General features: G+C 41.2%; 5 protein-coding genes across 7 annotated transcripts in view; 3 read left to right on the top strand and 2 right to left on the bottom strand.

Moving 5' to 3' along the window:
• The window catches only part of LOC115017349 (seizure protein 6 homolog), a 182,432-nt gene extending 159,576 nt beyond the window's left edge, over window positions 1-22,856 (top strand). The window contains exons 7-14 of the mRNA XM_029445695.1: window positions 1,889-2,083; window positions 9,963-10,154; window positions 14,992-15,186; window positions 18,317-18,352; window positions 18,582-18,690; window positions 19,672-19,771; window positions 21,539-21,547; window positions 22,419-22,856. Of these exons, the coding sequence (XP_029301555.1) occupies window positions 1,889-2,083; window positions 9,963-10,154; window positions 14,992-15,186; window positions 18,317-18,352; window positions 18,582-18,690; window positions 19,672-19,771; window positions 21,539-21,547; window positions 22,419-22,448 (866 nt within the window). The 3' untranslated portion in view covers window positions 22,449-22,856. The remainder of the gene's footprint in view (window positions 1-1,888; window positions 2,084-9,962; window positions 10,155-14,991; window positions 15,187-18,316; window positions 18,353-18,581; window positions 18,691-19,671; window positions 19,772-21,538; window positions 21,548-22,418) is intronic.
• A 13,000-nt stretch (window positions 22,857-35,856) lies between these two features.
• phf12b (PHD finger protein 12b) lies at window positions 35,857-50,374 on the top strand. Of its 3 annotated transcripts, XM_029446337.1 has the most exons (16): window positions 35,857-36,647; window positions 36,883-36,993; window positions 37,293-37,474; window positions 39,246-39,318; window positions 39,448-39,904; window positions 40,600-40,720; window positions 40,813-40,945; window positions 41,072-41,236; window positions 41,790-41,933; window positions 42,570-43,284; window positions 45,669-45,773; window positions 46,318-46,464; window positions 46,621-46,716; window positions 47,556-47,638; window positions 47,766-47,904; window positions 49,188-50,374. In XM_029446337.1, exons 2-16 carry the CDS (start codon window positions 36,928-36,930, stop codon window positions 49,643-49,645), a joined length of 3,084 nt encoding a protein of 1,027 aa, XP_029302197.1. In that variant the 5' UTR covers window positions 35,857-36,647; window positions 36,883-36,927; the 3' UTR covers window positions 49,646-50,374. The 3 variants fall into 3 exon arrangements, with proteins under 3 accessions (XP_029302197.1, XP_029302196.1, XP_029302198.1); XM_029446336.1 differs by having other exon boundaries at window positions 35,857-36,993; XM_029446338.1 differs by lacking the exons at window positions 35,857-36,647; window positions 36,883-36,993 and having other exon boundaries at window positions 37,336-37,474; window positions 39,246-39,317; window positions 39,446-39,904.
• Window positions 50,375-55,768: 5,394 nt separating this feature from the next.
• On the bottom strand, window positions 55,769-56,788 carry LOC115017348 (trace amine-associated receptor 13c-like). Its single transcript, XM_029445693.1, has one exon. The coding sequence runs from the start codon at window positions 56,786-56,788 to the stop codon at window positions 55,769-55,771; it is 1,020 nt and encodes a 339-aa protein (XP_029301553.1).
• A 6,743-nt stretch (window positions 56,789-63,531) lies between these two features.
• On the bottom strand, window positions 63,532-65,473 carry LOC115017347 (trace amine-associated receptor 13c-like). The gene has a single exon (XM_029445692.1). It carries the CDS (start codon window positions 64,561-64,563, stop codon window positions 63,532-63,534), a length of 1,032 nt encoding a protein of 343 aa, XP_029301552.1. The 5' UTR covers window positions 64,564-65,473.
• A 3,003-nt stretch (window positions 65,474-68,476) lies between these two features.
• On the top strand, window positions 68,477-71,280 carry LOC115018037 (uncharacterized). Its single transcript, XM_029446838.1, has 4 exons — window positions 68,477-68,530; window positions 68,633-69,430; window positions 69,814-69,969; window positions 70,586-71,280. The coding sequence occupies exons 2-4, from the start codon at window positions 68,966-68,968 to the stop codon at window positions 70,904-70,906; spliced, it is 942 nt and encodes a 313-aa protein (XP_029302698.1). The 5' UTR covers window positions 68,477-68,530; window positions 68,633-68,965; the 3' UTR covers window positions 70,907-71,280.
• Window positions 71,281-71,936: the final 656 nt, after the last annotated feature.

Below are 71,936 nucleotides of genomic sequence, written 5' to 3'. Positions count from 1 at the left end.
TACAGTATATCTCAAAAGTGAGTACACCCTTTAGATTTTTGCAAATATTCTGTTATATCCTTTCAGGGGATAACATTATCCTACTGAAACTTTGATATAACTTAAAGTAGTCAGTGTGCTGCTTGAATAACAGTATAGATTTATTGTCCTTTGAAAATTACTCAGTACACAGCTGTTAATGTCTAAACAGCTGGCAACAAAAGTGAGTACACCCCATAGTGAACATGTCCTAATTGTGCCCAATGATGTTGTTTTCCCGCCCTGGTGTCATGTGACTCGTTAGTGTTACAAGGATTCAGGTGTAAATGATAAGCAGGGCTGTTAAATTTGGTGTTTTGGGCACAATTCTCTCTGAATGCTGGACAACATGGCACCTCATGGCAAGGAACTCTCTGAGCGGCTGAAAAAAAGGATTATTGCGCTTCACAAAGATGGCCTTGGCTATAAGAAGATTGCCAACACCATGAAAATGAGTTGCAGCACAGTGGCTAAGATCATACAGCGGTTTTCCAGGACAGGTTCCACTCGGAACAGGCCTCGCCAGGGTCGACCAAAGAAGTTGAGTCCACGTGCTCAGCGTCATATCCAGAGGTTGGTTTCCAAAAATAGACGTGCGAGTGCTTCCAGCATTGCTGCAGAGGTTGCAGAAGTGGGATGTCAGCCTGTCAGTGCCCAGACCATACGCCGCACACTGCATCAAATCGGTTTGTATGGCCGTCGCCCCAGACAGAAGCCCCTTCTGAAACCGATGCATAAGAAAGCCCGCAAACAGTTTGCTGAAGACAATGAATCCAAGAACATGAGTTACTGGAACCATGTCCTGTGGTCTGATGAGACCAAAATAAACCTGTTTGGGTCAGATGGTGTCCGGCGTGTGTGGCGGCACCCTGGTGAGGAGTACCAAGACAAATGTGTTTTGCCTACAGTCAAGCATGGTGGTGGCAGCATCATGGTCTGGGGCTGCATGAGTGCTGCCGGCACTGGGGAGCTGCATTTCATTGAGGGACACATGAATTCCAATATATACTGTGACATCCTGCAGCAGAGCATGATCCCCTCTCTTCGGAAACTGGGCCGTAGGGCAGTTTTCCAACATGATAATGACCCTAAACACACCTCCAAGATGACAACGGCCTTGCTGAAGAAGCTGAAGGTTAAGGTGATGGACTGGCCAAGTATGTCTCCAGACCTAAACCCAATTGAGCACATGTGGGGCATCCTCAAGAGGAAGGTGGAGGAGTGCAAGGTGTCCAACATCCGTGCGCTCCGTGATGTCGTCGTGGAGGAGTGGAAGAAGATTCCAGAAGCAACCTGTGCAGCTCTGGTGAATTCCATGCCCAGGAGGGTTAAAGCAGTGCTAGATAACAATGGTGGTCACACAAAATATTGACACTTTGGGCACAATTTAGACATGTTCACTATGGGGTGTACTCACTTTTGTTGCCAGCTGTTTAGACATTAACAGCTGTGTACTGAGTAATTTTCAAAGGACAATAAATCTATACTGTTATTCAAGCAGCACACTGACTACTTTAAGTTATATCAAAGTTTCAGTAGGATAATGTTATCCCCTGAAAGGATATAACAGAATATTTGCAAAAATCTAAAGGGTGTACTCACTTTTGAGATATACTGTATTTCCAAATAAAAAGGCCAGAAAGTAATTTAAAATATCAGGAATCATCCTCAGGGGACCATGAATACCCAGAAATGTCCTGACAAATTAGCCAGCTAAGATTTCTTTCTACGAATCAAAGTGTGGGCAGACAGAGACATTGACTGGTATTATTTCCTCAGCCTTTAAAAGCTCATATCATTCAAACCTTATATTCATTTCCTAATTTCCTGTCTTCCTTGCTGTCTCTCTCCTCCCCACAAACACCTGCAGAAGTAGCTCGTAATGACACCTGCCCTGAGCTCCCAGAGATCTCTAATGGCTGGAAGAGTACATCTCACCCTGAGCTGGTTCAGGGCACCGTGGTGACCTACCAGTGTTACCCTAGTTATCAGGTGGTGGGCGCCGAGCTGCTCATGTGCCAATGGGACCTCACCTGGAGCGGCGACCTACCCAGCTGTGAGAGAGGTCAGTACAAAAACACCACCACTGATTCATCCACTTGAGACGGGAAAGATGGTAGACACAGATTTAGTACCCGAGAGTGTCCCTCTTGCTTTCAGCACCAACAGGGAATACATGAAGGAGATAATTTTGGTAGATCATTTCAGATAAATACAACAATCTGGTAATGTTTTCAGATGGGTTTGTATGTCTTTTTGTCCGTCTGGATTACGAAAAAACTACTGGCCTACTTTCACTTTCATTATAGAAAAACTAATTTTTTCTTTTTATTGTTTTCTTTCTTCCACCCAATGGCTCTTCTACACTGCCCTGCGCTCTCACTAAAGCATACACCCCACTCCATTAGCTCTAACACTTGTTGTCTTATTTGTTGTTTGTTTTTCCCTGTCATGTTAATGCTGTCATGTCACATGTACACATGTACTATGTATTGTCTATTCTCACCTTCACAAAATAAATACAAAAGTAATAATAATAATAATAATAATAATAATAATAATAATAATAATAATAATAATAATAATAATAATTGGCCTGGCTCAGGTCTGTGCTCTCTGAGTGCCATTCTATTTTTTTGGTTCAGTTCTAATGTTAAATCTAAACCTTATTCTTAAGCTTTCGGGGACTTGCCAGTTAGCCTCGACATTATCTATTCATCATGAGATGATGGTCATGAGCTCTGACGGCTCACATGTCACTGTGTAACTCTAGCACAGAACAGGCAGAAACTCACAAGCACGACTCAAGTCAGCAAGTTAAGAGCAAGCTCAAAATCTTTAATACAATAAACAGGCAGAGGTCAAAACCAGGCAGGTAAACAAGGGAGGCAAACTTAACCAGGCAGACGAAGAATCAGTCTGGAAAATCAGGCAAGCAGGAACAGACGGGTTAGTACAAGGAATGCTTTGCATGGTGCAACTAGAATGGCACGCAGAGAGCGCAGGCAAGGCCACCGGTGCATTCACACACTCCTATGATGGTCCAAATTCCGAGTTTAGAAGTCCTTCTTCTGACTTCGGTTTGTTTATGAGCTTCCAGCCGTAATGTGAAGATGTGTTGTATTTTATTGTTCAGAGCGTTTTAAACAACACGTTGATATCTGTTTCAGAATTGTCGTTCAGGCTTAAAGAGGTGTTCACATATTCAGACTCCTCAATAATTAGAATCACAATGTTAACAAAAGTGAAAAATAATTATTGTATCCACACAGTGATTCGGATCTTCCCTAAAAGTTTAGTTTTTTCGGAATCCTGCTGACAAACAGACAGACAAACCAAACCAAAAACACAACCTCCTTGGTGGTAGCCTGTATATGTAGTACTTTGGCAATCAGGGAAACATCAAGCAGGTGAGTGAGTGGGAGCAGCAGGTCGGCTGGTGAAACTGGGGTTATGAGCGGGCAGGTGGGCATGGCAGGGTCTGAAATTAAAAGAATGTTAGCAACAGGGAAAGCCAGGCAGGAAGAATGAATGAATGAGAGATCAGGAAGGATCCTGACAAACTGACTGTCAATTGAGAGTCCTGTCATCGAGGTCAAATTAAAACAATCCAGGAGGGCTGCAAAAACAATTAAGTCTATTTTTTCTAATTAATCAATTAATTAAAAAGTCTATAAAATGTCAGAAAACAGTGTAAAATGTCATTGTGATTTTCCAAAGCCCAAGGTGATGTCTTTAGATTGCTTGTTTTGTCCGACCATCGTTTCAAAACTTGCTCATATTCAGTTAAGCGATATGAAACGCAAATCCTCATAGTCAAAAAGATGGAATCAGCAAATGTTAAGGTTAAGGTCCAGAGATAAACGATGAGCTGAAACTCACTATAAAGCTCCGTAAAGCCGAGGGGAGCAGCAGATTCAGCTGATTATTCTCTGGAGGTTCATCACTAAGAGCAACCTATTTCACATTGTTTTCACATTGTCATCTAATACTTTCTTATTATAAAAATGTGTTTTGGAGGAAAAATGTTAAGCCATCATTGTTAAATTCCAGGGCTATGTTTAAAATCACTCCCTATATATATCCATCCATCCATCCATCGTCTACCGCTTATCCGGGATCGGGTCGCGGGGGCAGCAGCTCCAGTAAGGAACCCCAATCTTCCCTTCTCCGGGCCACATCCTCCAGCTCCGACTGGGGGATCCTGAGGCGTTCCCAGGCCAGTGAGGAGATATAATCTTTCCACCGAGTCCTGGGTCTTCCCCGGGGTCCTCCCAGCTGGACGTGCCTGGAACACCTCCCTAGGCTGGCGCCCAGGTGGCATCCTTACTAGATGCCCGAACCACCTCAACTGGCTCCTTTCAACGTAAAGGAGCAGCGGCTCTACTCAGAGTCTCTCACGGATGGCTGAGCTTCTCACCCTATCTCTAAGGGAGACGCCAGCCACCCGTCTGAGAAAACCCATTTCGGCCGCTTGTACCCGTGATCTCGTTCTTTCGGTCATGACCCAGCCTTCATGACCATAGGTGAGGGTAGGAACGAAGATCGACCGGTAGATTGAGAGCTTTGCCTTCTGGCTCAGCTCTCTTTTCGTCACAACGGTGCAGTAAAGTGACTGTAATACCGCCCCCGCTGCTCCGATTCTCCGGCCAATCTCTCGCTCCATTGTCCCCTCACTCGCGAACAAGACCCCGAGGTACTTGAACTCCTTCACTTGGGGTAATGGCTCATTCCCTACCCGGAGTAGGCAATCCACCGGTTTCCTGCTGAGCCTGTATTTACATTTTATTAGTGTCAAAATCATTATTGAGAATAACGTATATCCACTATATACCGTAATCCCTTCAAAATATCATTGGCATGTACATTACAATGCAATTTCAGTGGTGACACAAAATATTTTTTCTTTAATGTCCAAATTCTCAATTTACTGCTCACTAATTCACACATATTAAAGTATGGAGTGTCCGTTGTATAGATATTACTGAAAAAATTAAGGAGGGAGGGATTTCAGACAAAGCACAGTTATCTATGAGCACTCAGTCTACACTTTTCAATCATAGCTTGATCACAGAGACTTTCCAACACGCCTCGTATGCACCACCTTACTGTAATGTAGCACAAGAAGAATGACTGATGGTTTGTCAGAGAGAATTTTTTCTGTCACATCTAATCTGCACCTAAGCCCTAAAACCAATTTCTATGAGTACAGCAGTCACTTTATGGAGGTGAGTGAAGGCACAATGACTTGACATGGCGAAACAGGCCTCAGGTCTGGTCTGGTTTTCATTAGGTTATTACGAGGGCTGTCAATCCAAAAGATTAAACGCATGATTGTTCATAGTTAATCGCAAAGTAGTCGCACATTTGTATCTGTTTAAAATGTATCTAAAGGATATTTTTTTTTACTATTTTGTATTTGATGCTATTATCAACATGGAAGTGAACAAATATGCTCGCTTTATGCAAATGTGTGTGTATTTATTGTTGAAAATCAATTAACAACACATAAACAATGACAAACCCTCCCAGGTATTGCTTTTATGGATGTCCCCATGAAAGAAATGTAGTAGTTATTACCAATACCAGTTAAATTCTACGATTCTCCTAACCCAATTTAATACTAAATAAAAAAAGGAATGATTATATTTATATGCAAACAGCTGACAGCTAACGTTAACTAGCACTTGGCTTCAAAATTGGCTTCATAACCCAGCCTGCATTGAATGCGTTAAAAAAAACACTAGTGGCGTTAAAACAAATATTCGCTAACATAATATTTTCGCGTTAACGTTGACAGTCCTTGTTATTACACAAAAGCAGTCACACACACACACACACACACAGACAAACAAACAAACAAGCAGGTGCCACGGAGCAGCCCCACTGGCAGCAGACGGGGACCTCGGCTCCAGCATGGCTGACTTCCACACTGTGTTTGTGGCCTCTCCTGCTGGAAGCAGGGACAGACATAACTCATTTCCTAATCCCGCCTCTGTAGGCTCATGTAACCTGGCTCAGACAAACAGAGCTGGACTGAGCCCTGATACTCATGATTGAACTGAATCATGGGGTTTTTAATGCTCTATGCGGACTTCCTATACTGACTGAGTAGGCAACTCTTCTTTTATAAGATCCAAATCTTATCTACAGTAACTTTATTTAATGTCGATTGTATTTTGCATTTGCAGATAATGTCCATAATATAATGCACATTTAGCACATTAAGCATTTAAAGCACCAGTTCCCAGGTCACAGGTTGCATGTGTCTTTCAGCTGTTTTCAGAGTTCTAAAAAGGTGAAACTTTCCAGTGTTTCACAAAAAAAAGAAAGATTTGAAAAATGTTTACATTTGCTTTTGTTTTTCTGCCTTCCAGGCAACCTTTGGTCATTCAATTGCATCAAAATAAACTAGCAGTCTAATAGTCTTTAGGGAGGTAATCTTGGCACAGACGCGAGTGGCAGCCTCTCCAGTAGCTCCGTGTTTTTCGTGTTGTTTTAGCACTTTAGTTGATTTATTTAATTAGAATTTTCTGTGGTACAGAACTTTATATATCCTATGGACATTGTATTTTACGATAAGCAACAAAGCGGCGGGAAACTTGTTTTTTCAAGGGAGAAGCTGCTTTCACTTCGCACAATGGGGCAAGCCAGCATAGTTCACCCCATACCGGAGGAGCTGAGACGGGCGTATCGAGGCTGCAGAGCTGGAGCGAAGGTAAAGGCTAAGCTAGCGGCGAAGCGGTGGAAGTACAAGCCCTCTGTTCCATCGATAGTCATGGGGAATGTGAACTGTTTAACCAACAAGACTGACGCGTTGGCTGCCCTTGTGAGGAACGGCAGGACATACAGGGAGAGCAGTTTACTGTGCCTCTCTGAAACATGGCTAACAGCTAACGGTCCGGACGCTAACGTGGACCTACCAGGATTCACCACAGTGAGAGCGGACAGGGACGCTAAATGTAGTGGTAAGCGTAAAGGAGGAGGACTCGCAGTGTTTATTAACAATAGATGGTGTAACCAAGGACATGTTACGGTTAAGGAGACTACTTGTGAAAGGGACATTGAGCTGCTTGCTGTAGGTCTAAGACCATATTACATGCCTCGGGAATTTTCGCACGCCATTGTTGTTTGTGTTTACATCCCTCCACGTGCACACGCAGAGACCGCGTGTGACGTCATTCACTGTACCATCGCTAGACTGCAAACTCAACACCCAGAAGTTTTCATTGCCATCTCAGGAGACTTCAATCATGTAACACTACCAGACTTTCATCAGTTTGTAAGCTGCCCCACCAGGAAGAACAGGACATTAGACCTCCTGTATGCTAATGTGAAGGGTGCTTACACTGCCACCCCCCTTCCCCCACTGGGGAAGTCTGATCACAACCTAGTGCTGCTGAAACCACAATGCAAACCAAGGATCCAGACACAACCACACGTTCCTTTAGGAAGTGGTCTCCGGAGGCAGAGGAGGCTCTGAGAGACTGTTTTGAGTCTACTGACTGGAGCGTCCTGCAAGAGCCACATGGTGAGGACATTGAGGGGTTGTCACACTGTATCACTGACTACCTGAACTTCTGTATGGATGTTGTGGTTCCCATATAAACTGTAAGCGGCTTCCCTAACAACAAACCCTAGATCACCAGCAATGTCAAGGACATCCTTAACAGGAAGAAGAGGGCATTCAAGGAGGGAGACCAGGAAGAGCTGAAGCGCGTACAGGGGGAGCTCAAGGTTCAACTGAGAGAGGCAAAGGAGGATTATACAAGGAAAGTAGAGCAGAAGCTGCGAGACAACAACATGAGGGAGGACTGGGACGGCATGAAAACCATCACAGGCTGCAAGAAGAAGGGTAGCAACACAACAGAAGGGGATGCTGTGAGAGCAAACCAGCTCAACCTGTTCTATAACAGGTTTGATAGCCCAGCTGTTGCAGTCAGGAGTCCGACACTGTGGTCAGCAGCACTGGAGCGCCACAGGGGACGGTACTCTCCCCTGTCTTGTTCACCTTCTACACCTCTGACTTCCAGCACAACTCTGAGCTCTGCCACATGCAGAAATACTCAGATGACACTGTGATCGTCGGCTGTGTCAAGCATGGACAAGAGGGGGAGTACAGGAGCCTGGTGGAGGACTTTGTGAGGTGGTCCAAGTCGAACCATCTGCAGTTGAACACCTCCAAGACCAAGGAGATGGTGGTGGATTTCCAAAGGATCAGGCCACACCTGCAACCTGTGTCCACCGAGTGGGTCGACGTGGAGGTGGTCAGGTCCTACAAATATCTGGGGCTGCAGCTTGACGACATGCTGGACTGGATGGCAAATATGGACACTCTTCATAAGAAAGGGCAGAGTCGTCTGTACTTCCTGAGAAGGCTGGAGTCCTTCAAAATCTGCAAATAACTGCTGTTGATGTTCTACCAGTCTGTGGTGGCCAGCGCTCTCTTCTATGCTGTGGTGTGTTGGGGAGGAAGCAGCAAGAAGAGGGATGCTGGGCGGCTGGACAGACTGGTGAGGAGGGCTGGCTCTGTAGTGGACACAGAGCTGGACTCCCTGGTGACAGTAGCAGAGAGAAGGACCCTTGATAAACTGTCATCCATCCTGGACAACGCCCACCACCCTCTGCACAGGACATTCACCAGGCAGAGGAGCGTGTTCAGCGGCAGACTGCTGTCCCTGTCCTGCTCCACAGACGGGCTCAATAACTCTTTTGTCCCCTAGACTATACAACTCCTCTCAGTGATGGCCGGGGATTCCAACTTTGCAATTATTTATAATAGTCTGTATTTTTACATTTGTATTTATAATGTACAGCCTTTATCGCTTATTTTAAATTTTATTTGTACTTACTTTTTAATGGAGGGAGGGGGGATCTATCTATCTATCTAACTAACTAACTAACTAATACATTGCCGTGAACAGACTGCTATTCATTTGTCACTAGAGTAATGCTGTTGAGAGTGCATGTGGATTAAAGCGAGACTGCAGCCACTATGTCCACGGGTAACACTTATAAATGCTAAAACATTGTAGCAAGGTGTATAACGTTAGCAAACGTATAAACCATTATCCACTACACAGCAACATCGATCTAAAATGTGTTTACATTAGCCACAATAAGCTACTGGTCATACCAGGCCAAGAAGACTGCAGTCTATTGAATTGAACAAGGTTGTGTTTTATTCGGAAGAGGAAAATGTCATGCAAGTGACACATTCAAAACTGCATTACCTCACAACAATGATGTAACTGACATGTAATATAAGAACAAATATGTTGTTGTCGAACTCAAGCAATTGTTCTTTGCAATGTGTGCAACAAAAACATTCAGAAATCTAAAACTGTATAGCATGCTTTGGAAAAAATGCTGTGTAAAGTATATAAGTTTATACTGAAAAATGTGTTACTAGGGTTACTTGCATTGGCAGGCTTTTTGGAGCTTCAAGGATTGTTCTCCACCATTGGAAGAGATGGCTTGTGTTTGATACTTGGTTAGAATGATAGACAATGTCTCTTTTGATGCTTCAATCTCCAGGGTTGATAATCAAGGGAAGTTTTATGAAATCTGGTCTCTTTTTTTCATAACATAACATGAATTATTTGAATATTTTGTTATAATGAAAATGTACTTAATTTATGTTGTATTTATTTTATATTGCGACTTTATCCTGTATTTACTTACTGCAAATGTTTCATTTTGTGTTAAATTATAATGTCATCTCAGCTGGTTTTGTCTTAATAATAACCTTAATAATGCTCAGCTTCTTTGCTCATACATTGATCCATATTTGCTATCTACCATCTATTATCCCTTTTCATTTGCAGACCAGCTGGGTTGGTAAACATGGACATGAATTGTACTATTTGCTGATGTTGAGTTAAAGGAAGACAGAAAATGTTGGTTGACAATAACCAACCTTCTGTCTTTGTCTGTCCATCCAGTGGTGTCTTGCTCTGACCCTGGGAAGGTGGAGCACAGCAGGCGGGTGCTGTCAGGTCCCCATTTCACCGTGGCTTCAACCATCCAGTACATCTGCAACAAGGGCTTCTCTCTGTCTGGAAACAGCCTGCTTACCTGCTTCAATCGAGGGTCCTCAGGCCCCAAGTGGAACCAGAAGCTGCCTAGATGTCTGCGTACGTACAAGTTAAAGATGTTCCCAAGGCCTACGTAGTTACACAAGAAGAAATTATGAAAAACTAAAATTCTATTTGATTTTGACAGCCAGCCTGCTTGTCTGATCACTATCGCCCACTTTATGCGATGATTGGCCAGGTGTGTGAGTAGTAGGCAGGACACTAGTAATGCTTTAGGGCAGTGGTCTTCACTATTTTTTACACGAGAGCCACATTGATAGGACAAAGTCAATAGGAGAGCCACTTTTACTGCAAAGTATGAAAAGCTACATCCAGTTATAAAAAGCCTGTCTGCTTATTAATCATCCCACCCAGAACATACAATATGCAATGCAGCCAAACAATGCATTCAATAAAAACAGGATTAGCTCAATACTGGGATGATGTTGTCAAACTCTGCAAACAATATTTCTGCTGAAGCCAAAAAGCAGTGTTTCACAATTTTTGAGTCTGAGAAGGTTTTTTTGCCCGAGCCAAAATCCATGCGATCTCAAAAGATGCCTCAGTTAATCGTTCAGCTGTATTAGTTGTCCTGTGTATGAGTATTTGTTTTTACATTACATTACAGTTCATTTAGCTGACGCTTTTGTCCAAAGTGACGTACAAAAAGTGCAAACGATCATGGAGATACAACTCCGAACAGCAAGAATCTTGTAAGTGCAATAGCTTCAAATAGGTACAATCGTATAAGTGAACACTGTCTTCAAATAAGCCAGTTTGAAGTGCTACATAAGTGCAACATACAGAAACAATAGAATACAGATTCAACTATTAGCTATAAATAAGCCAAACCAGAGAAGAAAGGTGCTCTATTTTATTTACTAATTTCACTTCCAGGTTCGTTGAATTTTGGATGCGTCGTTTAGAATTGCGGCTCCAAATGACTTCGCTTGAAACCAGAGCAGGTTTGTTTGTATATTAAACACAAAGGGTTCGACTCGTGGAGGACAAATAAAAATTCCTCTGTCCACTTGTCTTGAAATTTCCTTTACTCGTCTTGTATGGCTCGTACCTTTCTTTTTCTTTTTTAACGGGAGCAGCTGTTGTCTATCCACAAACCACATCTCCATCATCTTCCGCTCGATTTGCGGTTGTTGAATGCGCCTAAACCAAATCAGAATTTTCCTCGTTTGTCACGCTTTTGTTTCTGTCCACCTGGTGTGCAACTTTTTTTATAAGAAATCGATCAATTTTAGGTCTGTAGAAAAACGTGCTAACTAGCATGAAATGGTGAAACGAGTCGACCGCCGGAGCCAAGCTATCGCAAGTATGAAGTGCCAGGTTGGTCGTAGTATCCTCCAATTTAAATGCTCCAATTTAGCGATATAAATCATTTTTAAGCAAATGTCCATATTCGTAAGCATGCATATGATAACATATTTTTAATGACCTTAAGTTTATTTATTTATATACTAGACCACCACGTATCTACCCGTCCAAGAGCACATTCACCAATGTAGTGCTGATAGACCACCAAAACTCAGTCAGTGTTCCGCTGAGCAAGTTTAAATATCTTGTTTCTGGTCTATATTTGCATCTTTTATCAATTATTATTATCAATTATTTTATTATTATTTGTAGTCTAATAGAGCAGACACTGTTTTAATGGGTTATATGTAATAGCCCTGCTTGTTTTAGTGTTTTTAATGAAATATCTGTATTGACTGCATAATCATATCTATCACCCCTTTATTTAGCTCACTGTGAGCCACAGGAAGCTCAAATGGAGTGTGCACCATATGTATGAGTATCTCAATTTGTGCAAATTATATCAACATTGAGGCTACACAAATGCTGAGACAAGACGGCTTTGTGTACATCTGACTACTACAAGATACTATGTTGTGTGCACAAGATGAAAAGAAAACATATTTTTGGACTTTAGGGCTCTATAGACCAAAGATAGGGCCGGAATGTGTACTTAATGTGTTTGTACATGTGTTTAGTTTAGTTTATTGTAGGGTTCCCATTAGCTGTGCCCTACAGCCCAGCTCGTCTTCTGGGGGTCCAGATTAGCTTCAGGGTCACGCAGTGTGGAGATTTCTCTGCATCTTTGTGTAACTTCAATGTTAATATCATTTAAGCACAAAGCTGACTGAGATGTTGTTAAATTCTTTCTATAACTACGCATCTTTTCTACAATTAGACAAACTTTTCCCACAGGTTTCCACAGGGTGATATACAACCTCTGTTGCCGGCGTAGGGGCATTTATAGGATTCGAGGACAATGGAGGTTTAGCCTTCACCTCTGTAAGGGGATCCTCCGCTGGGGATTTTTTGATAAACAAGCTCTATTTTGATGCTTCATTATTCTTATTGACGTACGAAGTACATGTCTTTATCATAATATTATGTAACAGGCACATGTCTTGTGCTTGGTTAGAGGAGAGAGGGGGTATTGCAGATGCAAAGACATATTATCCACAACTTTTACAATTTTAGTGGTAGTCAACGTTAGCTTGGTTCAATAGAACATTAGCATAGTTTACTAGCAGGTTAGCTAAGGTTAGCAACATACACAACATCCAGTTAGTGACGCTTCCTAGTGTGTTCCTGTCACACTACAGGATTTTGAATGGTAAATATCAAACATGTTTAATTGTTCACAAAGATTACGTCCGTATCCCCTCACACTATCATCATTCATTCATCATTTGGGCAGATTATCTGTTCAGACCTGCCTCGAATCAGGAACACCCCGTCGATCGTCGGGAGGGCCGACTCTGCCCAGAATCTGCCCAATTATCCTCAAGTGTTTCGTGTGTTTTTTGACAGGCTGTTATGTTATGAAGACTATCGCACATTCTTCCCCATTGACTTACATTTAAAATTATATTCAGGGCTACATTTAAAACATTCAGAGCTTAAGCCCAAACAAAATGAACCCTTTACCTTGTGGCCACTCCAGCATTTTCTCAGGAGAATATGCTAAACCAACAGTGTTGTTCTTTTCAACCTCTTTGAATTGAGGTACTTACTGTAACATGACTTTAGATGTTTATTCTGTATCTCGTACTAATACTGTTTTTCTCCCTTAAAGAGGCATTATCATTAAAATAAGTGAATTCTTCAAACTGACAAGAATGACTATGTTATCAACTTTAAAGATATTGAATATCAGCACAAAATATGAGCTGTTATCAACTTCACTTCAATATATGAGTGAACAAGCACACAAATCGTATCATCTTGTCTACATCTGAATGTATCAAAAAAAGGTTGTGTAAAACAAAACGTTTTAAATATTTTACTAGACATTTTTCTGACTTATCAGCTTTGGCTTCTGTAATTAGTTTATTTCTTAATTTCTTTAATAAGTAATTGTGAGGTAAATGTTTTCAGTCTTTTTGGTATTTTAATGTACACCAGCTGACCTCCTACCATTCCTTTGTTTCTGATAAAGCTGGCAAGCTAAAAGTGTGTGAGTCTGATTAAAATATAATTTCCTCTTCAAACAGCCTTGAAGACATTAACCTCATTTGCATGAACGTCTCATACTCTGCCTCACATACTTTCTAGGTGGAGACATATTGTTTGATGGCACTGACTAATAATTAATTTAACCGGACAGCGGAAATTACTTTGGAGAAGACAAGCCAGGTCATTGTTATGCATGAGATGGAGATCATGAGCAAAAGACAATTATGTCAAAAAAAAGCTAAATTGTACTTCCAAAAATTCTTCAGGACTGAACAAGTGCAGAGGATGATGTGTCAGGATGTCTCAGATTTCACAGACATATTTTCTTTCCTAATGCAGTTTACCTTTAACCTAGTACAGTAATGCTAGTACACATGGCATTATTCCCTTTTCTTCCACTAGTTCTGACTGGCATAATTACATTTAATGGCAAAGCTTCATAGTAAGTTTTGGTGACTTTGCAGGTCAAAACTTCATCGTGTCTTGGTTAAAACTGTCATCTTGCTCACATGATGCCCTTTTTTCAACAGCAATTCAATGACTATATTTCAACATATAGTTAGGACCTGCCACAGACTGAAGCTTATTCACACAGTATGAAGGCAGTTTTAACCTCGATGTCTAGAAGTATTTTGACCTGCAAATCAGCAAAGCCTTAGTGCTGTGGGCCTCAGTGTGCTCCGAACAAAGTGCTTGTAAGATTGTTCAACGGCTTCTAAAACACCCCATCAGATGGCAGATGCTAGGAGCGACAATCTGTCAATCACACCCGCTGTGTGCAGCGATTGAGGTGGGGAAGTGAAAATTGGACACTCATGCAATTATGTAGTACAATTTCTGACCCTGATTTCACAATAACTTCACTTCATAACTTAATTAAATGTGTGTGTGTTTGCAGAAACACACAAACACACACTTTTTTCCATTCTTTGTGTAGCCTCCTACTGAATTTGTGCACATATTTTATTAATGTTAATCATTTTAAAACGTATCTACTATCACGCATCTTTTCTACACTAACATTTTCAGATCTCCTTTACAATGGCAGATGATTTACTACCTCAGTTTTTGAAATTATTACTAACATCATTTCATAATCTCAAAATCTTATTGGCCCTTATTTGAGCCCATATTCATCCTCTGAGGAGCGTTTATGTGCTCAGCACGTTTCATGGCAATCTGCAGGTTACATTGATAGGGATGATGAAATGAGAAAGATGGAGGCACTCTCGGCAGACAGTGAATATATATTACAAAGGTATTGGCAGTCTGGACAGGAGTACCATCCGCCACTGGCCCCACTGATAGAAAAAAAGAATATTGTTAATAAATATTAAGAGGATTATCATATCTGACTCCAATGCACATTTCCTACACAGTTTTATCAATCTGAACTGTTTCTGCCCTTTCACTCCAGCTGAGATTTTCGAGCCCTGCGGTCACCCAGGAACACCAACCTATGGGATCCCCAGCTCCAACAAGCTCCACTTCCAGGCGGGAGAGACCCTCCACTACTCCTGTCTGACCGCCCACCAGCTGCTGGGTGAGCCTGTTCTCCACTGTGTCCCTGGACACCCATCCCAGTGGAGTGGGCTGCCACCTGTCTGCAAAGGTAAGAAACTGCAGCCTGATGTCTTTACTACATTGCCAGGTCATCTTCAGTTATACACAATGTCTAAGAGTCCTTAAAAGTCTGCTTCTTAAAATACATGATCTAATTTAAGATCATGAAAAATACGAAAATCTATGAGATCCTAAAATAATTAGATTGCCAGTTGATAGACTAGTTAATAGATACAAATATATAAATGTGCCAAAAAATTCTTTAATAATTTCAAAAAACTCATCTGATTGAATCCAGTGGTCGAGCCATAAAAATATTATAAGCAACTGAATATCACACGACACGACATCTATTGCACGTCTGTCCGTCCTGGGAGGGGGATCCCTCCTCAGTTGCTCTCCCTGAGGTTTCTTCCATTTTCCCCCTTTAATTATAGGGTTTCTTTTAGGAAGTTTTTCCTTGTGCGATGCGAGGGTCTAAGGACAGAGGGTGTCGTATCCTGTACAGTCTGTAAAGCACACTGAGGCAAATGTGTAATTTGTGATATTGGGCTATATAAATACATTTGATTTGATTTGAATACCTAACTGTAAAATTAAACCACAGCTGAATACTTAATGTCAAAATTCAAATAGCATTGAATTATTGCCAAAGTTACAATATCCTTCCTAGAAGGTGGTTGAAACCTAATAAAGCCAGATAGATGATTGATGCATGCTGGATCATGGACCACCTTACTGGCCGGCCAGTGGATGTCTGTGTCTCATCACAGGGTGGATAAAAGAATCAATAAAAGAAGCTGATCTCACAACAGGAACAACAGCCTGGCATCACATGGTGGCAGAGAGGAGGATGAAGACAAAGTCTACATAATCCCTCTCACCCTCTCTACCATGAGCTGTTCATTCAGCCACCTATTAACTACATCCTGGCACTTTGTCTTCTCTTCTCTTACCAAAGTGAAATATATTATACAATCAGTCATCTGAATTTCAACATTCATAGATCTTCACTTGCTCATAAGATTCAAATCCTTTAGGCCTTTCTCTGCTTCCAAAGTGTTAAGGGAAACTAAAATACACTTTAAAATTGCAATTTTTTACATTTATTTTTTAATAATGTTACTGTAGTTAAAATGAACAAATATGTAACATTTGTAAGACTTATTTGAGTTTCAGTGGTTCATTGTAATATTTTACATTGTATTGTTATTTTGTATTATCTGTATATATTAATATGGTTCAGTCACAGTATAATTACAAAATGAGAATTAAACCATACCAAATGTTATTTAGAATGTTAGCAGATTAGTGGCCAGATGAAGCTGCTCAGGGTCTTGGCTGAATGTGTGCAGAATGAACATTGGTGAGTGTCCTCAGTTGTCCCCCCGCCCTGCCAGCTGCACTCAGACCGTTGATGCACAGCACTGCACTTGGTGTCAACGTTTTACAACAGTCCATTTATTTTATTTCATTTTTGAATACGGGCCACACTCTCAGAGCTGCCAGTATTACCTGCTGCAGTGAGACCAGTTCTCCTTGCTTCCTTATACTCACAGGCAGCTCCCATGTTTCCCAAACTGTGATACCATAGCCCAGATTCTACATTTATATTATATTTTACCTGATATCAAGTAAATCCTTTCATTGTGACCACGTGGATATTACCGATTTTTGTCATTTTAGCAATAAATTAATACATTCTTCATCCAGAAATCAGAAATTTTGGACTCTTTAAGCTATTTAAAGAACTACAAAGGTTCTTAATATCTTGATACATACAGTTAAGTCATGTGAACTCTGAATGTTATATATATATATAGTTTTTTCATTGTACCATGCAACTTAATTTATCTAAGGTTGTTTATGTGATTGTTTGTTTATTTGTTGTAATTTCTGGTTTGGTATATAATCGAGCTTGTTATCCTATTTTTACTTGAGTAATACTGTAAATATTGTACCTCAACATGTGCTGGAAAGATTAAACTAAAATAACATGAATCAAACCTGGACATGCTTAAAATAATCAACAAAAAAACATTATCTGTTAAGTCCATATTTGGCATAAATCAAAACATTTAGCTTGAACGAGACATTATCTTGCGCACTCCATCATACCTACTTTACTTTCAGGTGTGGGCATTTGGACAGTCACATGATCCCTTAAATCCTCTCTATTATTTAGTGACTCCAACAGAAGACTTTGAAAGTTTGAAAGACAATTTAACAAAACAAGAAACAAGCTAAACAAAGAAGACCGAGTATGTTTCAAAAAAGCAGTAAAAACACATCAGTCACAGTGAGAGGCCGGAGAGGAAAAGTGGATTGTGTTGTCCTAACACTCTGAAGAAGGTTGCTGGAGTCTCAAGGCTGAAATAACAAAGCAGGGGCCTTTAGTTTGAGCCTGCACCCTGATCAAAGCACACCCAACATCCAGACAGGGGAGATACCTGTCAGGGTGCTGGTGAAGATGTGTTTGTAATGTGCGTTTAGGCATTTCTCTGAAGATCCACAGTAACGGACTGACACTTACTTATGGCGTTATAATCATGCTTCATTCCTGAGACATTTTGAGCACAAAAAAAAATGTTTTGCAAACATGTGACATGTGATATTTTGTAGAGAAATTGCAATCATGCGTAGAATTCTTTTTTTTTTTTATCAAACAAAGTGTATTTGGTCCGTCCGTGCTAATATCCAGGTACAGTAAGCATACAATGATAATCTGTTGCACTCTTTAATGTGCCTGCTGTGTGCACAGTAGCTCTTCCAAATGTAATAAAGTATCTTAAAACTGTACATAACAAACTACTTATCATTGTACACTTACGATCAAATAAATAGTTTTCGTTTGCTCAAATTAAATAATTATTTTCATGATACAAAATATTTTATGTGTGCTTACAAAAATACGATTTTCCTGTGCCCCAAATGTTCCATTGTTCCGGAACTCAGTTTACTGAAGAAATCTTTAACTCATGGGTTCCAGTTGCATCACTCTCACATTTTGGTTCATTATGTCGTTGAACAAGTCGGGGAGATGAGATGAGTTTGTTGAATTTTCATCCGTAGAATAAAGGTTAGACAGAATGACTTTAATAGCTGCTTACTTACTTTTTCTTAGGTTTTCATTATTCATAATTTTATGTTTATTAACACTGCTTCTGTATTTTCCTCAGCTCACCCAGCGGAGCATGATGAGCACAGATTAGATGGTAAGTTTTGCCACTTTGAGTCTGTATGAGCATAGACAACAGATATACAGATATGTGCCAACAATGTTTTCAGCTATTTATTTTGCACATTCAAAGTTAGCTAAATAGTTTCTGATGAGTGAACTGTGATGAAACAAGATGGGCACATACAGTAGAAGAGTTGTTCTAAACAAAAGGAACGATAACATTTTACTGTCAGTAAATAATGTCCCCTTTCTTTCCCCAATAGTGTCCACTGCAGACCTCAGAATGGAGGGGGCCCAAGTAGCATTTGCTGTCTTCATCCCCATCATCCTCCTCCTCATCTTCGTCATTGGCATCTACCTCTACTACTCAAAGTAGGTTCAAATGATGAAGAGGAAGACATTTTTACATAAATAAATGTGTCCTCGGCTTCTCTTTATCACTGCTCCTCGTACTAGGATGGATGCAGAGTCGAACTTTTACGACAATTATCAGTTGTCTATTTTATAGTTCACTTTGTAGTAGTTTAATTAGGAGCACTAACAAAACAATAAAACACATAATACATACTACTGAGAGAGTTTGGATGTTTTAATGTGGGGTTGTATTACCTATAGCTGGCGGTCGGTACACCCAGAGTTAGCAGAAGCAGACAGGAGTTACCGCTAGGTTAAGCTAAGCAATGTTCTGCTTTGGACAGCAAAACATATTATAATATATAATATATAGCCAACCCTGTTCTGCCATCTCTTCAGATATGCTGTGTGTCACTGATCCTTCATTAAACCATCCACCTCCATCACAGCTGGCCTACACCTCTCTATTAGCGTTGGATTTCAGACACAAACTGGGTCATTAAAGCAAGTGCAGAAGTATGTCAAAGGCTGAGCAAAGTACACCGTCTAAGCAATATAACTCTACAGCCCCATCAAGGAGGAAAGTGTTCAATAAATAGAAACCACGTTTTACTGAGAGCCTCTTCGTTCTCCTGCATGGTGCACATCATTATTTTCTGATCTCCTGGACAAAAGAGGGGCAGATTCTGTCTGAACAAAATGAACTCAAAGAGAGGCAAATACAACTATATTTAGTTAGCTGCATTTTTAAAATAGCTGCCATCGGATTAGGATCAAGGATTTCAGCACACTATGATGAATAGAAGAACAAAGTGTGACTCAACCGGAACATACATCTAGAAGAAATGTAAAGTCCACAGAAATAATTTGTCCTCTGTTCCTGAAGAGGAGTATTCATATTGTGAATGCTGCTACATTACTCCAGGATGACTTCTTACATAGTATTGTAAACATATGTTTCTCCTCCTTTGTCTTGACGTATTCTCTGTCTGTACTCAGGCTTCAGAGGAAGCCACTGCAGCTCTCCCTGACCTCCAATTTACCATATGAAATCATCCCTGGAGAACCTACCTTTGACAACTCAGTTTATGAGACAACAGTGAGTAAACATACGTCTGTTTGCTTTGTGTGTTTGTGTGATGGGCTAGGTGCAGGGTCTTCTGTCTGCTGCATTGTTCTGTAGCAGCAGGCTGTAAGAGCCTTGCATCCTGTGTTCCCAGTGTACCTCGTTGCTTCTCTCTCCCATTGCCTAACATCATGGACTCTTGGTTTGACACCAGAGAAGGCCTTTCAGCATGGCTGGATTAATCTGTTGAGGGGGCCTCGGGCCAAAAATGAGTTATTGGACCCCTATTACTCCCCACATTCCTCTGGTGGCTTCAGACTTGATGTGGTAATCTGAACAAATTAATTTGGGAATATGCAACATGTATGCACAAAACTGAAATGCTGTAAATCCTAAAGAGTAGATTCTAACACAGAAAAACCTCTTCAGGATAGCACCTCAAGCTCAGGTAACAAAGCAGAACCCACTTAAAGGCCTGTATCATGTGAGGTGTGCGTTGTTTCAATTTCAATTTCAATTGAATGAGCATAGATCAGTTGGCACACAGTTAACCTGGAGTGGGCCCAAAACGAAGCCAAGTTCACAATGCATCAACTGTTTGTCTGTTTAGGGAATTATCTACTTGCAAATTTGTTCAAGAATTTTCACCACTAAAGTAGAATATGTATTTGGGGTTTATTAATAGGGTGGGATATAGGGTCATGTGGCCCTGTCTTTTAGAGAGGTGCTGTGCAGAAATCTAACTTTAAGACCATAATTATGTTAGTTATTGTATTATATTGTGCTCATGTAGCACATATTTCTCAATAAAGCTGTGTTTAATGACCACAAACTAACTGACACATAGTGAACCTGCTGTATGCATCATACGTGATGGAAAGTTTAATAACAGGGATGGAAGTTGGAAGCGTCTATTGGAGCCTTACAGTTCTCAAGCATTCTTAGGCCCGGGGTATTTCCTGGTGTGCCCATTTGATAATCAAGCCTTGATGCCCAGACAGTTTTGCTGAAACTCTGCGTTGCAGTAGTGGACATTTTCCAAATGGTTCAAGATTTGGTGTGAGAACGTTACCGTACAGGGTCCAACATCCCAATGTGATAGAGAGAAAACAACTATAGCATTAAGTTCTGCAAAAGAGTCATTAGAGAAAAGAGATGTGTGACAATAACCCAGGTTAGTCATCAAAATAGCACAACCTGCTGTAGATCTTCAGTCTAAACTCCACTGGAGGTGTAGTGTTTGAGGAGGTCAGTAATGAAAGATGGTTGTTGTAGAAACATCTACTCTATTTACATTTGATCAACATAAGGTGGCTTATTGTAGCCCACTATCAAATCAGCTGAAGTGAAAACAAATGTCTTCAAACGCACCCAAATTAATTCACAAATACAAAATAATATTGCATATTTTTCTCTATAATTAAATTTTCAGCAGCAGGTACAGTTGTATACACTGGGACAGACAGGCACTGTAAGTTGTCAGACTGATGGTTTGCCCTCAAACCTTCTCAGGTTAAGAGCAGAAAACGTGATATTTGGCTGATAACCTCCATAAAGTGCAAGTTCCTCTTACAATTATTTTAATAATAGCATCAATTTATATCTATAATGAAGAACTAGGAACTTATTTTGTATACATTTAATTTAACACTTTATTGTATAACTACCAATACTGTGTTCTACCAATATATATTAGTAAATCCCCTACGTTTACTGTGCAGTCTCCAACTCCAACTGATGACACTTTCTTTGTGTTGAGTTATTTTTTCTTCTTCTTCTTCCATGCCTGCAATCCCAAAGAACAATGAGGTGAGTTTGTCCTGAATCCTGAGAACAGTACATATTAAATGCTTTGCATATCTTGCAAGTTAAAGTGTCAAGTGGATATAAAGGATAAGTGTGGCGATATTCTTATGTTGTGCTTTTCCTATGGTCAGCAAATCTGATATGCAGTCCCAAAGCAACAATGAATGTAACTGCTAACTACTAACAAGTATTGTGTGTATCATAACCTGATGCGTCTTCTTCTCTGTGCCAGAGAAATACTTTTTTTTTTTGACTCATCAATGAGCCTCACTGTTGCTCTGGGTGTTACCATGAACACGTACTGTACTTTATTTTGACTTAATCCCACACACACTGTCCTGCTGCCACTAATTATCACCAGAGCACCAGATGTGGATTAATACACCGCTGAAATAAATCCCCTACAAAAACTATTTCCTCCTATATGTTTGACAAAAAACAGATACCAGAGAGCCACATACAGGGTTGGGAAGTGAGACAGTATTGATACAGAGATGGACTAACACAAGTTTTTTTATTCAAATGAAAGTCAGTGATTGTTGATTTATGGTCACACAGTCCCCATTTCTATGACCTATGATATGACATTGGTGTATCATGCTGTGTTGCATGCCAGAGTAACTTTCAGTACTGGCAGCTGTCCCAATACATCGTTGTAGACACTGTTTCTAACATGACTCAACAACACTGCTCATGGCAGTGACTCTTCCTTACCAAATGAGTAATGGCGCTATTTCACTATAATTAAATTGAATCTAAAATGTAAATTGGGTTGGGTTGTCTGATCATCTATTTCTGGTAAGGGGAAATGTTTGACAACCCCTGCTGTATAAGCAACTCTCTCTGTAACCATATGTGCTCATTCCCTTCACAGGAAACAAGAGAATACGAGGTTTCGATCTGAAGACGCCAGAGTGTGTGTTTCAGTATGGACAGATAAGAAGCCTGCCGGCCTTTTGAACGTCTGTCAGACTCACACCTTTGGTGACTCCACCCCGTTCTCTGTACACTGAATATGAGCCTCCCTTTATTTACCCAACAGAGGACACCACACTACCCCTGGAAAGGCTGGGCCACCGGATTATTTTTCTAGCTCTTCAACAGTACAGTCCAGCAGCAGCAGTGTGTACAGTTTTTAAACCTGTGCTCGCATCCTGAGGACTTTCAGTGTAAAGTACCATCTCAGAAAGCAGAGGGAATCAATGCGAAGCTTGTGCCATTAAGTGCATATAACCACAGATGTTACATTGTGTTATGTACATTATACACTATAGGTCTCCTGTCACCAATTAAAGAGCAATGCTTGGATTTATGGGATGTCTATTATGAGTTAATTGAGAGCAATTGAACATTGACAAAACAGCATTTGTTTTTATCAGAGTATCCCCAAAAATGTTGCTCTTTAATGCAATATTCTGCGATAATAAATCTGAATGTGCCTTAAATAAAAGGCCCTTGAAGAAATATCATTCTTTCTGAGAGCGAGAAGAAGAAATTGATTTAATTCTCATGTCTGTGTGTCAAGTACAGAGCTTGGCGTGGTTAGCCTAGCTTAGCATAAAGACTGGAAGCGGGGACAGTTAGCCAGGCTTAATACACCCAACACCTCTAAAGCTCAATAAGAAATAAGTTGCATCGTGTTCATTTATACCTAAACTAGAAAAATATAACAATGTGTTTTAGGAATCTAACAATTTCTTGACTTTTTGGCTTTTTTCTTCCAAGATTATAGAGATACAAACAAATGAAGCGCTTGGCGCACATAAATAGCTTGCTTATTTGCACGTTTGATAATGAACAAGCTAATCATTATCTTGCTAGCATTTACAGGCTCACAGCAACAAGTAAGGAGTGGCAAAAATAATTTCACACAATCAGTTTGCCTCTAGTGGGTCTTCACTGTTAAAGCTTGGCTTGGTAACATATTTCAGAACCATTTTTTGTTTATCAGGTGAAATGCTCTGTACACCCCGACAGCAGTCAATAAATCAAATGCTGTGGCAAAAACATTTTTTACATGCGGTAGCTGTGGCTGTCGCAAGACTGTAGTACTATAATTGTTTGAATGAATTGAATTGAATGAACATTGAATTGGCCGAATGAAATGATTGGACATCCGACCTGACTGCCTACCTTCCTGCGTGCATTCATTGTGAGTCTTCCACAAGCTTCTAGCTTGACAGCTAACAATAGCCAAAACACAGGGTTGCACAATGAAACTGCTGAAATCTAGCATTTGGCTAAATTTGGCTATTTTATTTGCATAGGCAAGAATGTAAACAAACAAAATCAATGCTGAATTCTCTTTGCAGATAATATGGCCTACATCTTTAATATCAAAAATTCAACATCAGGGAAACATTGTCCACCAACTTTGGAGGTTTGAGCAAATAAAGTCAAATCAAATGTATTTACATAGCCCAATATCACAAATGTGTCTCAGTGTGCTTTATAGACTATACAGCATACGACCCCCTCTGTCCTTAGACCCTCGCACCACACAAAGAAAAACTCCCTAAAACAAACCCCACAATTAAAGGGGGAAAAATGGAAGAAACCTCAGGGAGAGACTGAGGAGGGATCCCTCTCTCAGGACGGACAGATTGTAATAGATGACGTGTGTCCAGGATAAACAACATAGTAAAAATGCAACAGAGACAATCCATATGACAGAAATGATGAGGTAAGGTACATGAACAAGATGGATCCAGGAGGATGTCAAAATAAGCTTCCCGGTGCCTCCAAAAATAAAAATAAAGGCAAGCCTGAGCCAGCCCTAACTATAAGCTTTATCAAAGAGGAAAGTCTTTAGCCTGCTCTTAAATGTGGAGAGGGTGTCTGCCTCCCGAACACAAACAGGGAGCTTGATAGCTCTGGCTCAAATTGTATTTTTGGCACCAATCATCATTGATGTACACAGAGAGTCTGCCTCATCTCGTCCTGCGCTCTGTCCTGCGGTCCGCCCGTCGACTGCAACAGCTTGATCAGGGATCCTAGATGGAGCCGGAACTCTGTAAAGATGTGGGCACAACAGTTAAAGTTAAGTGTTAGACATTGTTTCCCCCCCTGCTTCCAAGTGTTTATGCTAAAATAGGTTTAACACATCCTCCAGCTCCGTACTTAAGACACTGATATGAAATCACTATCAATTTTCCCATCTCACTCACATAAAGAAAGCAAACAGGCATAATTCACAGAATGTTGAGCCATAAACAACATCCAATTCACATGGAGATCATTCAAGTTTTCAATTTATATTTTAGAATGGCAATCCTAATTTCATACATTCATAATGTAACATGCCAAATTAATGACAAAGACATTTGGATTTCTACTTGGTTTAGCAGAATCACATAAGCTTAACAAATTTAATTTTAAACACTTTTACATGTTGTGCATTACACTTTCTATAAAACAAAAGGAAAATTTGCACCAGGGTAAACTATTCATAGTGTCATCTTCTGTTTGGAGATTACGTCTAAAATCTGAAGATTTCTGTTCAAACATACAGTATTATTGCATAATAATATGTATCCAAGCTGGAGTGATGACGATGATAATAAACCTATTTTTGATTCATTGTAGATAAAGTACTGATTAAGCTACTTCACAAACATGTTCAATAAAGGTTGTTCAGAAAAACAATGGATGCTTTGAACGTGTCCTGTATTGTAGGTGAGTGAATGGATTGCCATTTGTATTGCAATTCCAATTTGTTATGGTCATGAATTAAATGATCTATTGAATCATTGATTTTCAGAATGTTTGTAATACACAATTCAAATGAACATAAGGGCTTGACACTGAATGTAACTTTAGTTGAATTTAATTTTTTAACTACAATGTCAAATTCAGTTTTCTTTATTGAAATAGTTTTCTGAACTCAGATTTCTGAGCCACACCTTTATAATAAATAATAATAATATTTGAGAGCAGACGGGACAGGTTTGTAGATACACAACACGTTTGGCTAACTCTGAGCACCTTAGTAAACATTTGTAAAGAGTGTTAATGAAACATGTGCTTGTCAAAATCTTATCTATATCACAGTTATAAAGGACAGATGGAATTTTGATAACATCTTAAAAAGGTCCAAACTTCCATTCATAAGTCTGTTTTTCTTGTTTACAAAACATGTTCATACTTTTTAATGCTTGCATGCATTCTCTTGAATGTTGATTCGCAGATTGGTAACCACTCAAATGAGTGTTTACTTACTTATGGTGTTAATGAAAAAACTAATGTTGAGTGAAATTTCATACGTGGATGACTTTCAGTGGGCTGACACCCTGTGCTTAGCCAGCCATAATGAACAAGCTCTTTCAACCAAACACCTGGACAGCATTAAGAAAGATGCCAAAGTTCAGTGCAACTTCAAAAAAAATATTCTACTTAACAGTTTTGATTCCTATAGACAGACTTGATTATTGATGCAGTCAAGGACTAAAATTTGCAAATGTTTTTCCATATTTTGATTTTGGACTGAAAATGTACAGTGGATGATTCAAAGAGCGGGTCGACAACATGCCGAGAAGAAATGACAATGGACTTACAATAGGTAGCAAATGGCATGGAGTAATGCTAACATGAGAAAGGCAAGTAATATTTGTTATTATCCAACAGCAGTGCTTCTATTCAACATCTATTGACGCTAATAATGTAATGCTGGTAGCAAAACATTTAGTGGAACCTTAATCTGTTAAATAAATTACCTTTTTACATTACGCAGCATAGCTTACACAAGATAACTATTAACTGAGTCATAAAATATGAATTAAACTCATCTTGGTTCATTGTTTTTACAATGACCACACACACACACACACACTTTTTCATCCAGCATCTGTTGAAGTTTTTGAGATGTGCATACCCTAATTTAGATGAACAGGTTCTAGGGCAGACCTGGGCATTGCCAAAATAAGAAAGATTGATACAGAATGCCGCGTTTTAAAGAAGACATGGACTGCTAAGTATTTATTTACAGAAGTCAAAGGTAAAGCCGTGTGCTTAGTTTGTGGTGCGCAGGTCGCTGTGTTCAAGGATTACAATTTGAGTCACCAATCAAGAACTTGTCTGATGAAGAGCGGGAAATGGAGTCGGGTGCTTTGCTAGCTAAACTGCAAACCCAACAAGGACTTTTTACAAAACATTGCACATCCAGAGATGCAGCTGTCAACACAAGTTATGTCTTATCCCACAACATCGCTAGAAAAAGTAAACCATTTTCTGACGGAGAGTTTATGAAGGAGTGTTTGGTGGATTCTGCAGAACTCATATGCCCGGTGAAAAAGGAGGCATTTCAGAATGTGCCCCTCTCCCGACGCACAGTAACAAGGAGGATTGAGACATCTGGAGCTTCAGCTACAGAACAGAGCGGTCAACTTTGACTTTTTTTCCCCTTGGTTTTGGATGAGAACTGCGATGTATCTGAGTGACACTGCCCAGCTACTCATCTTCCTACGTGGGATAACTAAGGACTCAAAATCACGGAGGAGCTGGCAGCCATGCAGTCAATGAAAGGGACAACAGGGAGTGATTTGTTCACGGAGGTAAATGCATGTGTGGACAAGTTGGGACTGAAATGGGACAAGCTGGCAGGCGTGACAACGGATGGTTGGCCAAATTTGACGGGGAAAAATGTTGGACTTTTGAAGAGAATGCAGTATAAAGTGACAAATGAACCCTGAACAGAAATGGGTATTTTTGCATTGTATTATACATCAGGAAGTGTTGTGTAAGTTAGTTCTAAAAATTAACCATGTTGTTGATGTTGTAACTAAAATAGTTAACTTCATCAGGACAAGAGCATTACAATCACAGACAGTTTGTTGCACTTTTGGAGGAAAATTAGACTGAATATCGTGACATAGGCTACCACACAGCTGTCAGGTGGCTCAGCCTGGGCAAAGAGTGTCTGAGAGAAGAGATTCAAGACTTCTGTGTGAAGAAAGGAAAAGACGTCCCACAGCTTTCAGATGCAGACTGGATGGCAGACCTTGGTTTTGCTGTAGATGTGACCGCAGTAATGAATTAACTAAATGTCAAACTGCAATGCAAGGGCCTTTTTGTGCATGAAATGTACAGTGCAGTGAAGGCTTAAAGTCCTCCCATTCGGTCTCTTCAATGCCCCTGCCACATTTGAGAGAAAGATGGACAAGTTACTTGCTGACTTTCCCAGCCAGTAGTGTGCTGGAAGACATTCTTGTCCATGGTGTGTCCTTCCAGTCAGAATCAGGTTGAGCTGCTTGCAGTGGTCCGCACCATCTGGCATTTCAAATATTACTTCAGGGCCTCCACTTCATTCACGACTGAACACTCGGTTTTACAGTGGCTCGTGTTTTTCAGAGAGCCAAAAGGCCAGGTGGCACACTGGCTCGAGGACAAAAAGGTTCTGTGGTCCATAGACTGTGGGCCCCGCAGACAGATCCCATGCCCAGCTCCAACAGTTACCCGTGGAGAGTCCCATGGAGACAGTGGGGATTGATGTCCTCACTCCGTTACCTCACATGGAGAGAGGTAACTGCTTCTGGCTAGTATACAGCTCCTCAACACTGAGAATGAAGTTTAAATGTAAACTCATATTTATCCATGGAAATACTTTATAGCCTTTATACAATCCCTGTTATGAAATAAGTCAAGTATTTGGACCAACAAATACTAAAAAGGTTGAATATAAGTAACAATTTGATTTGGCTGGAAAGATATTGACTCAAATATAGATTTTTGTTTTCAAAGCATTTAAAAACGAGTCCTATAAATAGTACAAAATAATTATTTTTACTTCTTAATTTAATTTATTTGCTTTTATTAATATGTGTGGCAGTCATGTTGTATTATAATGACCTAATGTCATTGTGGCAGTGGGGTTTGGTTAGGGTGGAGATCAGACAGCTGGACAGAATCAGGTAATCAGTCACACACTATAGTGTGGTGGTCACCTGGTTCTGATTACCTGATTGTGTCCAGCTGTCTGACCTCCAGCTGAGACACTCACATCTCTCCACCAACAGGCGGCGCTGTAACCACAGAGACATACAAGTAATCACATATTCTCACTAGTATGTGGACAGCTTTGTTCATGACAGTGGACATGGTGAAGACAAACCCTGCATGTCACAATTGTTCATTCTTACCATGTTTTGAGTATGTAGTGCACTAAATGTGGACAATATTACTGTATGAAATATGGTTATAAATGTCAATATGCTCACGCAGTTGACATTGTGGGACTCGCGACACACTAAACACTAAACCAGGGGTGTCCAAACTTTTTTCACTGAGGGCCACATACAGAAAAATATACGAAGGGCTGGGCCACTCATACTTTTGAGATATATTGCCTAAAAAAAAAAAAATCAAGGGGGGGGGGGACGACGACGGGGGACGCATGAGGGGAAATGGGGATGGATATATCTCAAGCTTGTTAAACAAATAAGTTATTGGGCTTGTTAACATTTTCTAATGTTAGAAACTTTATTTGACTGAATTTATTGAAAAATTGAGCTTATTAACATGAATACTGTGTAATATATTTTTTAACTGGGAGCAGTGATGCTGCGCTTTGGACTGAAGGATGGCTGGCAGGTCAGGAGTATGTTTGGTGGTTGAGATGTGAAGGACATCACAGAGATGGCTGTCGGTCAGTTTGGTTCTCAATCTGCTTTTGTTCAGCGTCAACAGAGAAAATGTTTGCTCGCATATGTATGTTGTGCCAAACAGACTCTTCATTCTTTTTGCTTGGCGTCGCATCAGCGGAAACTTGGCCTTTTCCAAGCTGCAGTAGAAGTCGGGTAGGGAGAGGAGTTGATATTGATTCTTCAGAGAATCATCACACTGCATTTCGATGAGTTCTAATTGCAGACTCTCTTCCACTTCTTCTGCATCCACCAGGAAGGGAGTTGAGAACAGCTTGATTTCTTTCTCAATGACAGAAAAATCTTGGAAGCGCTGATTGAATTCTGCCATAAGAGACGTGATCACAGACACACATTTCCTTTTTTAGCAGAAAGGTTGGCCTTTGGATGAGCACAATTTATTTTGGACAGCGTAGGGAAGTGCACAAGGTTTAAGTTGCGTAGTTGTGTCTCAAAAAGATGAAGCTTTGCACAGAATGCTTTCATGTGTGCATAAAGTTGTGGTACAAGCTGCTCTTTGCCTTGTAGGCCCTTGTTCAGTAAGTTAAGATGACCAGTGAGATCAACTAGAAAGGCCAGGTCTGCCAACCATAGAGGATCACTCAGTTCATGAAGAGGTCGGTCCTTCTCTTTCAAAAACTGGTCAATTTCTGATCTCAGGGAACAAAACCGCTTCAGCGTGGAGCCGCGACTCAGCCAGCGCACATCACAATGATAGAGTACGTCCCCATATTCAGCATCGACATCAGACAGGAACGCTTGAAATTCTCTGTGGTAGAGCCCTTGTGCTCGAATTATGTTGACAGTTTTCACAACTGTGGTTATCACATCGCCAAGCTGGACTATCTTGGCACAGAGAGCTTCTTGGTGGATAATACAGTGCAATTTAACAGCCTCGCCTCCACTCTCTCGCACCTTGGCGCACACCATAGATGCCATTCCTTTGCGCTCGCCTGTCATAGCTGGAGCCCCATCCGTTGCAACTCCACACAGCTTGTCCCATTTAACTCCCATCTAGTCAATTGCAGTTGACACAGCTTCAAACATATCCTGACCCGTTGTTGTGCCCTTTAGACTCCGAAGATCAAGCAGCTCCTCCGTAATGCAAAGGTTATCATCAACTCCCCGCAAACAAATTAACAGTTGTGCGGTATCGGTGGCATCTGTGCTCTCATCACATGCAATAGAGTAAAAATCAAAAGCACAAGCTTTATGTGACATTTGATTTTGTAAGTTAGCTAACAAGTCTTCGATTCGCCACGCAATTGTGTTTCTGGACATACTCACGTTGTTGAATTCCTGCATCTTTTCCGGCCACATTATTCCAGCGACTTTAGTGAGGCACTGTTTAATGAAGTCACCGTCTGAGAAAGCTTTCCGTGTCGCGCTATGAGTTGAGCTACCTCGTAGCTGGCTATTGTAGCATTTTCTTGTGTTTTGTTAGCACGGTAAAAATACTGTTGTTGAGTCTGCAGGCTAGCTGCCATTTGCTTTACTTTCTCCTCTCGCTCAGCAGCAGTGTAGGACGTGTAGGTCGGATGCTTGGTTTCGTAGCGTCGTCGTAGATTATACTCTTTTATTACTGCGACCACTTCATTGCAAATCAAACAGACACACTTCAACTTGACTTCTTTGAAGAAATATTTCCCACCGTGTCTGAAATTTTCTGCATTCACTTGCTAGCTTGCGTTTCTTTGGTTCTGACATTGTTGGAGAAGCGGCCTTAGGACTGCAGCTGGTGAGTAGCTCCACCTACTAGTCAAACTAAGAACTACAATACAGTCAAGCGGAAGTTTCATGTATGGGCCACATTCCATTCTATTTTTAGAATGTGCTGTGGGCCAATAGAAAATGGTTCCTGCGGGCCGCAGTTTGGACACCCCTGTTAGAGCATTGCGCTCCCAGAATGCAGGGTTACTTGTAGTTCCTAGAGCAGTGGTCCCCAAACTAAGGCCCGCGGGCCGGATACGGCCCACCTCCACATTTGGCCCGGCCCCCTGAACAATACCAGAAACGCATTATGATTTTTTTTTCAGTCTGGCCTCGCAAATCCTAGACTAGCCCCTGTCAAATAGAACGGAATAATGGCGAAAAGGTTAGGTAGGAGAAAAATTGATTCAGAATGCAGGGTATTTAACCTGCAGTGGTCAAACGATTCTTTTTTTGTTCAATGCAAAGAAAAGGCTGTTTGTCTCATCTGTCAAGAGGCGGTGGCGGTATTCAAAGAATACAATCTGCGCCGACACTATGAATCCCGTCACAAAGAGAAGTATGATAACTTGCAAGGCCAAATGCGAGCAGACAAACTCTCAAAGCTAAAAAGTGGACTTTTAGCTCAGCAGAATACATTTGTACGCCAAGCTCAGCTGAACCAGTCATCCGTTCGAGCCAGCTTTCGGGTTGCTCAACTGATAACAAGCAGCGGTAAACCTTTCACTGATGGAGTTTGTCAAGAAATGTTTGAATGCTGTCACGGAAGAGGTGTGTTCCGAGAAGAAAGATGTCTTTAATGCCATGAGTCTGTCGGCGAGTACAATCACCAGACGCATTGAAGAAATCGGGGGTAATGTATATGCCCAGCTGCAGCAGAAGACGAAAGAATTTGATTTTTTTTCATTAGCACTGGATGAGAGCACGGACGTGCAAGACACAGCGCAGCTGCTCATTTTTATTCGTGGAGTTAGCGCAAACTTTGAGATGTGCGAGGAGCTGGCAGCCCTCCAAAGTCTCAAAGGGACTACAGCGGGGGAGGATATTTTCGGCAAAGTATGCCAAACCATGGAAGAGTTGGACCTAGACTGGCCAAAGCTTGCCAGCATCACGACTGATGGGGCTCCTAGTATGGTGGGCGCGTCTCGGGGCCTAAAGGACGCATGAACCGGGAGATGAAAGAACGGGGTCTCACCGCCCCGCTACAAGTCCACTGCCTAATTCACCAGCAAGCACTGTGCTGCAAAGTGGGATTCTGTCATGAAGGTTGTGGTGTCATGCATAAACTTCATCAGAGCAAAGGGACTTAAACAGGCAGTTCCAACAATTCCTGTCTGAACTGGAGCCTGCGCAGGGCGATGTGCTGTACTACACAGAGGTCCTATGGTTCAGCCGGGGCAGAGTTTTGAGGCGTTTTTACGAGCTGCTACCCGAAATTAACGCATTTCTTAATTCAAAAGACAAAACGGTCCCAGAGCTGATCGACCCAGAATGGAAATGGCACCTCGCATTTTTAACAGACGTGACAAAAATGCTGAACAGCCTTAACTTGCAGCTACAAGGCCAGGGGGAACTCATTTGCGACATGTATTCTCACATAAAAGCACTTGAGGTGAAACTTGCGCTGCTTTTGGAACAAGTGAAACTTAATTTTTTCTGTGAAGAACCCCGAGAGGGTTATTTGGTTATTATTTATTTCACAAATAGTATTATTTATTTCCTGACTTTCTTTTCTGTGAAGATCCCAGAAAGGGTTATTAATATTTGGTTATGTGTGGCTTTCTGGAAAACAATAAATGTTTACGTTTAGGCACCCCTGCGATCGTCACACTTTTTCTGTTACAAACTGACCCCGGCCCCCATCAGAGAAGGGAAAAGTTATGTGGCCCTCACAGGAAAAAGTTTGGGGACCCCTGTCCTAGAGTCTCTAAGAGTACAATGGGAGCCAGAGCCTTCAGATATCAAGCTCCTCTCTAGTGGAACCAGCTTCCAGTTTGTGTTCGGGAGGCAGACACACTCCACATTTAAGACTTAAGACTTTCCTTTTTGATAAAGCTTATAGTTAGGGCTGTGTCAGGTTAGCCTTGGATCAGCCCCTAGTTATGCTGCTATAGATCGTGTGCATGTGACGTCACGCTTATTTCCCAACCCAGAAGTCAGCCATGTTGATTGGAATACACAACCAAGACTGCGGACATTCACGTGGGAGTTGCTGCAACGCTTCGTAATTTTCTTTGTATTTAAACGTCTAAGATTGAAAGAAAATGCCAATCGTGTGCGCAGTGTATAATTGTGGTAATAACACTACTCGTGACCCAGAGAAACGGTTCTTTAGATTTCCTAAAATCATCAAAAACAACGATCCACAAAAGAGGGATGAATTGCTGTCTACCGAACGCCATAAGCTGTGGTTTAGCAACCTAACTCGTGAGGATTTAACAGAAGAAAAAGCACAATACACCCGTGTGTGTGGCGTCCACTTTATATCTGGTAAGAGCTCATGCTAAAGCTATGTTTGCAATGTTTACGTTAAACATTTGTGCTTATGATATACCCGAACACTGTAAGACCTTACTTCTCCATATCGCTGACTGGTAAATAAGGCACTGTCCTTACATGTGATGGCAGCCATTTGCTCTTTTCTTCTGTGCATGTTTTTGTTTTGCTTATTCTTGAGCCTACTTCAATTGCGAAAAGCAAAGCACCAATGTGAGAACATGCTTCGCTTAATCCCGCCATACAATCACAGTGTGCGAGGATAACATCGCCGCTCTTCTCCCTCACAAACCACGGCTTGAGCGGTGTATCTCGAGCTCTTTGCGAGTGATTTACACGGGCATGGACGAGCGCCCTGTCATCTTTCACTGGTTTGGTAAGAAGACTACCAACCCAGCCAGAAACAAAGAAATTATAAGCATCTAAGCTCTTGTATGCCTTCATTTGTGCGTTGGTTGCCCACGACGTTTGTAGCACAAGGTAGTTCACAATATCCGGATATTCAAGAGAGTGAATACTTTGAAGAAGTCGGAGTTGTATTGCTGTTGTTGTTTGCTTTAAACGCCATTGTTGATTTGTTATCCAACCAACATGGAGTCGCACGCATACGTCACACAGTTTTGTCACATGTTTGCACACTACCTATAGGCTTAGACTGCCGGGGGACACCTCCCTGCTCTCTTCCTTCTCTTCCTCTCTCCTCCCCTCCCTCTCTCTTCTTCTCCCTCTCTATCTGTATGCATTTATGTAAATGTATGTTACTAACTCATCATCCGGGGTATCATCCCCGGAGTTTCTGTGTCTCATGTGGCAGGTTGCCACTGATAAAGTTTACGTCAGGATCAGGAATCGTGGCTGCGCCTGCTGCCCTGGTCCTCCTGCATTTTCCTGGATTCATCCATACTTTCTATTTTTTCTACACATAATTTCTGTCAAATGTTGTATTTGTACTATGTTGTTTATCCTGTACACACGACATCTATTGCACGTCTGTCCATCCTGGGAGAGGGATCCATCCTCAGTTGCTCTCCCTGAGGTTTCTTCCATTTTTCCCCCTTTAATTATGGGGTTTCTTTTAGTAAGTTCTTCCTTGTGCGATGCGAGGGTCTAAGGACAGAGCGTGTCGTAACCTGTACAGTCTGTAAAGCACACTGAGACAAATGTATAATTTGTGATATTGGGCTATATAAATAAATTTGATTTGAGGGATCATATTCTAACAGTAAAACACTTGGCCACCTAGTCAAACACAGATCACTGCCTCCCTCTGCTGGCAAGGGCTACACATTACCCATCAGGCATCAGACAGGGGCTACACATTACCCATCAGGCATCAGACAGGGGCTACACATTACCCATCATGTGCTTCATCTGAGCAACCTGTCATTCAATTTGAACTCTTACCTTAGTCTCCATGATTATCTGAAACAGTTTTGCTGTCACTGTGATGCAGGCCACCAATAATTAGATGTTTGTATTATGATTGATAGAAAGACTCAACATTTATGATGTCATTTATTTTGTTCATCATCTCTCCATATGATCTTTAATGTTGTGACCATTTTCAAGTTAGTTTTTCCCAATGACTTAGTTCAGCAGTGTTCTTACTGGTTGTACTATACATATTTGAGGTACTTGTACTTTGTTGAGTATTTTCTTCCCATGGCACTTTATAAGTCAGAAGAAATATTGTACAGCAGAAGGTACAATAGAAACGATTAGTAGAATAATCGGTTGACAGAAAATGAATTGCCATTTTGATAATCTTTTTCATGCAAAAATGTCAAACATTTCATGGTTTAGGCTTTTCAAATTTCAGAAGTGACACAATTTGCTGTTTTTCCTTTAACTATTTTAAATACTTTAATCTCTTTTTATTAGTTTTGAGGTTTTGACTGTTGGTTAGCCAAAAACAAACATTGTGAAGTTGTCACCTTGGGCTCTGGGTAAATGTGATGACATTTCTAACTATTTTCTGAATTTTTACAAGCCAAACAATCAATCAATTGATTGAGAAAATAAAGAGCCGATTACAATGAATGTAAAACAATGCCATGAATGTAAAACAATACTATGAATATAAAACATAAATATGTATGTAAAAAACTAGTATGAATTTTAAAAACTACGATGAATGTAAAACACAAATATAAACGTAAAACACTAGTATGAATGGAAATAACTAGTATCTTTACAGTATTGTAGAACTGCATATGAATACAGTACTCTCTGATTACTGTATTGCAAGTGGACCGTAATACTGTAAACACAAAGAACGTTTCATATAGCCTATGTATGAGATTGGGAAACATAAACTACCTACACAGTATTGGCCAGAGAGAAAATTGCCTGTGACGTTGATGAGGTGCTGTGGACAGATCGAAACAGAAGACAGGATGCAGAACCTTTTTCTATTTGTTTTTACTGTATGCAGTACACATTTCTATTGTTGGTTCTGTATAGTAGTGCTGCTAGCAGTAGCCTCGTAAAAGCAGTACAACTGTGACAGAAGTAGCTGTGCAAATGCAACATACTGAAAATAATCATTGGTGAATTTGCGAGCTGCAGGCAAAAGTGGTAATATATCAATTGTATAGCAGCGGTAACTTACAGTAGTCAGTATTACTGGTTTAGTAACAGCTAATGGCGGACTTTGAGAAAGGTCCATCCGTATCGTTCGTTAGCATTATGGCTATCAAAACAAGCAGCACTTAATGTTCTCTCAGCATGGAGACCGTAGTACTGGCTAGTAAAGTAGACAGTGTCAGGAATGGTGATACATTCGTAGTAGCCAAATACAATGTACACAATATATTCGCTTCTTGTTACAATGTTTGTATCCCCGCAATTATCTATATTCGTCCCAATGCGCATGCGCGTCCGGTGGTTCGCGGTTGCGCCAAATGGTAGAGGATGTTGCTAGCAGCCAGTATAGATGCACAGCCTTTTTCACAACAATAACATCAACCAAATTTGCATCTTCACATACCCGATTTGAGGATTGTACCTTCCGAACGCTTTCAGAACCGTGCATTGGACCGCGTCACGCCGAATTTCCTTCTGTATTTTTAGGCTACATCTTCTGTTGACAATGGGAGCGGAGGGGTTTGCAGATTTACAAGGCTCCCTTTTGCAGGAGCAGAAACAAGAATCATGGCTGGCCAGCTAGGCCGCAGATGGATTTTGTAGCTAACAGCAACCATTTATTGATATAAAATACTGTATGTTGGCTTGGCACCGCTCATAAAAAGTGGTGCTAAGAAGTGAGTGTCTCAATTACACGATTATCGTTGATTTTGTTGTCTTTTTTGGACCCACAACACAGCTAGTGAGACCGCTAGCTTCACAACCTTGACTGGTTAACGTCTTGCCTTCGTAGTTAGCTCCTTTCGCCAGCTAACGATAGCTAGCATCGCTTGGCTAGCGATCTTTTGGTCAAAAACATTTGGAAAAAGGCGTTTACTGCGAGATTTACTCTCATCGTTGTGTGCTCGGTAGGCATTTGTATCGCAAATTCTTTTTGCAACGTCTGCACCTGGATGAATGTGGGACAAAATGGAGACCCCGACGATTGTGTACGATTTGGATACCTCTGGGGGCTTAATGGAGGTGAGGTTTCTCTACTCGAAGGCCTAATGAAGTTAAATATTCCCTTATTGCTAATGCCTTAATGTATTTTCTATTATATGAATTGCTGTTATGATCAGACCACCATGGCCTGCTGTCAAGCATTTTGTCGTTCAGCTAACTCAATAGCTGGGGTTGATAATGGAGGCCATAAGTTAACGTTACTGCTCTCCCCAAGCTTAGCATAGAATGGCACACAGCTACATATTTTGCAACTCTTTAGACAAACAGTCGGCCTGGAAGCCGTGATCTTATACTAAAGAGTTGAACAACTTTTACAGCAAATCCAAACACTGCTGGCGCCCCCGAAGTCCGAAGAGGTAGAGAAGAGGAGTCGGAAGTTGGTGAGAGACGTCCGGAGGAGCGGCAGGGCTACCAACCACGACACCTGCGACAGTTGCCGGGAGGGGGGAGACTTGCTGTGCTGTGACCACTGCCCTGCAGCCTTCCACCTCCAATGCTGGTAAGTCACCGTTATTCGAACAAAAGAGGCAGAACGCAAAAGGACACGTTATGCATGCATGAATGCATGCTAAGTGTAAAACAGACAAGGGACTGCACATTTGAGGCAGCGGCATGCATAAGTTAGATGCTGAATGTTTACTTAAGTGGGGGTTCTTCCCCTAATGAAGTTACGTTTAGCTGTTGTTCTCTACACGTATCCGCTGTTTTATCAATGACATTTCAACAGCACCCATCGGTGGTTCCCCACGCTGTACTCTCCTACAACTGAACCGAGGAGGGCGGTACCGAGCCTTGCGTATCCCTTTGTAAAGTCGAATTTTAATTCACTGTGTTGCTCGGGCAATTACTTGCATATCAAATTCACTTGCACATTTAATTACTGTACATTAAAACGTATCTATTTCTGATAAACGTAAAGTCGAGTGAATATTAAACTTGAGGTTTATTGAATAGGGTTTGGCGAGCAATTACAACAACTTCTAAGTTGATCTGTGTGTGTGAGTGACCAATATAATTCTTCACGCATTGGAGAACGTGTGCTGTTAAATATGTTGTGTTCTCGTTAGATGTGGTTAAGCATATAGTTGCATAATTTATTGTGAGTCTAATTTCAGTCGTTAATGTCAACAAGAAAACATGTTAAGAAGACGAGCATGGGTTAAAAGAAAGACATGTAGCCGTGTTTGTCAAAGGGGCTAGAATTAGCTTGCAGTCGGTCCTCCCCTCCTGTCGTGGCTGCAGACAGTGGAGCTGCCGCTGCTGCTAAAAATGGAGTCGAGACTGCCTCTGTTTACAATATGGCGACCTCCCTGCTCTTTTTTTCGACTCCACCGCCATCTTACCAACCTTTTAATATTCAGCTTTGAGAAAAAGGGGTTCATATAAAACCCGGTCGAAATGCTTAGGTATTGTCTGAGATGCTGTAGCGTGATGGCAATGTTTGTTGTGGAAATGTAACACAGTCCCATTGTAGCATTAAGCCGGTGTCGCTTTCCTTGGCTTCCCGTTAAACATCTGCTTGCATGATTATTTTAACTTTGGCATTTAGAAGAGTATAGTTCAGACTGTTACTTGGAAACGACCAAACTGAAACGTTTTAACCATATATGGTCAGGTCTGTGAATGGGTTCTTCTTCACAATTTGTAGTTGTCTTATATCATTGCAAATTGCTTTAATGTATATGGTCTGAAAGGTAGTATTACACAGGGTAACCTTTGATACGTTTTGCTTATGATTGGGAGGTTTTAGGCTGTAGATTATAGTCTTTGCTTCAGATTTATCCTCACTCTTGCTGTTATAAATCAATCATGACATTGCCCTGCTTGACCCATCTTTGTTCTGTCAAACTCTTGGCACAAATGTGTTTTTACCATGACAGTTTTTCTTAAAAATCCTTTGTCAGCCTGAGCTTTGTTGTACTTTGGATTATGGTAAAAATGTAACTGGAAAATGTATAATTATTGTTGTTTATGTTATGCATAGTTAATTAGAACCTTTACACATGGATATTATTAATCTGTTGTAATACAAATGTAAAAACATCTCACAAATCACACACACACACTTATGAAGCCATTCCGGCGCATCTGATTATCGGGGAGTAGAAAAACTGCGTCTGCTGGACGCCTTAATGCTGAGTTTACTGTATCCTTTGTGGTTTAAGTGCTGCAGAGCAATTGTGAAGCATGTTAAATAATTATGTTTATTAATTTGCCTGAATTAATTATATACCTAGTCACTAATTATAGTGTTTTATCTTTTTACCCAGCAACCCACCTCTAAGTGAAGAAATGCTTCCCCCAGGAGAGTGGATGTGTCACCGTTGCAATGTTCGAAAAAAGGTGAGTGGCAGGTCTTCTCTATGACACGGCCAATCCTCCACCAGTGTTACTGTATGGAGAGGAAAGTATTTGCTTGTAAGCTGTAATGACTGATAAATCTGTCTTTTATCATGTGTTTGCTGTAATCAGAAGCGAGAGCAGAAGTCAGAACAGACCAACGGCCTACCAGAGAAGTCCTCATCTAAGCGCTCTGTGTCCCCGGCCGTGGAGCTGGAACTCAATGCTGGCCCACTGCGGCTCGACGGCCTGCCCCCGGGGGCCGGAGCGGCAGGACCCGGTCTACGAGTGGCTCAGGTACGCCTCTTGGAGCGCAGGACCAGCAGCAGTCCAAGCAGCCGGCCAGGAACACCCACCTCCAACACTTCGTCCACCCCGACCCCCTCAGAGGAGCAGAACGACGGGGAGGAGGAGGCAGCAGAGCCTGAGGAGGAAGTGCAGGGCTTGGAGCTTGAGGGTGCCACGCTATCTGCTCCAACTCCACGGCTCCTCAAGAGGCCCTTTCAGCTGCTAATAGCAGCCGCTATGGAGAGAAACCCTACACAGTTCCAGCTTCCCAGTGAGCTCACCTGCACCACTGCACTACCAGGTCAGTCGGTCATAATGAGTTCCGAAACGTTCACTGTGAAATTATGCTGTATTTATTTCAACAAATATTTAAATGTTAAGGAACACTCCAAAATACTTCAGGGTAAAAGGTGAATTTCTATATATACTACCAAATATAGATGGCATCTGGTGCATTAACAGGCCCAGATATTCCAAATGGTCTATATTTTAATATTTAAAAAAAGAAAAGAATCTGGCACCTCAAACATCATTGTTAAAATATTCAGTTTTGTTGATGGCCTGACAACAGTTTTCTCAACTTCTCTGGCCTGGCAACCTATTATTGGGTCCCAAATTACGAATGACTACAACAGTTGAAAAGCTGCCAAGTAGTCATGTGAATCTGAGTTTAGCATCCTTTTGTATTTTATTTTCATTGGATTGGATTCGGAGCAGGTGCAGGTGAAGGTTGTCCTTCTATGTGAAAGTTTAACATTCCACAAACCAAACTTGAAATAGGTGAGGCAAGTTGTTAAGAAATATAGTACTGCTCCTTGGTTACAAATGTGTGCTGGAATGTATTGAGCACTTCAGATCTCTGATACATGGCAGCATAAAGGTATCTTTAGCGCCTTGAGATTGCTTTTAGCTTTGAAAGGCGCTTTCTAAATACAATTTATTATTATTATCTGGGTTGGATTGTTTCAAATATTCCTACGTCATTTGGATTTCTAGGCAGCAGTAAACGGAGGAGAAAAGAGGAGCTACTAGGGAAGCCATTCAGGAGGCCTCAGCATGAACTGGATCCCAATGGTCTGGTCCCTCTACCAGTGAAAGTCTGCTTTTCGTGCAACAGGTTAGTACAACATTTCAATATGTACAAAGATGTACACACAGACCTGAAATGTTTAATATCTTGTACTGATTCTCTAGTATTTCCTCCCACAGGAGTTGCAGGATGGCTCCACTGATCCAGTGTGACTACTGTCCCCTTCTGTTCCACATGGACTGTCTGGACCCTCCACTCACAGCTTTACCTGCTGGCAAATGGATGTGTCCAAACCATGTTGAGCACTTAGTGGTGAGAGTGATGTTCTTGGCTCAGAGCATAACCATGTTTTTGGCCTTCTATGTGTTTGTTTGTTTCAGCCAAGATGGTGCAACAGAATGATGAGTTTTCCATTTCAAATGTTTGTTTGATGTGCAGCTGAATCAGAGGAGCCTGAGTCTGTCCAGCCGCTGTCAGCTCTTCGACCATTTCCAGGACAGGATGTCCCAACACGCCATCAAGTTGGACTTCCTGCGTAGAGTCCATCGGCAGAACGCACCCAACCGACGCACAACCCACCAGCACAATAAGAAGACCTTCAAGGTAGACTGGCTTCCTCCATGTGAGGAAGCCACTAGGACTGAACTATTTTGAGAAAGAAAATCTAACTGTAAATATTTTTGACTGATATTGTGGGGAAAGATCCTTTTTTGCATTTAAAAATATGATGATCTTTTTTGTGAGGGATCTGTACCAAAGAAAGATTTATTTCTTAAGTCTGTAGAGTACAATTTATATTCATATTTGTACCACAATACGTAATTCGCAATAGTATTTTAATACATATTTTGCCTTAAACACATTTAAGGCCATTTGGAAATTGCACTAGTCCATATTGCGATATCGATTTAAAAATCCCGTTTAATTGTACTGCCCTTTCAGTGTTTCTCCACGGGTGGGGGTTAGGCGTGAAAGGGGTATTCCAAATATGTTTTGTGTGGTCAGCTCTGAATTGCTAAGACAATGTACTAGATGTTAACTCAAACCCGATCCGTATGTGAGATACCCTGTTCATTCAGAGACATTACAATATGTTAGGAAAATTATTACAAATAAAATAATTCAATTATTTCTAACAATCACTGTTGGTATTCAGGTGCCAGATGCCATCAAGTCCCAGTACCAGAATCCTCCCCCCATGCTGCTTCCTGCAGGGGTGCGTCAGCTGGAGCTGGTCTGTAGTGGCGTGCCTGGCCATCAGAGCTCAAAGCCCCTCACCACAGAGGCTGAGCAGCACGAGGTAGGCTGACAACAACATGATACAGTTTGTCCAAATGTCATTCTAACAGCATCACCTGTAACAATGGCTTGTAGTTTGTATGCTCTGTATAAGAAATATGTTAATGATTTTGATAAATGGGTTGGTCAATCACTGTTTAAGTTAAGCATGGTCCTAAAAGTCTTTACTAATATGGATTGTGGGCTGGTATGTGGAATGATAAGCATGCATGTAGAGGCCTTCATTGCTTATTTTTTCAGCAAGAACAGTCAATGAATCAAATTGTGATATTAATGCGGTTTGAAGGTGACATTCGCCTTGATTATGGATGTCTGTGGATTCAGATAGCAGCTCCTCTCCCAGAAGGGAAATAGAAAGTTAAACTTTTTAAAGTTTGATTGCTTGTCTAACCGAAACACACTTGGACACGTGTGCTTATCAGAAAAAGTATTGTAAATTCAGTGTTTTAGAAGGTCTGGAAGCCAAGCTAACCTTGAGGTTAAACATACAAAGCCTTCAAACAGCAAACAGACCCATAGTCAGTGAGAAATCATATTATCTTAATCATGATATTTCTGTTAGGACGGTGTTCTTAAAACAAAAACAATTGATGGTTGCTTCTTATGTTGTAAAACATGATTCTGCTGTGTTGAACAGTGGCTTCAAGATGTCATCGCCCTCCAGTGCAGCATCATGCGACATCTCTCCATTAAGCAGAAGACTTCATCCACAACATCCACCCTGTCATCAGTAACACCGTCAGCAGAGTGGGTTCCTGAGCAGAAAGCCAGTGCTAAATCATGTGTAACATCAGAAGACCTGAAAACGCAAGATTCTCCTTCACCGGAGCCCTGTTCTAAACCCTGCAGTACACCCGACGACCCCCAGGGGGCTTCTCTTTCAGAGCTGGGTGTTTGTAAATGCAGCATGAAACCATGTCAGAACTGTAGAAAAGCCAACGGCCCTATAGCCGAGCGTCAGCCACCCAAAGCTAACGGACCTGTAGACTGTAACAGTGCCTCAGACTCCTGCAGGCAGGCTGAGCTGCAGCACAGACTGAAGCCCTGTACAACGCCCCCAGACTCGGCTCCTTCCTCTGGGCTGGTAAACCACATAGGAGCAGAAACGGTTAAAAAGGAGCCTGAGGGCACCCCAGAGGCCTGTGCTCAGAAAGCCAGCCCTATTGCCCTGACGATATGGCCCCACAGCGTCCAGCAGAACCACAGGAGCCAGACGACGCAACAGGAAGAGTGTATGAGGAGTGAAGAAAAACCCACCTACTCCATCACCAGCAGCACCCGCTCAGACGCACCACCTAAAGGCAACCAGGAGCACGACCCAACCAAGATGGGGTTCACACCACCTACTCCAGGTACACATTCCTGAAACAATAAACTGCTCACTGCTGATTGGTTTCCGAGGTCCATTTGAGGTTCCGTAGGGATCACAACATTAAACATTATAGCAGCCTCTATTCAATAACACGATTCATGACGTATTTATTTATTTATTGGTAAATGGTTTATCATTTCATTTTTTAGTTGAGCAAAATATAAAAGCTAACAATAAAAATGACCTCTTTTGATTTAGATATTCACTTCTGTTGAAAGTATTGATCATTACATTTGAATTGTTTGATAAGAGATCATACCATCATCGCCAGTTGCTAGGGAAATAGAGTAGAGAAAATGTCCCACCAGTTAAAACATTTGTGACAACATCGTGTGTTACAGATTACACCAGATATTTTACAATAAAAGATATTTGTCGATCACGCTCAGAGCGCTTACTTTATCTTAAACATTGGATGGCTTTGTGGCCGGTCTCGCCAGTCGAGCTTTCGCCATGTCGGCTGCGACCACTCCGTACAGCTTCGCACAAAACGTTTACAGATTTACTCATTAACTTTATTGCGTTTACTATAAGCATTGGGTTTAAATCTGAAATACTTTGACACAAAATTCTCCGCCATTATCTTGTCGATCAACCCTCTAGGCTCTCGTCCCGTGCTGCGCCACCCTAACGGAACTCCGCGCCCCCCCCTGAAATTCAAGGTGTTTTTTTATTTTTATTTCCTAATGTTTTTTTTGGTTTTTTTTATAATCACAAGTCACTTTTCACATTGAACAGGTGCTCTTTTATTAAATAAACTAAACGCTTATGTTATTTATCAAATTTATGTGCACGCTTCAGTGTTTACTGCGTTGCTGCTTTGTGCATTCACATTCTCTCCTCCGCTCTGTAACGCGAAGGGCAGGGCTGTGTTCTCGACACACACACACGTGCGCACACAGTCAGAGACAGAGCGGAGGAAAGGGAACAAAAAAAAATCCCATTGCACGGGCCTCATCCAGCCCAGACAGCACCCCCCCTTAATAATGCGCTTTACAAATTTAGTGTTTGTTTTTTTGATGAACGTAGGCGCTGATAGCTAATGTGAAAATGAACACAATGGGTTTAATTTCTATTAAAAAAATTACTATGGGGGCAGTTGGCAAGTGGCAATGGAATCTGTATGCCCGAACACCGGGTAGCATCGACTAACGCTGCAAGCCTACGAGTAGATAAAGCTACATAAAGTGTGTAGTTCTCTTCTGTAAGAAACATTCTGACACTACTGCTGACACTGCGGTGTCTATCAAACACAAGTTGTGTGATGTCTGATGGTGTCTGGCGAAACCCGAGGAAAATGATTTTAGTCCAGACAATATGTTTCTCCTTCTCTTGAATATCTCAAGAACACATTTGCCTTCGGTAGGACAATCTTACCAGGAACCTTATTCATGCATTTATTCTTGCTTTGGTCATATAGCTCATTTGTTTGCTATTAAATTATTTGAGATAGCTGTCAGAGGTAACTTGTCTTTTCTGGCAATAGTCATTTTGTGTGTCGCCAAATCTTCCTGACCGTCACTAACTAGAACAGTTACAGGAACCACTAGTGTAAGAAGTTACTCTTGTGACATGCTTAAAACTTGGAAAGCAAATGCATGTAGATAGATGGGGCCAATTAAAAACAAACTTCAAACTACATCCATTATTATTGTTAGCATTTTCTCACAATGTTGTGGTAGTAGCGTACTTTGGTTTTTGGTCAGTTTATATGTGGTATCTAGAATTTTCTATTCCATTCTTTGTCAGCCGTTTATTGTGCTAGACGTCATTTCTGTGTGTTGGAAAATTAAAGTCTAGCTTAGGTTGTTGTAGAGACTGGTCTTTATTGTCTTTTTTAAATGGCAAAAACCTGTTGAGCTACAGAGGGGGATTCAATAGCAAACATTTTTACCTTCTTATACTGCAGCACTGCAACTAATCCTACTTTTGTGAGTCTTGACATGTTAAAGGCTGTTCAATCAAATCTGTGGTCATTTTTGCAGCTTGTTAGTGTTCAGACATTTCCACTGTACACTGCTTATCACTTTCACTTCACAAAACTTATAGCAGACCTTAGCCTAACAGCTCCCCCTGGTGGTCACTGGCAACAACGTCCCAGCAGTTTCAAGTGTCACAGCAAAACATGGGTGAGATATGACAACAAAACAAAAGTGAAGAAGAGAAAACAAATGGACATGAATGTGCTGCAGTTGAAATGAAAGTTAGCATACATAGAAACACAATAGTGTACAATACAGTTTTAAATGGGTTATTCTACATAAATGAATGAATAGTTGCCATCCAGCCAAATGTCCATGAGCAATCTTCCAGATCAGTCTCAGTTCTTTGACCACACGCTGTTTATACATTTCTCCTCTGCAGACATAAAGGCTGCTCCTGCACTGATGGGCTCACTGCTGCCCAGTACTCTCTCCTCCATCGCTAACCTGTCCAGCTGCATGAAAGACGGAAAGGCTGAGGAAAGAGGTAAGTGCTCACTTAAAGATTTGTTTTTAACCCATAGATATACAGTCTATGGGTTCAACACTCATGAATACGGCTGAGAGGTGAGAGAGAGAGAGGGGGGGGCGAGGCAATGTTTTATTTGTAGTTCTCTCCTCCGCTGTGTGTGTGTGTGTGTGTGTGTGTGTCGGGAGCCCCACCCTTCGCAAAACAGCGGAGGAGTGAATGTGCAAAGCAACACTGTAAACACTGAAACGTGCACATAAATCAGATAAATAACATAAGCGTTTACTTTATTTAATAGAAGAGCAGCTGTTAAATGGGAAAAGTGAGTTGTGAATATAAAAAGAAGAAATCCAGGGGGAAAAACACCTTGAATTTCAGGGGGGGCGCAGCGCCCCTCCAAGACAATGGTAGGGGAAACACTGAATAATAATGTAATGTTTTTTTTAGGCAAGAAACCTGAATAAACAACAAAAAACAATCTGTGTCGGCAGATGGCTCATCAACAATCAGCAATAAAAAAAAAAATGAAGCAGTAGAAGAACCTGTGTGTGTGTGTTTGTAGGGATTGAGCTGGACAAATTAGATGCAGAGATGATCAAGCTCCTGGCCTGGCAGAGGATCCAGCAGCTGTTCCCCCCCAAAGTGTCCAGCACTCCACCTCCCCCAGCCACCAGCGCTGCCCCCAAAACCCCCTCACCATGCCCTGACGGTAACACACTAATTTACCTCTTACACGGCTATTCAATTTGTTTTCAAATCTCAATTCTTTTTGGTTAGAGTTAAAGGGTTTAAATTAATTTAAATGGAATTGCCATGTCTAATTTAGAGACTTTTCTGAAAGCATATCTGAACCTCTTCCTATCAGGTCAGAAAAAGGTGCAGGCCCGAGCTGTCTTCTACCCTCTGACAGGAAAAGGCGGAGCTGTCAGCATGTGCTATAGGACGTTATACATAGGATCAGGTAAGACATCGAGAGGTTTATACCTGTCTAGACTTTACTCTTTAATTTACACAGACCCAACATAACATTTCCATGAGCTGACTGTGTCACAGTGACATCAAAACCATTCACCTAAAACACATTGTGCATGTTGTGCACAATGTGTTTCTGCAAAGTGACATTGTTAATAGTTTCACTGATATGTGTTTTTTAATCCGGGTGCTGCTATGTTGAGTATCAAACCTTTAAAAACGTTATCATATCAACTGAAATGTGTCTGAAGCACAAAATACTACAAACTGGTTTCCAATGCTTGCGCCGTTTTATACTTTTCTTTGCTTATTTGAATTTTTCAAGTTTAAAACTATTTTATATGTTTTAGAGCTGCTTGTATTTGGATCAGAACCTTTTGGGCTTATGACCCTTTTAAGGGAAGGAGTGTTTACTTGTGACAGCTTGCACATTTTATGTCTGAGTCACCAGCCGTTCAACCCAAGAGTGACAGTGGAACAGTTTTTAGAGACTTGAAGAGGTAAAACTATCCAGTATTCCACGATAAAAAGAGACTACAGAAACATTAGAAAACAATTGACATTGACAAACTGGCAGAAATGTATCTGTAGAGGTGAAGCATTTATTTTAGGAGATTTTTCCTTGTGAGGGTCTAATGACAGATGGTGTCGTATGCTGTACAGTCTGTAAAGCTCACTGAGACAATTGTGTAATTTGTGATATTGGGCTTAATAAATAAATTTGATTTGAATTGATTGCGAACAAAACCATACGTTTGTCTTAGATGAGCCCTATTGAATATTTCCTTTAAAACTGAAACTCACTACCTTCCTAATGTTTTTGTAAAGGTGCTGACATGGACGTGTGCCTTACTAACTATGGGCATTGCAACTACATATCGGGGAAACACGCCTGTATTTTCTACGATGAGGTATGGGCTTTAGAACTGCATAAATGTAGAAGTATGTTATTGTACTGTATTCTCCACCTCTGCCTATTAAACGCATGGAGATACTGTTGGACATGGTGCAAATGGTTTGTATGTGTTTCTTTTGTAGAATACCAAGCATTATGAGCTGCTCAACTACAGCGAGCACGGCACCACAGTGGACAACGTCCTCTACTCATGTGACTTCTCTGAGAAGGCCTCACCATCTCCACCAAGCGGGCTGGTGGCAAAAGTCCAAGGCATCATAAGTTAGTACACCTCATTCTCACACAGGTGTTCACAGCGTGTGCATGGAGTGATGCAGTCAAAGTCAAAGAGGAGATGATGCTGGTATTGCTAATGTTCACACATGTACACACACACACACACACACACACACACACACACACACACACACACACACACACACACACACACACACACACACACACACACACACTAAAGAGGTGCAAGTCAGTTTTCACCTACAAGGAACTTGCTGTGGTACGTAGGTGCTAATCTTCAAATATATAAAATATTAACATTATATACAAAATATAGACCGAAGGGACAAAATATAGACTGTAGACAATGTGCAATATACAATATAAGCATTACGTTAATGTAACGTGTAGAGGGGGGAGGGAGAGACAGTTCATTCAATCCAATCTGTCAAAACGTATCAGTAGCTTCACGATGCTGCCAGTCATCTTGTTGGGGTGCTACCTTTCTATCCAAACCCACAACTCTTTTTATTGGTAAATTGGCATTACTGTAGAAAAACATGGACATTACACATCACAAAGGCTTTGAAAAATGGCTTTTTGTTAACTGCTACCATGTTGGAGTCAGAAAGTCTGGGTGGAGCTGAAGTGGAATGAGCTAGCAGGCGCCACCACATCTGACGGTGGTAAGCTAACACATTTTCAATTCAACCATCCACACTAAAATCCTTGTAGGCTAGTCAATAGGCACAGGTAAAGCTTGTGAAACCAAATCCAATTATTTCTCCCAGCTTTATACAGTGAGCATTTAAAGCCGGCTGTTTCCCTGTAGGGGTTTTGGTCATTTTTATTTTTCAAGTCATTTATGGCACTGGCTTGAACTGTATTTTTCTCCATTGTTCAATGGTTCAAAATTTGCGGATCAAAGTTAACCAAAGTTGAACTGAATGCACGTTTCACATGGTGATAACTTTGAAATGAAGTGAAGTTGGTTAGTTTCACAGTCATCAGTGCTGGTGTGATTGGGCTTCACAACTGTTTTGCCACTTGATAATCTCTAATGCACAAAAAACCCTGTCTCACTTTTATGCTTATTTCAATTACATGGTAATGCTTGGAAATGTTTGTTTTGGTTTTCCATTAGCAAAAGTTGTGATATTATATAGTGTATAGCGTCGCTATGACAATTAGCTAAGAATTGATGGTGTACTATCTGCGGTAGAACTTTTGTTTGTTTGGTCCCTCCTTTCTAAACGGTGTAGTGTGAATACATGTCGCAGCCTGTGTGGGTGCCTGTTTGCAAATATCTCCCTGTTTTCTCGGTGCAGGGCGAAGTAAGAAGCGTGAGGACGACGAGGGTCCCAGCTCTGTGGTGGGTTTGTTTCCGGCTGGTGGAGTGATGAGCAGTCAGCCTCAGGGCGGCTCTGAGCTGTCGTGCAGCTGTAAGGCGAGCAGCTCCAGCCTGATCGGAGGCAGCGGGGCAGGCTGGGAGGGCACGGCCCTGCTCCACCATGGCAGCTACATCAAACTGGGCTGCCTCCAGTTTGTCTTCAGCATCACTGAGTTCGCCAGTAAGCAGCCCAAAGAGGAGCAGACCACCACGCCTGCCACAAGTTGCACTAGCAGCAACAACAACACCACCACCAGCACCGCCCCCAACACCACCTTCACACCACCACCACCCAACACTGCCACAGTGAGCAGCCCTTCCAGCCAGGATGAGACCGACACTGAGACTGCCCCCCCCCACCAAGTGCCCGTACTGCGCCCCAACTCTATTCCATAACCTGCACAGGAAGTCCCGCCCTCCCTCCTTTTTGTTTTGCACCTTCCGAGTCACAATGAAGGGAAAGCTGCACAGCTGGTTGGTCAACAGGGAAAAGTTTATTTTTTCATTTTTAATGGTTTATATCTTTGCATGAACTTGAAGTATTATTGACAATCTCTTCTGTTTTTGAATGACTGACCAGTAACCCTCTGTTCACTTCAGACCGTTAAGACTTTGAGCGGACATTTTTTACGCTCAATTTTTCTTTTGCCAGTATATTGGTCATGTATGGTGTAACATTATTTTGTCAGTCAGCCCATTTAGTACAAACCTTTTATTTTGTAGTATTGAATTCCATACATTCTAATTTCTTTTGCTGCTTTTGCACCATAGGTAGCTATATGTGTATGAAAACGTACATGCTTATACACTATAATATGTATATATAATGTAAATATATATAATTCAGTGCCTCTCAATTGGAGAAACATTGGATTTCATGTAGATTTACCATTTTTTGGTTTTTAACTGTACAGTTCATGGAATTTGTGATACTGTGTAGAGTACCAGAAGTTTTGTCATAAAACTTGTTCTTAGTCTGTACTTTCCGCTGTAGTCCATCTGTAAATACTGTATTGTTTTAGCACTCATTTTAACATCTTGTGCTGCTCTGTATATAAGCACTCTTTGTCTGTACCTGCTTGTCTGTTCAAACCTGTAAATACAGAAAGATTTTCTAAGAACAAACTCAATGGATTTGTGTCCGTTGTTATTTTTCTGGCTTAAAGACCTGCGTAATGTCAGCATCAGGGCAGCAAGTGAGTCACATGGAGTAGTCAAGTATCTTTAGAGCTCCGGGTGAAAGTCTGTATAAGACTGTAGTGTAGTTCAAAATTGGTCGAAGAAACTAGTGGTGTTTACACTTTAGTCACAGATTTGTCTCAACTATACAGAAACTTTGAAAAGGGTTAAGATGCCTGATTTGCATTCCATCAACAAGGGATTAGATCACTTCTAGATCACAAATTTGAAACCCCAGCTGGTACTGACTGCAGAATAGATGCTGCAGAGGAACAAGGATCCGACCATGAGCTGCGTATTCAGATGATAAATAAAAATGTAACTGCAAGAAAAATACGTGCACATAAATTAGATCAATAGCATAAGCGTTTAGTTTATTTAATAAAAGAGCACCTGTCAATGTGAATAGTGAGTTGTGAATAAAAAATATATATATATATTTTGTTTTAATTCGAGAGAAAAAAAAGACACCTTGAATTTCAGGCATTCCAGCGCTATGCCAAGACAATGGTAGGGGAAACACTGACTTCCATGCTCTCTCTACAGGGCAAACGCATGTGTGTTATCGATAAAGGGGAAGATCCCACAGATCCTGCTAGTTACAGGCCAATTTCACTGCTAAAGTCAGATTACAAAATATTAGCCACCAGATCAAATAAACCTATATCAACAATTATCCACCCAAATCTAGCTGGCTTTATCCCAGTCAGGCTTTCCTTTTTCAATGTGTGTCGCTTGCTGAATATATTGTATTCTGGAGGTTTGGATCTGGATTTAAATGATTTTTATCTTAAATCCTCTGTCATAATGAATTATAACTTATCAGAGCCATTTAGTCCACATCGGAGAGAGTCCCCTTTTCTTCTTCATATAGCACTAGAACCTTTGGCAATTGGGATAAGAAGTCATCCTCGCATTTAGGGTATTCCAGCTGGTACGTCGGGATGTCATAGTTAGTACACTGTACACTACTTATTGTAAGTCGCTTTGGACAAAAGCGCCAGCTAAATGAACTGAACTGTAATGCAATGTATGCCATGAATAACTTGTTACCTTAAAGGTGCAATGTCTGACCTGAAAGAAGAAGTACAGCTGCCTGACTCGCATCACATCCATCGATAGTTTGTTTTGATTAACTTCCTAAAAGAAACTCCACAATTAAAGGGGGAAACATGGAAGTTGCTCAGGGAGAACAACTGAGGAGGGATCCCTCTCACAGGACGGACAGACATGCAATAGATGTCGTGTGTACATGATAAACAACATAGTACAAATACAACATTTGACAGAAATGATGTGTTGAAAAAGAAAACGTATGGATGAATCCAGGATACTGTCAAAAAGACTTCCCGGTGTCCGGCAGGACCAGGGCAGCAGGCGCAGCCACGATTCCTGATCCTGATGTAACTTTATCAGTGGCAACCTGCCACATGAAAGACACAGAAACTCCGGGGATGATACCCCGGATGCTGAGTTAGTAACATACATTTACATAAATGCATACAGATAGAGAGGGAGAAGAGGGGAGGGGAGCAGGGAGGTGTCCCCCGGCAGTCTAAGCCTATAGCAGCATAACTAGGGGCTGATCCAAGGTAAACCTGAGCCAGCCCTAACTAGAAGCTTTATCAAAAAGGAAAGTCTTTAGCCTGCTCTTAAATATGGAGAGGGTGTCTGCCTCCCGAACACAAACTGGAAGCTGGTTCCACTGGAGAGGAGCTTGATAGCTGAAGGCTCTGGCTGCCATTGTACTCTTAGAGACTCTAGGAACCACAAGTAACCCCGCAGTCTGGGAGCGTAATGCTCTAGTTGGTTTATAAGGTACTATGAGATCTTTAAGATATGCTGGAGCCTGACCATTAATTGATTTGTAAGTCAGGAGAAGGATTTTGAATTCTATTCTGTATTTTACCGGGAGCCAGTGCAGTGCAGCTAATACAGGAGTAATATGATCCCGTTTCCTTGTTCTTGTCAATACACGTTCCGCTGCATTTTGGATCAACTGAAGAGTCTTAAGCAACTTTTTGGGACAACCTGATAACAATGAGTTGCAGTAATCCAGCCTTGAAGTAACAAATGCATGGACTAGTTTTTCTGCATCATTTTGAGACAGGATGTGTCTTATTTTTGCAATGTTACGTAGATGAAAGAAGGCAGTCCTTGAGATTTGTTTTATGTGGGAGTTAAAAGACAGATCCTGATCAAAGATGACACCAAGATTCCTTACAGTGGTGCTGGAGGCCAAATTAATGCCATCCAGAGCTTCTATGTCATTAGAAAATGCGTTTCGGAGGCGTTTAGGGCCAAGTATAATAACTTCAGTTTTGTCTGTGTTTAACATCAAAAAGTTGCTAGACATCCAAGTTTTTATGTCCTTAAGGCATGCTTGAAGTTTAGCCAATTGATTGGTTTCATCTGGTTTAATTGATAGATATAATTGGGTATCATCCACATAACAATGAAGGTTTATAGAGTGGTTCCTTATAATATTGCCCAAAGGAAGCATATATAAGGTGAATAGAATCGGTCCAAGTACAGAACCCTGCGGAACTCCAAGACTGACTTTGGCTGTCATGGAGGATTTATCGTTAACACATACATATTGAGATCGCTCAGATAAATAGGACTTGAACCAGCTTAGTGCGGTTCCTTTTATGCCAATACAATGTTCCAGTCTCTGTAGTAGAATGTCATGATCAACAGTGTTGAAAGCAGCACTGAGGTCTAACAAGACAAGAACAGAGACAAGTCCTTTGTCTGATGCCAATAGAAGGTCATTGGTAACTTTCACCAGTGCCGTCTCTGTGCTATGATGAACTCTAAATCCATATTGAAAATAAACTATTATTATGTAAAAAATCACACAACTGTTTTGCAAATACTTTCTCAAGGATCTTAGCGAGAAAGGGTAGGTTAGATATCGGCCTATAGTTGGCTAAAACCTCTGGATCAAGACTTTTTAAGAAGTGGATTTATTACAGCTACTTTAAAGGACTGTGGTATGTAGCCAGATAATAGAGACAGGTTGATCATATTTAATAACGAGGTGTTAATTAAGGGTAAAACTTCTTTAAACAGTTTAGTTGGAATCGGGTCTAAAAGACAGGTTGATGGCTTAGACGATGAGATTGTTGAAGTTAGTTGGTTAAGGTTGATTGGAGTAAAACAGTCTAGATATATTTCAGGAGTTCCTAATGTTTTTGAAATTCATTAGTTAAGTCATTACCAATTGAGGGCAGGAGGAGATTAATTTAGTCTCTAATAATTATAATTTTATCGTTAGAAGTCGTCACTACTGAGCACAGGAAGTACCTGCACTAGTGCACACACCGCCCTGCCTGCACACACCGCCCTGTCTGCAGTGTACATGCAGCATGGCGTGAGTCGAATATAAACCTGTTTAAATACCCTTCTTTCATAAAATATAATCATTAGAAAACCATGAAATGGAAACTCTTAAAACAATGACATCATAATGCAAAAATGTATGGAAGAATTATAACAGATACAAATAAAAACATTTTATCCACTTCCTCTTGAAGTAATCCACTATGAGCTGTCTCGACTTTGAGAACAAGTTTTATTTTCTCAAAATACCTCCCCTAATACACTGTTCAATCAATAAATTAAAAATAATGCTTAAAATGCGACTATTAGTACCAAAACTATGTACTCTGATTAGGTTGAAACATGTACAACTGTATATCAGTACTTAAGCAAGCAAACTCAACTTAAAAAAGGTTAACTAGTTAATTCACTTGTTAAAAACATAAATAAGTAACACAAGTAAAAATATATGATGCACATAAAGGGGAACTCTATACAATGGGAGTGACAAACTCAGTATGTGATTGTGTCAAAACCTTCTTATATGTGTTACTCTCGCCATACAGTATATGTATATATATATACATATGGAAAGCCGGTACCTATCTTCTGGAGGTAAACCTCTCCTTAAAATGTTTAGCTTTTTTGTTTTTAGTCTTTTATGCTTTGTTTGTGCTTCCTTTTTTTTTTTAGGAGTGCTTCTGCACATTTACACTCACTAACGCAGGCTTCTGTAAAGCTGTCTGTGTATACCAGACATTGTATAGCAAAATAGCACATTGTTAGATCTTAATTGCATCATCTTCCACTTCTCTTTACATACTTCTGGACTTTTATGTTCAGAATCGGCACTTCGGTGTTTTACTTTTCATTGTTGCTCTTTCAAACTTACCAAAATTATTTTCATAGCCCAGCAAATACAAAAATGAATGTACTTTTAAAAATAATTTATATAGATCTACTTAATCAAATACAATTAATTTATATAGCCCAATATCACAAATTACACATTTGTCTCAGTGTGCTTTACAGACTGTACAGCATACAACACCTTCTGTAGGACTCTCACACCACACAAGGAAAAACTCCCTAAAATAAACCCCATAATTAAAGGGGGAAAAATGGAAGAAACGTCAGGGAGAGACTAAGGAGGGATCCATCTCCCAGGACGGACAGACGTGCAATAGATTTCGTGTGTACAGTATAAACAACATAGTAAAAATACAACATAGACAATCCATGTGACAAAAATGATGGTGTGATCGTACATGAAAAAGATGGATCCAGCAGGATGTCATTAACCTTATTATGATACATTTAGAAAGATTTGTTTCTTTGGGTGAACATCTGCCTCTGTATATGTGGTGCAGCAGGAAACCTCTGGAGCTCAAGTGTTGAGACCAAATGTCACACTTAGAAACGCTAATGCATGGGAGTCACTTTTCATTCTAAGAGCAATATTCATTTAATTCTAGTGCGTTAAGAACAACTTTACTCTGAGCAGCTTAAGCTTTAGTTATCAGGCTCACTCTGAAACAGTGTCTCATCTAAAATGTAAAAATGTAATTGCAAATTTCAGGAACACTTTGTACATATCATTAAAATAGCAGTAACCCATTAAGAAACATTTCCTCTAATTGAGTGTTACAAAGTTGTACTCACTCCATCACTGTATGTTTTGTCAAAAAAACTAAAATGCAGGGAACAGAAAAACTTAAGGGTATTTATTTTATATAACCTTTATTGATCACATATATTACCATGAGATTAAGTATTATAGTAAATGAACACACATGAAATATAATATAAGGAAATCACATATATATATTTGATTGTTGGTTATGTCACATTTTTAATTTATTTGCAGTTCATACACAGATGTCTCCCATTTATGCAAAACTTGCATGTTGTGATAATCGATGACAAAAGCGAAACAGATTTTTCTATTGCAAATGCATGGCCAAAAACTTGCTTCAAATATTTCTTATTTGTAGTAATAGTTTTTGAGTAGCTGTATCATTGAATAGATATGGTCATGGTTGAGGAATTCGGGACAAATAATTTTAGAGTGAAAATAAAATACAAACTTCTTTTGAAACAGGGATAAAAGAAGGCATAAATAATTGGATTTAAGGTTGAATTGAAGTAACCCAACCAAACAAATGCTTCAAAGATAGCAGCAGGTGTAGTGAAGCCAATGAAGACATCAATTATAGAATTGATAAAAAACGGCATCCAACAAAAGATGAATGCACCAAGCACAATACCCAGAGTCTTTGCAGCCTTATGCTCAGACTGTTTCACCAACCCTCTTCTTACTCTGTCATTTGAGTAATTGCTTATATCTCCAATCTTTCTTACATGCTTGTTTGCCACAATAAATATTTTAGTGTACAGACAAACCATTACAGTGCAGGGAAAGAAAAAACAGATAACACTGTCCAGGATTCCCCAAAGGGGGTTAAAGAGAAGGTTACAACTGCCGAGGCAGTTTATTGTTGTAATATAATCATCTAAACCGGCTACATTGGCCTTTGAGTAAAGTAGCCCATAAGAGTAGACAGCAGCCAGTGCCCAACTGGCACATACCATAATCCATGCCACTGACATTGTGATATTCCTAGAATAATGCAGAGGATTACATATTGCTTGTTGTCTGTCTACGGCAATGCAAATTAGATGGAAGATAGACAGAGTTGTGAGAAACACATCAAAACTGGAGTGCAGCAGACAAAAATCATCCCCGTAGAACCAGCAGCCATGAACGGTCCGGATGGCGCTGAAGGGCATTACAGTAATACCCACAAGAAGGTCTACAAGAGCCATTGATAAAATAAGCACATTGGTAGGATTATGCAACTGCTTGAAATGAGTTATTGACACAATGACAAGAGAGTTTCCTAAAATGGTAACCAGCATACCTGATACAAACAACAAATAGAGGGCAACTGTAGTCCGCACACTGAACTGTGCCATAACACACGAGGCATTAGAGCCTGGAAAACAGTACTGCTCCTGAGAAAGGGCAAAAGTCATCATAAAGCCATAGACATATGCCAAAACCTCAGAGATAACCCAACAGAACCCAAACACAGAAGTACATGGGACATACTGAAATCTCTGTCTTGTAACTAAAGACACAGTATGGAGGCCACCTACAGATCACCTGATATACTGTGCCATCCAATCAAAAGCCTGCTATTAACATACATGTAAACTAGTCTAAGAGATATTATTATGTGACAGTGTTTGCAATATGCACAATAATGATTCCTAAATAAGAATTCATATTAACAAGACGAAAATTATTTCATTTTGGAAATAAAGAGAATGTCCACAACATACTTTGGTTGGGTCCAATCAGATGTTTTCTAAGAACAATGATTTCAAGGATATCCAGTGCCTCTTTTGGAGATGCTTCAAAAACTTAAGTAGGACTCAGGTGTTTATGGTAAGACACGGGCCGAAATACCAGTCCCTCTGAAGCAAGCTACAAAGGGCAGAATCATGTTTGGCTTGTTAAAAGTATTAAATAATGCATACACACACTAAGACAGCAGGAAATGATGGGAAACATTTTGTCAAACACCAGCTCCACAAAACCCAAAGTTGTCAGACACCTACAGAACAATCATGACAGCATCTAATTTCTCCAACCCCACAGCAATAGAGGATGTAGCAGAAAAAGTTAAATAACTGAGGAGACGAGAATTATATGCAGCACTTGATCTAGTGTGGTCAGAAATTGGTATGCAGGATTGCTCAAAGTGCCTGGGTGCAAGACAGTGGCGGAGCAGGAGATCTCAGGCAGACAGCCTGGGAAGCACCCGGGCTGGGGTAAAAGCTATCAGGCCCGATGCTAGCTAACTGGAATACAAGATGGAAACTAGTGGTTAGCAGATTATTGACTTTCTCCTCAATCGTACCCAATAAATTAGCACAGCTACAGTATCTCCTCCCCTAAGTTTATAAATACAGGGGCCTCACAGGAATGTGTTCTCTCTCCCATACTTCATACACTGTATGCCAATGACCGTCGAGCTCCAATCTCCACTCACACTTTTTTAAAGTATGCAGATGATACAACCTTGGTGGGGTTCCTAAAGCCTGACAACTCATCATTGGGTGGTTTTCAGGAAGAGGTAGGGAACTTCATTAAATGGCATTCTCACAATTTCCCTTTAGGTCAATGGGGCTCCAACAAAGGATTGTAAACATAATAAAGTAGAAGTGCCATTCACCACTGTTAACTGTAAAAGGTTTATGTAAACAATGTGTAATGTGGGCCCATGCCAACTCTGAGAAAAGGGTGTGAAGGTTAGCCGGCTTTAAAGTTTCTCAGGTGACCCCAAGACCCCCTCCATTTTAGAGGCCCCCAGCACCTCCTTCCTCTCAGGTGCCTCCATGAGCCTCTAGGTTGGCCAGCCGCTGCAGTGCAGCCCCGAAAAATCAGTAATTTCCTTCCCTCATTATGGCTCGAAGCTCCAAGCTTCAGTTCCCCTCTTTGGTACAATGTGTTGATGGAACCACTTTACACAATTTTAATAAGGAAAACCACTGTGTCTTTTTAATGCTTAAGATGGCCCTAACAAGCCTTTTACCTAAATGGGAAATCTTTTATTATGTAAAACATTTTCCTATCATCAGGAAAGGGGATGTTGGAGGTGTGCAGGACCACATATGAACTGCAATATGAGAAAGTAATGTCCCCATTGCATTTGGAAACACCTGGGCTTTCTCCACCAAGTGAATCAAAGAGAGAGAGGCTTCCAAGGTCCTAAATCTGAATCCTAGTCCAAGTGATCCTATGTAATAAACACCGCACCTCAGAGACCTATGCCATTTTGGACGATGGCTTTCAGCATACTAAGCTCCTGCCAGCAACGCGTAAACAGCTAGGGCTTGAAGACTCCACAGAACACCTTGTGGTACACACAAGCTCATCGGTCAAAAGATTGAAGCCTTTGATAGTGATTGAGTCAGTTCTGAGATATCACCCTCCATAAATCCACAGAAAACATTCCTCATTAAAGATGCATTCACCTTCAACAACCTATAATTGGTGGACCAGCATAACCACCAGACCAGTGGATAAGCTCCAAAAATGCTATTGGCACCTACAGGGCCTTCCCCTTCTATTAGGTCTCATCCTGTTAGTTTATTTTTGTTACTATGATTATTTTGTTATTTACCTGTTCCCTCTCGTTTCAGTTGTTTCTACTTCCTGCCCGCAGATGTTCCCAATCTGTTCGATAGTGTCTCCACTTGTGTCTCCACCTGTGTCTCCACCTGTGTCTCCACCTGTGTCTCCACCCACTTCCTGGTGTATATAGTCTGTGTTTTGTTTGTCTCTTTACATTACAGGTCATTTAGCAGATGCTCTTATCCAGAGCGACTTACATTGAATTAACTACAAGGACAGTCTCCCTGGAGCAACTCAGGGTTAAGTACCTTGCTCAGGGGTACAATGGTGGTAGCCTGGTATTGAACTCCCAACCTTCTAGTGTTTTATTTGGGCATACCACTAGACCACGACGCCATCACCACCCTAGATACTCTTGTTGCCAGTTCGTCTTTGTACATTTATGTCAAGAGTTCCAGCGTTAGTCCCGTCTTCCTGTTTCCTGTCTTCCATGTGTTTGATTCCCCGGCTTCCTCAATCCAGTTTCCGTGACCTGATTCTGTCTCGACCTGATCCTTGTCTGCTGTGCTGCTAGGCTGAGTACATCGAACCTGTTTCTGTGACCCGACTCTGACCCTGGATTATCCCTGCATGTTTTGTATGTTTGACTGCATGTACGTGTACCAACTCAACTGCCAAGTTTCAGTAACGACTGTTTTCATTTTACATCGTTCTGCCTCTGAGTCGTGCTATTGAGTCCCACCCTCCTTATGTCTTGATCGTACCGTTACACCTTCATTCTTTCTCTAAGGTGCAGCCGCTTCTTTTGATGGGGGCAAATAACACTCACCTCATAACACCGCCATCTATTCCCAGCTAGGTTAGACACTTCAAGGACCAACCTTTTCTAAAGGCATTCAGATGCCACCCAAGCTCTATTCACCTCAACTGGTACCCCCTATGCAGAACTCTGATGTCAGGTTGAAAAATTATGGCAGATAGATATTCTTCCCTTTAAATATGAGAAACTAATCAAAAGATCAAAAAGGACAAGGATGCCATAACAAAGCTGGAAGCCGAAACCATCCATGTCTCATTCTCAGGTTCACGGATACCTGTTCACGGATACCTGTCCAGGCCAAGCCCCAGCAGTCCAGCTACCCGTCTAAGCCCCGAAGCACCACAAACAAATTGTAGGCATCCTCAACTCAAAACCCCTTTGGGGCAGTGGGGTGTGGTTACGGCACCGGCTGCTGGTTGAGAGATGGGAGTCTCTCAGCTAGATATCAGACAGCTGGACAGAATCAGGTTATCAGTCACACAATATATACTGGTATCTTGCAGTAGGCTGCAGTGACACTATTAAGGCAAGCAGTTCAATATCATGCTGGAGTTTGATTGATTGTTTATACCTGACATCATTTGTACCCACAGTGACGAAGAATGTATGGGCAGATGGGTGGAGCTCAATAATTTCAAGGATAAACTGGGCTATATCCAAGATCTTCGCACTAGAGAAACTATATGTGAAAGGTTCAATGTGTAATTTCGAGCCACCTGCTCCAGGGGGCAGTATTTTACCTCTAAACTGGGTCCATAAGACCTCTAATGTTTATATTTTAGTTATAGTAGTTTGGCATATTTATTGTTTTCTAATGTATTCTTTATATTGTGTATTGCATTTACTCCTGTGTAATGCCTGTCATTCAGCCAGTGGGCAACAACAGCAAAATTCGACCAAACTGAAACTCTGAAAGTTGGTCCTAATGTTAACCAGGGCTGTAGTCCCTGTAACATTACGTTAGTTTGTTAATTGAACTAAATCCAAAGTGGCAGAAACTAGAAAACGACCCGCATATTCGTCTGATATTCCTAGTGGCGGCACAACCAGGAGAGCAGCCAGCCGGGAGGAGAGAGGTCGGCAGACCCTGCACTCGGCAGCCGCCTCCGTCAAACTAAGAGAGACACTCCGGAGAGACTTGAGCTCAGCCAGAACAAGCCCCAGCACCGGCAGTCACAGCGGTCTGGTGGAACTCTGTAACGGCAGCAACAGGAAGTCTGCAATTCCCCGAGTTCTGTGGCTGAACTCCAGCTAATTGCTAACTATAAAGCTATAATTGTTTTAATGGTTTAAAGTCTAAATTCGGTTGGATTTCAAATCAAACAATTGAGTCTCCCAACAGCAGAAACTTCGGATCTAAGACGTTGTTTTCATACACGATACACAAGATTTGGGGGCAGGTCTCTGAAATTGATAACAGGTGCAGGAGAGGGCACATTTTCAGCAAGAGCCGACTGCCGGGCCACTCGGGAAGGTGACGGGTAGAGTGGACGTACGGAGTCCACTCCATCCAGCCAGTGATGGACAACACAACACAACACAACACAACACAACACAACACAACACAACACAACACAACACAACACAACACAACACAACACAACACAACACAACACAACACAACACAACACAACACAACACAACACAACACAACACAACACAACACTCACATAATTGCAGTTTGTAATGCTTGGGTGGTGATGGCCTTGTGGTCTAATAGTACAGCTTCCAAATACAATCCAGATGGTTAAGAGTTCAATACTGGAAATGGAGTAATGACTGATAAGAGCTTCTTCATTGAAATAATTGTTGCAGATGTCACAAATAACCCTTCCACTGAAGAAGTCTACTCAACTAAGCATTGCCTGTATGACAGTCTTGAAAGAGAAAGCCATATGCTGGTTAAGGAAGTATCTAGGATGGCCTTGTTCCTCGCTATTTAACAGGTTTGGTCGATCAGCTGTGGGCCTTAAGTTTTCTTGTGTCAAACTACATGGGACCACTGGACATCAAAGGGGACAAACAAGTCTGTCGAGCATTAATGTGTGGATAGAAATATCGTCATGGTTTGTTTTTTTGAGAGGCCTTAGAGTCCTTCACACATGGTATGCTTGACATGAGATAACAGTAACATTCTTTTTGGCAGCAACCACAACACGACCGCCATTTGAATGCTGCCCCGATTAAAACAAAAATTATTAAGTTCAAAATAAACCTGTAAAATGTCCCATAATATTTTTTAACTAACCCTACATCTCAGTTTTGGTCAATATTGTAGTGGGCTTGAGCTCACAGCACATTTACTGGCGGAAAGATACGCAGACACACTCACATCACATTTTAATAAAATAATCCTCTCCAGCTCCGATCTCTTCAAACTACCAAACAATCTGAATTATAAACTAAATATAAAAAATGCAATAGCATTTGGATCGTATTGTGTGACCTACATTTTTATTGCATTTCGCACCCATACAATACCATGAGAGCTCAATAGTACAATAAATCTTAAACAAATCCATCTATAAGATACATTCCCTACACATACCTAGGTAAAAGATAGATATCAAGTACATTATCAGTTTGAAATATAATATTCCTCACCAGCTCATTTAAGCAGTTATGAGATAGTTAGTGTTTGATACTGTTACTGTTATCCATTTGACAAGTTGTATGAGAAGTTCCTACTCTTTGACCAGCTCACAATGCACTAGTTTGACCAGTTTTTAGAATTGGATAAATATAAAAAAATAAATAAATAAAGATCTGCACAAATTTATTTTCAAGCACTTCTTCTACCGTTTTTAATTCCATTGTATGTATTTAACAGTTTTAGTCTCAATGTGCAAATTGTGTGCACACTTGAAGATGGCAGAATAAATGTAGAGAAACACATTCACACTCTCTTTGATATAATTGTTTAGTTTATTATTATTATAATTATACATGTATATTTTATCAGCCTACCAACTTGTGATTTACTTCAGTTTTAATGGCAAATCAGAACAATTTTAAGCAGTTATTCCTAGTAACTCCACTAGTAAGTACATATCAAATCAAATCAAATTTATTTATATAGCCCAATATCACAAATTTGTCTCAGTATGCTTTACAGATTGACACGACACCCTCTGTCCTTAGACCCTTGAATCGCACAAGGAAAAACTTCCTTAAAGAAATCCCACAATTAAATGGGGAAAAATGGAAGAAACCTCAGGGAGAACAACTGAGGAGGGATTCCTCTCCCAGGATGGACAGACGTGCAATAGATGTCGTGTGTACAGGATAAACAACAAATACAACATTTGACAGAATTTTGATAAAAAAAAAAAATTATGATTTGTTATAAATGTACCTTTGTTAGGCACCATAAACTGTTGGTCTTTAATGTAATATATGTAATTGCTTTAATATATGGTGGTACATAAAGATATTATATTTATTTATACATCTCTAGCATGGCCTAAATAATATTTGACTAAATTGTGATAATAATTGTTAATAATAATAATAATAATAATAATCACACTTACAGACAAATCAAATGCTCAAAGACATTAAAATGTTGCAATGTTGTTAATGATTTGAAAGTTTAAATATATTCAAAATCACCAAAAGGTCCCAAACCTCATATAGGTAAATAAGACGTGCGCTGTAAAAACAATCTAACATTTTAATTTGCTATATAAAGGCTATAGAGATCAGTGGCAGAAAAAAACAATACACATCCATGAAAAATTCATCTTTTTGAAAGAACAAAAGCATTTAATTTTGCTCTTAATGGAAACATATCCATATAACTACTCAAAAGTACTGTCATAAATGTGTCAGAATATGCACCTTTATTGTTGAAGAATGAGGGTTAAAGATTTTAAGATTGACAATGAGATAGAAGCATTTCTTAAACCAAGGATAAAAGAAGGCATAAATAATTGGGTTTAATGTTGAATTGAAGTAACCCAACCAAACAAATGCTTCAAAGATAGCAACAGGTGTAGTGAAGCCAGTGTAGGCATCAATTATAGAATTTATAAAAAATGGCATCCAACAAAAGATGAATGCACCAAGCACAATACCCAGAGTCTTTGCAGCCTTATGCTCAGACTGTTTCACCAACCCTCCTTTTACTCTGTCATTTGAATAATTGCTCATATCTCCAATCTTTCTTACATGCTCGTTTGCCACAATAAATATTTTAGTGTACAGACAAACCATTACAATGCAGGGAAAGAAAAAGGCAGTAACACTGTCCAGGATTCCCCAAAGGGGATTAAAGAGAAGGTTACAACTGCCGAGGCAGTTTAATGTTGTCATATAATCATCTAAACCGGCTACATTGGCCTTTGAGTAAAGTAGCCCATAAGAGTAGACAGCAGCCAGTGCCCAACTGGCACATACCATAATCCATGCCACTGACATTGTGATATTCCTAGAATAATGCAGAGGATTACATATTGCTTGTTGTCTGTCTACAGCAATGCAAATTAGATGGAAGATAGAGACAGTGGTAAGAAACATATCAAAACTGGAGTGCAGCAGACAAAAGTCATCCCCGTAGAACCAGCAGCCATGAATGGTCCGGATAGCGCTGAAGGGCATTACAGTAATACCCACAAGAAGGTCTGCAAGAGCCATTGATAAAATAAGCACATTGGTAGGATTATGCAACTGCTTGAAATGAGTTATCGACACAATGACAAGAGAGTTTCCTAAAATGGTAACCAGCATACCTGATACAAACAACAAATAGAGGGCAACTGTAGTCTGCACACTGAACTGTGCCATAACACACGAGGCATTAGAGCCTGGATAACAGTACTGCTCCTCAGAAAGGGCAAAAGTCATCATAAAACCATAGACATATGCCAAACCCTCAACAGAGACACACAGGTCTGTGTTATGGGGAGACACTTATAACTTATAACAAAAGACCCAGCATAGACACTGCCTGCAAGTATGACATCCAATCGGAGGGAATTTCATGACAGCTGTAGGGAGGGTGAAGTGAACAAGAGAGGCAAGTGGTTGTCGCAGCTCGACAGGAGAATCGGGAACTACAGAAAACCACGGCTCTGCAACAGGGTCCGGGGACTGCCGCGATTTGGCAGCAGGAACCGGGGTCTGTCGTGGCCCGGCAGAAGGAACAGGGGTCGTTCGCGGCCCAGCAGAAGGAACGAGGGTCTGTCGCGGCCCGGCTGCAGGAGAGCTCATATGACGGCGTCTTGAACGGCCGGATCTCCTCCTCAGGGTCCTGGAAGTCCTCTGGACAGAGGTCCTCCCAGGGCCAGTCGAGTCCCCAGGAATGAGTCAGGGGCTGGAGCAGGAGAATTGGCGGTTCACACCTTGCTGGCTAGCCTGCTGAACGCGAACAGGGCGACAGCTAGCCAATTTGGATGCTGGCTGAGGATTAGGATGGCTATGTGGGGAGTTCAAAAAGTCTTGGAGCCACTCAGGCAAAAGACTCTATAGCCCGGTCTTCTTAGCAAATTCCTTTATAGCCAACCCTAGCGCAGCCTGTTGAACCCTCCAACAGGGGGCTCTTTTCTACTGCCCAAAAATACAAATTAAAGTGTACGCCAGATCATAAAGTTCATCGTCCATGACGTCTGCTGGGTCCATATTCCTGGTCAGTTCGTACTTTTATGGTGCGGTGTAAAGGGGAGGACCCAAACGCAGTACAGACGAGTTATAAAAAAAAAGAGAGCTTTATTAGTAAAAGCTTAAAAAATACAAAACAAGGTCAAAAGTAAAACTGAACTAAACAAACCAGGAAAGACACGTGGAAGACGCGTGGAAGACACGCGGGAGCACCAGGTAACATGGATGATGAACTGACAAGGAACAATGGGACAGACAGGGATATATACACACAAACACTAATCAAGGGAACGAGACACAGCTGGAGGAGAAAGACAAAGACACAAGGGCAGGGTGAATGGACACAAGAGGATCAATTCAATAATCACAGAGGGAGGGAAAAACACAAGGACAGGAAGTAAAACAAGACATGACACAAGGGGGAGTGAACCTTTCAAAATAAAACAGGATGCAGGGGCACCAAGATCATGAAATTGACTCACGTTTGGAGCAAGCCTCAAGTGACCATTCGAGGAACTACAGGTATTGACACTTCCACATTGGCTTCATTTCAATCTTCTTAATTCTACCTATGTCCGCACCTGCCCAAGTAGTACCCCAGTGCCCTCTTCAGTGTGGCAGAGTACTGTCTGCCTCACCTGGTGTTTTTTCACTGTGGTTTTATGTCACATCAGCCAGACTAAATATGTTACACACATACATTACATACATTAACTAGACTATGCAAAGCCAGGACGCATAATAAAAGTGTCTGTAAACATTATATTGGCGACATACAGAGAGATAGCAACAGGCACACGGCAAATGCATGCGCTCAACCTAGTTTACAAGGGATTGCGCAATCTGAGGGGAGGCTCAGCTCATCGCTGCCTCAGCTCGCATCTCTCCTGTATCTGAACAGAAAATACGCAAATTCATGATTACAAGAGCCTCCCCTGTCATCATGAAAATACATTGAAAATACATTGATTATCCACTATTATATTGAATTATATTATTGTGTTACATTATTTATGTGTTACAAAGCAGAGTGCTTGCTAAACAAAATGTACTACACTCTCAGATCCAGAACGTATTGAATATCATTTTTGCTTGTGCTTTAACCCTCCTCCAAGTTCTCCTGAACCAGGTCCAAGAAACTGCGAGGCTTCCTGCTGAACAAGAGTTCAAAGGGATGCAGGCAGTGGCGGGCCGTGCATTTCACACCTAGGCCTTCAGTGATGTCCTACACAGTCCTACCTGAATTATTCCACCTCTTAATACCATCATTATGACGCCATGGCTCTAGAAACTATACATTTAGACTGAAACGCAGTATAACCGGGCGTTGCATCACCTTAACATAGTCAAGTACAACAGAGTTATATTAATATTTCCGAAGCATTTATAATCAATAAATCCGCATTTCCCTATTTTTGTTCATCCTTTCGTTGTGGAGTTCCGTTTCCCTGCGCACTTGTTCGTTGAGCTCTAGATCCACTCGGGTGTCCCATAGGTTTTCAAAAGCACCGTTGCTTGTAAGTGCCCAGCCGTGCTTTGATGTCTCGTTGCTGCCTTGGTTAGACAACTCAAGCTTCCAAACCCTGTGTGGCTCCAAACACCAAATCGATCAGTTGTAAATAGCAGGCATTCCCAGCAGTACAATTTGCAGTGCCTCTCGGAGACTGTGAGCCAGGGGTACCGCTCGTAGTTAGTGATTTGAAAGTGGCGGACAAACCCTGTGATAGTCTCGCTGGCATCGGGGTTGGCTGTTCTCTTCTCACAATGTCTAGCTTTTCTTGAACAGTTCGTCTTGAAAATGGCGTTGTAATTATATCTGCGACCAAATCGATCTCTTGTCCTCGTTCAGCTATTGTGGGTTGAAAAAAAGCAGCTTGTAGAAATCTAAATTAGCTCGTTCAAGTTCAGTTTGATAGCTCTGCATAGCTTTGCCTCTCAATAGTGCGTATCCAATCAAAAGACGTGGACGTGCTGACGTTATCGTACGCCTGCTAGCTGGCCCCGGTGTCCCCAACTCGAAATCTGATTGGTTAACGGCACAGTTTTGTCTCCGTTCACTTTAAGCGACAGACGCCTGCACTGTTGATTCTGAAGGCCTAAGGGCAGATTTCTTGCACCCTGGCAACACATTATGGCTGAAATATGATTGGATAAAAGCTCTAACATAAAGGCCAGACCTCCAAATCTCGATCTGAGGCTGGAAGCAGCGCAACCAAGAGGAAAGCTATGAAATGAAGAGAATAGACTATGGGAATAATTTAATACATATTTGTGGAAAAAATATCTAAAAATTTAATTTATATTCTAATGATGTTTAGAGAAGGCCTTGCTGGCCCTGACGGCCCGCCACTGGATGCAGGTAACCTCCTCCTCAGGGCCGCTGGGGCAGCTGGTGGGTAGGATTTCTCCTTCAGGCTCCGCCGGAGAAGTGAGACATGGTGCTCTGCGAGGACGACCGTGGCTTTGAGGTTGGTGGGGCCTTGGCACTGGACCCCATTTGCCGTGGAGGACGGTAGGCTACAGCCAGAGTGGTCATCTTCAGCAGGGCAAGCAGCGGCAGCCTTGCCGAACTGATCACCGGATCGGCCTCCCGTATGGTCAGAGGCTGCAGCAGCTCCTGCAGGAGAGCATGGTCCTCGAGTTGAAAGGCAGCGATGTCCATGAGAGTCTGGCTCTGTTGCCGCTGTTAGGTGGTGGTGCCCTCCTGCATTGCAACAAGATGCTGAAGCTGTTCTAGCGGGCTAAGCGAGGTTTCTCCTTCCGTCATGTCCCTGTTCAGGCACCACTGTGAGAGAATCTTGCTCTCGCTCTGATTAAAATGGAGGAGGAGAGGAGATTTGATGGAGACAACCAGTGTTTAATTACATCCTGCCAGCCGTCTGGCTACAAGATAACATCTCCAAAAACAGTCACTTAATAATTCCTCAGTTGAGTATCCTAAGGGCACTCTGTCGGCCACACGTCACTCCTCCAGCCTAGTGCAAAAGACCAGAACCAGTTTACCACCATGCTTATATTATGGTATTTGAATGATTACCTGAATCTGTCCAGCTGTCTAATCTGAGTCACTCCCATCCCTCTACCCACTGCCACAGTTATGGTTTACCATGCTAAAATGTCCTTTCTGTTAGCAGTATCTGGGAAATAACTGATCACATATCACAAACTGAGTCTCCAAAATGGAATACCAGATTCACTTGAGGACCTTCTGAGCTTGGTAAAGCATACCTTTGGGTTAAAGGGTGACATCTGACTTCAGTATATGGACAAAGATTTTGGCGATGAATTTTTACATTTTAATTCTACCACTGACCTTCAGGATTTGGGGACAATCAAGGTGATCCACCAGCAAACAAATCTACTTTCGATCACTGCCACTGAGAACACTGACACCTCATCTCATTCACATGAGTCTGATGATAGTGTTTCTTTGGCATCAAGCGACACATTAATCCTCTCGTCCCGAGTCTGTGTCATGTCAAACACAACAGTGGCCAGAGGAATTTACAGTTCCACAATTTTCATAAGACACAGAGCTGCAGCTAGCAAAGGGGAATTCCGATTGCCATGTGAGCCAAAAAATGTTGACTGTCAGGACCCGAATGAAATCTGATATCTTGAATAGATTAGCAGAATACATTTACAGATACAAATGCATAGATACAAGGCCCACCCAGAAGATGAACATTTATGTGCAGTTGCAGAGGCCTTTATCAAAAAGCACCCTTGCTTGAGAGAACCAGGCTCATTCAATGGCTGCTACGGTTGGAAGCAACGACTAAAATATAAGATGGGAAACTACAGGACTCCGCTCAAAGTGCAGGGGTGTCCAGAGCTGTCTTTTAACTCCGTAAAATATAAAGCTTCTGCAGATTGTTTCCCTGCTAGAAAAGTAAAAAAGCCAAAAAGAGCTGAAGCAAACTTTTATCCATCCTTCCCTACTGGTGAGACGGTGGAAAGCCTTGAAAAAGAAAGACTTGAACTTCTGACAGAGATCACCATAAGAAACAACAAAATGCTTTGCACGCTTGCCTACAGACGACAGGAGGTGGTAAACCAAGAACCCAGCATTAAGGACTTCAAGGACAGATGGCCTGCACTGTTCCAACAGAAAGAGGTAATAATGGAACTGAAGCGTTCAGTCTTTATCTTTCAGGTTTTGTTAAAGTGAGCTAGTCATAAATTGATATGGTTGAAATTAAAGGGCTAGTTCTACTATTTTGAAGTGGGGTTGTCATTGTCTTACCAGCTGGTGGTCAGCAGGTCCCATAGCACCAGCATCAGTTTAAGTCCTTATACAACCTCACTTCAAAAGAGCCAAATTATCACTTTGTAACACTGCTTACTAAGAATCTACATATTTGATATTCTTTTTGGGTATTGAAATGTTGGCCATTGTACAGGTTACTTTGTGACAATTGATTGTTTACAAGTCTAGGCCAGTTGTATTTTCTTTCATTCAGGATGATATATCTAGTGTCATTTGTTTTTGTGTTTGAGATCAATGCAGAGTTTCAGAGGATTACTGCTGTTCCTCTTGAGGAGAAGTTCATGGCCCAGTTAGACATGCACTCAAGCCAGTTGATTAGAGTCATCTGCACCAATGGAGGAGCAACACGCCAAAAGACTGCTGACATCATAAATACTTTGGACCAGGTAGATCTGCAGCACTGTCTTTCCTCTTTCTCATTTCCATAGACTTATTCTTCCCCTGTCCTCTGTCTTCTCTGCTTCATCTCTTTCCACTTCATAACAAGGAATATACATGGAATGTTTTGAGCTCCTCGATGCTACATCATTAAGTTTGCGTCAAACGTAAAATGTCTGTTTTCATATGAAGTATGTGTTGGAGTTTGGCCATAAGAGTAAAGACGACTGTCTTCAGAGATTTGGGAAAAATAAAATGAATAAATATTATGATGTTCTAGACTGAGGACATCCATCTTCGACGGGAGTGTCTTTTAGTGTCCTAAAAGCCCTAATCTTCTTCCTGGGAGAAGATTCAGATGATCTGATCAAGGAATATCGTGTATGTTTCAATGGTCAGCACATCTTGTCAATGGAACACACAAAAAATATTGAAATGTTATAATGCTGTAAAAGAGAGCCCTTGAAAAGTTCATTCATAAACGGTGGTGGTAGGTATTATTTTTGGATTCTGATCAAGATGGAGTATTGGAATAATCAGTGATATTATTTCCCCATACCTAGTGCATAAGATGGTGCAAAGTGAAGCCAGTGATGTTTTATTTGTGTGTTATGTATTCAATAGAACTCAAGAGCAGATGCTGTGAGGGAGCTGGAGCAGCTCACCATGGCGGTGTTTGTCATCAGGAAGGAGGGGGAAGGACTTCAGGAGCCACCTGATGACATTGGAATAGTCATTGAGGGCGTTGCGTTGTTGCACGGGCTGACTTCAGTTGCTTCTGCTTGTGCCCTTCTTCTGGGTTTGATATATGCACTCAACCTTGCTTATTCGAAAACCCTTCATTTCACTTTTAAAGTGCTCCAGAAAATCATCATGCAACTTGATCAGCACAAGATGTCCCCCAAAGTCCAAAATCTGTATGGCAGACTTGAAAGCTTACAGTAAGGACAGACTGTTGGATTCCTCCCCTCGCCAAAATATGGCCTAGTGCCATATTGTGGAAGAACAATAGTGTTTATATGTGATGTGTAAAAATGCTGGCCCTTTGTATGCTGTGTTAATGGTTAGATGCCATTATTGTAGCAAAAGTATTTGTGTGTGTGTGTGTGTGTGTGTGTGTGTGTGTGTGTGTGTGTGTGTAGAGATGTGTAACTATCTTAATATGCGTGTCTACAAACATATTTGTACTGAGATATGTATATGTGTAGAGTAATCTGCAATTGCATACTATCGATTTAAAATACAAGAATTAAAGCATATCCTAAAACACGCATAACTCGTTAAAACACACATCTGCAGCGCCAGAAGTGTAGCAAGAGTCACGTGTATACAGTGGCTGGCCGTGCATTTCACACCTAGGCCTTCAGTGATGTCCTACAAAGTCCTACCTGAATTATTCCACATCTTAATACCATCATTATGACCCCATGGCTCTAGAAACTATACATTTAGACAGAAACGCAGTATAACCGGGCATTGCATCACCCTAACAGAGTTATATTAATATTTCCGAAACATTTAGTTGTAAATAGCAGGCATTCCCAGCAGTACAATTTGCAGTGCCTCTCGGAGGCTGTGAGCCGAGGGTACCGCTCGTAGTTAGTGATTTGAAAGGCCGTTCTCTTCTCACGATGTCTATCTTTTCTTGAAAAGTTCGTCTTGAAAATGGCATTGTAATTATATCTGTGACCAAATCGATCTCTTCACCTTCTTTCAGCCATTGTAGGTTGAAAAAAAAAAAACAGCTTGTAGAAATCTACACAAATTAGCTCATTCAAAGTTTGCTAGCTCTGCCTCTAAATAGTGCGTATCCAATCAAAAGACGTGGACGTGCTGACGTTATCGTACGCCTGCTAGCTGGCCCCGGTGTCCCCAACTCGAAATCTGATTGGTTAACGGCACAGTTTTGTCTCCGTTCACTTTAAGCGACAGACGCCTGCACTGTTGATTCTGAAGGCCTAAGGGCAGATTTCTT

This window comes from Cottoperca gobio, chromosome 13 (assembly GCF_900634415.1).
Source record: "Cottoperca gobio chromosome 13, fCotGob3.1, whole genome shotgun sequence".
NCBI lineage: Eukaryota > Metazoa > Chordata > Actinopteri > Perciformes > Bovichtidae > Cottoperca > Cottoperca gobio.
This window is presented reverse-complemented; position numbering and strand designations above follow the sequence as displayed.

Coding starts and splice junctions, on each gene's coding strand:
- phf12b (XM_029446337.1), top strand. CDS start 36,928: ATGTGGGACAAAATGGAGACCCCGACGATTGTGTACGATTTGGATACC. Junction 41,934..42,569: donor CAGAGGCTGAGCAGCACGAG/GTAGGCTGACAA, acceptor TGTGTTGAACAG/TGGCTTCAAGATGTCATCGC. Junction 47,905..49,187: donor AAAAGTCCAAGGCATCATAA/GTTAGTACACCT, acceptor TTCTCGGTGCAG/GGCGAAGTAAGAAGCGTGAG.
- LOC115017348 (XM_029445693.1), bottom strand. CDS start 56,788: ATGACTTTTGCCCTTTCTCAGGAGCAGTACTGTTTTCCAGGCTCTAAT.
- LOC115017347 (XM_029445692.1), bottom strand. CDS start 64,563: ATGATGACTTTTGCCCTTTCTGAGGAGCAGTACTGTTATCCAGGCTCT.
- LOC115018037 (XM_029446838.1), top strand. CDS start 68,966: ATGCATAGATACAAGGCCCACCCAGAAGATGAACATTTATGTGCAGTT. Junction 69,431..69,813: donor CACTGTTCCAACAGAAAGAG/GTAATAATGGAA, acceptor TTTGTGTTTGAG/ATCAATGCAGAGTTTCAGAG. Junction 69,970..70,585: donor TCATAAATACTTTGGACCAG/GTAGATCTGCAG, acceptor TGTATTCAATAG/AACTCAAGAGCAGATGCTGT.